The sequence below is a fragment of the Homo sapiens genome, chromosome 2 (genome assembly GCF_000001405.40).
Source record: "Homo sapiens chromosome 2, GRCh38.p14 Primary Assembly".
Classification (NCBI taxonomy): domain Eukaryota; kingdom Metazoa; phylum Chordata; class Mammalia; order Primates; family Hominidae; genus Homo; species Homo sapiens.
In genome coordinates this window covers 92798556-92870644 of record NC_000002.12, presented here as the reverse complement: position 1 = coordinate 92870644, position 72089 = coordinate 92798556, and the positions used below count along the sequence as shown (strand labels likewise).

Here is a 72089-nt window from a genome sequence, read left to right as displayed (position 1 = left end):
AGAGTGTTTCAAACCTGCTCTATGAAAGGGAATGTTCAACTCTGTGACTTGAATGCAAACATCCCAAAGAAGTTTCTGGGAATGCTTCTGTCTAGAGTTTATATGAAGACAATCCCGTTTGCAACGAAATCCTCAAAGCTATCCAAATATCCTCTTGCAGATTTTACAAAAAGAGTGTTTCAAAACTGCTCTATCAAAAGAAAGCTTCAACACTGTTAGTTGAGGGCGCACATCACAAATAAGATTCTGAGAATGATTCTGTCTAGTTTACTGGGGAAGATATTTCCTTTTTCACCATAGGCCTGAAAGCGCTCCAAATGTCCACATCCAGATACTACAAAAAGAGTGTTTCAAACCTGCTCTATGAAAGGGAATGTTCAAGTCTGTGACTTGAATGCAAATTTCACAAAGAGCTTTCTGGGAATGCTGCTGTCTGCTTTTTATATGTAATCCCGTTTCCAACGAAATCCTCAAAGCTAGACAAATATCCACTTGCAGATTCCACAAAAATAGTGTTTCAAAACTGCTCTCTCAAAAGAAAGGTTCAACTCTTTTAGCTGAGTAGATACATCATGAAAAAGTTTCTGACATTGCTTCTATCTAGCTTTTATTGGAAGATATTTCCTTTTTCACCGCAGTCCTGAGAGCGCTCCAAATGTCCACTTCCAGATACTACAAAAAGAGTGTTTCAAACCTGCTCTATGAAAGGGACTGTTCAACACTGTGACTTCAACTGAAACATCCCAATGAAGCTTCTGAGAATGCTTCTGTCTAGAGTTTATATGAAGACAATCCCGTTTCCAACGAAATCCTCAAAGCTATCCAAATATCCTCTTGCAGATTTTACAAAAAGAGTGTTTCACAACTGCTCTATCAAAAGAAAGCTTCAACACTGTTAGTTGAGGGCGCACATCACAAATAAGATTCTGAGAATGCTTCTGTCTAGTTTTCAGGGGAAGATATTTCCTTTTTCACCATAGGCCTGAAAGCGCTCCAAATGTCCACATCCATATACTACAAAAAGAGTGTTTCAAACCTGCTCTATGAAAGGGAATGTTCAACTCTGTGACTTGAATGCAAACATCACAAAGAAGTTTCTGGGAATGCTGCTGTCTGCTTTTTATATGTAATCCCGTTTCCAACGAAATCCTCAAAGCTAGACAAATATCCACGTGCAGATTCCACAAAAAGAGTGTTTCAAAACTGCTCTATCAAAAGAAAGCTTCAACACTGTTAGTTGAGGGCGCACATCACAAATAAGTTTCTGAGAATGCTTCTGTCTAGTTTTCAGGGGAAGATATTTCCTTTTTCACCATAGGCCTGAAAGCGCTCGAAATGTCCACATCCAGATACTACAAAAAGAGTGTTTCAAACCTGCTCTATGAAAGGGACTGTTCAACACTGTGACTTCAATTGAAACATCCCAATGAAGCTTCTGAGAATGCTTCTGTCTAGAGTTTATATGAAGACAATCCCGTTTCCAACGAAATCCTCAAAGCTATCCAAATATCCTCTTGCAGATTTTACAAAAAGAGTGTTTCAAAACTGCTCTATCAAAAGAAAGCTTCAACACTGTTAGTTGAGGGCGCACATCACAAATAAGATTCTGAGAATGCTTCTGTCTAGTTTTCAGGGGAAGATATTTCCTTTTTCACCATAGGCCTGAAAGCGCTCCAAATGTCCACATCCAGATATTACAAAAAGAGTGTTTCCAACCTGCTCTATGAAAGGGAATGTTCAACTCTGTGACTTGAATGCAAACATCACAAAGAAGTTACTGGGAATGCTGCTGTCTGCTTTTTATATGTAATCCCGTTTCCAACGAAATCCTCAAAGCTAGACAAATATCCACTTGCAGATTCCACAAAAAGAGAGTTTCAAAACTGCTCTCTCAAAGGAAAGGTTCAACTCTGTTAGCTGAGTAGATACATCATGAAAAAGTTTCTGACATTGCTTCTATGTAGCTTTTATTGGAAGATATTTCCTTTTTCACCATAGTCATGAGAGCGCTCCAAATGTCCACTTCCAGATACTACAAAAAGACTGTTTCAAACCTGCTCTATGAAAGGGACTGTTCAACACTGTGACTTCAATTGAAACATCCCAATGAAGCTTCTGAGAATGCTTCTGTCTAGAGTTTATATGAAGACAATCCCGTTTCCAACGAAATCCTCAAAGCTATCCAAATATCCTCTTGCAGATATTACAAAAAGAGTGTTTCAAAACTGCTCTATCAAAAGAAAGGTTCAACACTGTTAGTTGAGGGCGCACATCACAAATAAGTTTACTGAGAATGCTGCTGTCTGCTTTTTATATGTAATCCCGTTTCCAACGAAATCCTCAAAGCTAGACAAATATCCACTTGCAGATTCCACAAAAAGAGTGTTTCAAAACTGCTCTATCAAAAGAAAGCTTCAACACTGTTAGTTGAGGGCGCACATCACAAATAAGTTTCTGAGAATGCTTCTGTCTAGTTTTCAGGGGAAGATATTTCCTTTTTCACCATAGGCCTGAAAGCGCTCGAAATGTCCACATCCAGATACTACAAAAAGAGTGTTTCAAACCTGCTCTATGAAAGGGACTGTTCAACACTGTGACTTCAATTGAAACATCCCAATGAAGCTTCTGAGAATGCTTCTGTCTAGAGTTTATATGAAGACAATCCCGTTTCCAACGAAATCCTCAAAGCTATCCAAATATCCTCTTGCAGATATTACAAAAAGAGTGTTTCAAAACTGCTCTATCAAAAGAAAGCTTCAACACTGCTAGTTGAGGGCGCACATCACAAATAAGTTTCTGATAATGCTTCTGTCTAGTTTTCAGGGGAAGATATTTCCTTTTTCACCATAGGCCTGAAAGCGCTCCAAATGTCCACATCCAGATACTACAAAAAGAGTGTTTCAAACCTGCTCTATGAAAGGGAATGTTCAACTCTGTGACTTGAATGCAAACATCACAAAGAAGTTACTGGGATTGCTGCTGTCTGCTTTTTATATGTAATCCCGTTTCCAACGAAATCCTGAAAGCTAGACAAATATCCACCTGCAGATTCCACAAAAAGAGTGTTTCAAAACTGCTCTCTCAAAAAAAATGTTCAACTCTCTTAGCTGAGTAGATACATCATGAAAAAGTTTCCGACATTGCTTCTATCTAGCTTTTATTGGAAGATATTTCCTTTTTCACCGTAGTCCTGAGAGCGCTCCAAATGTCCACTTCCAGATACTACAAAAAGAGTGTTTCAAACCTGCTCTATGAAAGGGAATGTTCAACACTGTGACTTCAATTGAAACATCCCAATGAAGCTTCTGAGAATGCTACTGTCTAGAATTTATATGAAGACAATCCCATTTCCACCGAAATCCTCAATGCTATCCAAATATCCTCTTGCAGATTTTACAAAAAGAGTGTTTCAAAACTGCTCTATCAAAAGAAAGCTTCAACACTGTTAGTTGAGGGCTCGCATCACAAAAAAGTTTCTGAGAATGCTGCTGTCTGCTTTTTATATGTAATCCCGTTTCCAACGAAATCCTCAAAGCTAGACAAATATCCACTTACAGATTCCACAAAAAGAGTGTTTCAAAACTGCTCTATCAAAAGAATGCTTCAACACTGTTAGTTGAGGGCGCACATCAGAAATAAGTTTCTGAGAATGCTTCTGTCTAGTTTTCAAGGGAAGATATTTCCTTTTAAACCATAGGCCTGAAAGCGCTCCAAATGTCCACATCCAGATACTACAAAAAGAGTGTTTCAAACCTGCTCTATGAAAGGGACTGTTCAACACTGTGACTTCAATTGAAACATCCCAATGACGCTTCTGAGAATGCTACTGTCTAGAGTTTATATGAAGACAATCCCGTTTCCAACGAAATCCTCAAAGCTATCCAAATATCCTCTTGCAGATTTTACAAAAAGAGTGTTTCAAAACTACTCTATCAAAAGAGAGCTTTAACACTGTTAGTTGAGGGCGCACATGACAAATAAGTTTCTGACAATGCTTCTGTCTAGTTTTCAGGGGAAGATATTTCCTTTTTCACCATAGGCCTGAAAGCGCTCCAAATGTCCACATCCAGATACTACAAAAAGAGTGTTTCAAACCTGCTCTATGAAAGGGAATGTTCAACTCTGTGACTTGAATGCAAACATCACAAAGAAGTTTCTGGGAATGCTGCTGTCTACTTTTTATATGTAATCCCGTTTCCAACGGAATCCTCAAAGCTAGACAAATATCCACTTGCAGATTCCACAAAAAGAGTGTTTCAAAACTGCTCTCTCAAAGGAAGGTTCAACTCTGTTAGCTGAGTAGATACATCATGAAAAAGTTTCTGACATTGCTTCTATGTAGCTTTTATTGGAAGATATTTCCTTTTTCACCGTAGTCCTGAGAGCGCTCCAAATGTCCACTTCCAGATACTACCAAAAGAGTGTTTCAAACCTGTTCTACGAAAGGAACTGTTCAACACTGTGACTTCAATTGAAACATCCCAATGAAGCTTCTGAGAATGCTTCTGTCTAGAGTTTATATGAAGACAATCCCGTTTCCAACGAAATCCTCAAAGCTATCCAAATATCCTCTTGCAGATATTAGAAAAAGAGTTTTTCAAAACTGCTCTATCAAAAGAAAGGTTCAACACTGTTAGTTGAGGGCGCACATCACAAATAAGTTTCTGAGAATGCTGCTGTCTGCTTTTTATATGTAATCCGGTTTCCAACGAAATCCTCAAAGCTAGACAAACATCCACTTGCAGATTCCACAAAAAGAGTGTTTCAAAACTGCTCTATCAAAAGAAAGCTTCAACACTGTTAGTTGAGGGCGCACATCACAAATAAGTTTCTGAGAATGCTTCTGTCTAGTTTTCAGGGGAAGATATTTCCTTTTTCACCATAGGCCTGAAAGCGCTCCAAATGTCCACATCCAGATACTACAAAAAGAGTGTTTCAAACCTGCTCTATGAAAGGGACTGTTCAACACTGTGACTTCAATTGAAACATCCCAATGAAGCATCTGAGAATGCTTCTGTCTAGATTCTATATGAAGACAATCCCGTTTCCAACGAAATCCTCAAAGCTATCCAAATATCCTCTTGCAGATTTTACAAAAAGAGTGTTTCAAAACTGCTCTATCAAAAGAACGGTTCAACACTGTTAGTTGAGGGCGCACATCACAAATAAGATTCTGAGAATGCTTCTGTCTAGTTTTCAGGGGAAGATATTTCCTTTTTCACCATAGGCCTGAAAGCGCTCCAAATGTCCACATCCAGATACTACAAAAGGAGTGGTTTCAAACCTGCTCTATGAAAGGGAATGTTCAACTCTGTGACTTGAATGCAAACATCACAAAGAAGTTTCTGGGAATGCTGCTGTCTGCTTTTTATATGTAATCCCGTTTCCAACGAAATCCTCAAAGCTAGACAAATATCCACTTGCAGATTCCACAAAAAGAGTGTTTCAAAACTGCTCTCTCAAAAGAAAGGTTCAACTCTGTTAGCTGAGTAGATACATCATGAAAAAGTTTCTGACATTGCTTCTATCTAGCTTTTATTGGAAGATATTTCCTTTATCACCGGAGTCCTGAGAGCGCTCCAAATGTCCACTTCCAGATACTACAAAAAGAGTGTTTCAAACCTGCTCTATGAAAGGGACTGTTCAACACTGTGACTTCAATTGAAACATCCCAATGAAGCTTCTGAGAATGCTTCTGTCTAGAGTTTATATGAAGACAATCCCGTTTCCAACGAAATCCTCAAAGCTATCCAAATATCCTCTTGCAGATATTACAAAAAGAGTGTTTCAAAACTGCTCTATCAAAAGAAAGGTTCAACACTGTTAGTTGAGGGCGCACATCACAAATAAGTTTACTGAGAATGCTGCTGTCTGCTTTTTATATGTAATCCCGTTTCCAACGAAATCCTCAAAGCTAGACAAATATCCACTTGCAGATTCCACAAAAAGAGTGTTTCAAAACTGCTCTATCAAAAGAATGCTTCAACACTGTTAGTTGAGGGCGCACATCACAAATAAGTTTCTGAGAATGCTTCTGTCTAGTTTTCAGGGGAAGATATTTCCTTTTTCACCATAGGGCTGAAAGCGCTCCAAATGTCCACATCCAGATACTACAAAAAGAGTGTTTCAAACCTGCTCTATGAAAGGGACTGTTCAACACTGTGACTTCAATTGAAACATCCCAATGACGCTTCTGAGAATGCTTCTGTCTAGAGTTTATATGAAGAAAATACCGTTTCCAACGAAATCCTCAAAGCTATCCAAATATCCTCTTGCAGATTTTACAAAAAGAGTGTTTCAAAACTGCTCTATCAAAAGAAAGCTTCAACACTGTTAGTTGAGGGCGCACATCACAAATAAGATTCTGAGAATGCTTCTGTCTAGTTTTCAGGGGAAGATATTTCCTTTTTCACCATAGGCCTGAAAGCGGTCCAAATGTCCACATCCAGATACTACAAAAAGAGTGTTTCAAACCTGCTCTATGAAAGGGAATGTTCAACTCTGTGACTTGAATGCAAACATCACAAAGAAGATTCTGGGAATGCTGCTGTCTGCTTTTTATATGTAATCCCGTTTCCAACGAAATCCTCAAAGCTAGACAAATATCCACTTCCAGATTCCACAAAAAGAGTGTTTCAAAACTGCTCTCTCAAAAGAAACGTTCAACTCTGTTAGCTGAGTAGATACATCATGAAAAAGTTTCTGACATTGCTTCTATGTAGCTTTTATTGGAAGATATTTCCTTTTTCACCGTAGTCCTGAGATCGCTCCAAATGTCCACTTCCAGATACTACAAAAAGAGTGTTTCAAACCTGCTCTATGAAAGGGACTGTCCAACACTGTGACTTCAATTGAAACATCCCAATGAAGCTTCTGAGAATGCTTCTGTCTAGAGTTTATATGAAGACAATCCCGTTTCCAACGAAATCCTCAAAGCTATCCAAATATCCTCTTGCAGATATTACAAAAAGAGTGTTTCAAAACTGCTCTATCAAAAGAAAGGTTCAACACTGTTAGTTGAGGGCGCACATCACAAATAAGTTTACTGAGAATGCTGCTGTCTGCTTTTTATAATTAATCCCGTTTCCAACGAAATCCTCAAAGCTAGACAAATATCCACTTGCAGATTCCACAAAAAGAGTGTTTCAAAACTACTCTATCAAAAGAATGCTTCAACACTGTTAGTTGAGGGCGCACATCACAAATAAGTTTCTGAGAATGCTTCTGTCTAGTTTTCAGGGGAAGATATTTCCTTTTTCACCATAGGCCTGAAAGCGCTCCAAATGACCACATCCAGATACTACAAAAAGAGTGTTTCAAACCTGCTCTATGAAAGGGACTGTTCAACACTGTGACTTCAATTGAAACATCCCAATGAAGCTTCTGAGAATGCTTCTGTCTAGAGTTTATATGAAGACAATCCCGTTTCCAACGAAATCCTCAAAGCTATCCAAATATCCTCTTGCAGATATTACAAAAAGAGTGTTTCAAAACTGCTCTATCAAAAGAAAGGTTCAACACTATTAGTTGAGGGCGCACATCACAAATAAGTTTCTGAGAATGCTTCTGTCTAGTTTTCAGGAGAAGATATTTCCTTTTTCACCATAGGCCTGAAAGCGCTCCAAATGTCCACATCCAGATACTACAAAAAGAGTGTTTCAAACCTGCTCTCTGAAAGGGAATGTTCAACTCTGTGACTTGAATGCAAACATCACAAACAAGATTCTGGGAATGCTGCTGTCTGCTTTTTATATGTAATCCCGTTTCCAACGAAATCCTCAAAGCTAGACAAATATCCACTTGCAGATTCCACAAAAAGAGTTTTTCAAAACTGCTCTATCAAAAGAAAGCTTCAACACTGTTAGTTGAGGGCGCACATCACAAATAAGTTTCTGAGAATGCTTCTGTCTAGTTTTCAGGAGAAGATATTTCCTTTTTCACCGTATTCCTGAGATCTCTCCAAATGTCCACTTCCAGATACTACAAAAAGAGTGTTTCAAACCTGCTCTATGAAAGGGACTGTTCAACACTGTGACTTCAATTGAAACATCCCAATGAAGCTTCTGAGAATGCTTCTGTCTAGAGTTTATATGAAGACAATCCCGTTTCCAACGAAATCCTCAAAGCTATCCAAATATCCTCTTGCAGATTTTACAAAAAGAGTGTTTCAAAACTGCTCTATCAAAAGAAAGGTTCAACACTGTTAGTTGAGGGTGCACATCACAAATAAGATTCTGAGAATGCTTCTGTCTAGTTTTCAGGGGAAGATATTTCCTTTGTCACCATAGGCCTGAAAGCGCTCCAAATGTCCACATCCAGATACTACAAAAAGAGTGTTTCCAACCTGCTCTATGAAAGGGAATGTTCAACTCTGTGACTTGAATGCAAACATCACAAAGAAGTTTCTGGGAATGCTGCTGTCTGCTTTTTATATGTAATCCCGTTTCCAACGAAATCCTCAAAGCTAGACAAATATCCACTTGCAGATTCCACAAAAAGAGTGTTTCAAAACTGCTCTCTGAAAGGAAAGGTTCAACTCTGTTAGCTGAGTAGATACATCATGAAAAAGTTTCTGACATTGCTTCTATCTAGCTTTTATTGGAAGATATTTCCTTTTTCACCGCAGTCCTGAGAGCGTTCCAAATGTCCACTTCCAGATACTACAAAAAGAGTGTTTCAAACCTGCTCTATGAAAGGGACTGTTCAACACTGTGACTTCAATTGAAACATCCCAATGAAGCTTCTGAGAATGCTTCTTTCTAGAGTTTATATGAAGACAATCCCGTTTCCAACGAAATCCTCAAAGCTATCCAAATATTCTCTTGCAGATATTACAAAAAGAGTGTTTCAAAACTGCTCTATCAAAATAAAGCTTCAACACTGTTAGTTGAGGGCGCACATCACAAATAAGTTTCTGAGAATGCTGCTGTCTGCTTTTTATATGTAATCCCGTTTCCAACGAAATCCTCAAAGCTAGACAAATATCCACTTGCAGATTCCACAAAAAGAGTGTTTCAAAACTGCTCTATCAAAAGAATGCTTCAACACTGTTAGTTGAGGGCGCACATCACAAATAAGTTTCTGAGAATGCTTCTGTCTAGTTTTCAGTGGAAGATATTTCCTTTTAAACCATAGGCCTGAAAGCGCTCCAAATGTCCACATCCAGATACTACAAAAAGAGTGTTTGAAACCTGTTCTATGAAAGGGACTGTTCAACACTGTGACTTCAATTGAAACATCCCAATGAAGCTTCTGAGAATGCTTCTGTCTAGAGTTTATATGAAGACAATCCCGTTTCCAACGAAATCCTCAAAGCTATCAAAATATCCTCTTGCAGATTTTACGAAAAGAGTGTTTCAAAACTGCTCTATCAAAAGAAAGCTTCAACACTGTTAGTTGAGGGCGCACATCACAGATAAGATTCTGAGAATGCTTCTGTCTAGTTTTCAGGGGAAGATATTTCCTTTTTCAGCATAGGCCTGAAAGCGCTCCAAATGTCCACATCCAGATACTACAAAAAGAGTGTTTCAAACCTGCTCTATGAAAGGGAATGTTCAACTCTGTGACTTGAATGCAAACATCACAAAGAAGTTTCTGGGAATGCTGCTGTCTGCTTTTCTTATGTAATCCCGTTTCCAACGAAGTCCTCAAAGCTAGACAAATATCCACTTGCAGATTCCACAAAAAGAGTGTTTCAAAACTGCTGCCTCAAAAGAAAGGTTCAACTCTGTTAGCTGAGTAGATACATCATGAAAAAGTTTCTGACATTGCTTCTATCTAGCTTTTATTGGAAGATATTACCTTTTTCACCATAGTCCTGAGAGTGCTCCAAATGTCCACTTCCAGATACTACAAAAAGAGTGTTTCAAACCTGCTCTATGAAAGGGACTGTTCAACACTGTGACTTCAATTGAAACATCCCAATGAAGCTTCTGAGAATGCTTCTTTCTAGAGTTTATATGAAGACAATCCCGTTTCCAACGAAATCCTCAAAGCTATCCAAATATTCTCTTGCAGATATTACAAAAAGAGTGTTTCAAAACTGCTCTATCAAAATAAAGCTTCAACACTGTTAGTTGAGGGCGCACATCACAAATAAGTTTCTGAGAATGCTGCTGTCTGCTTTTTATATGTAATCCCGTTTCCAACGAAATCCTCAAAGCTAGACAAATATCCACTTGCAGATTCCACAAAAAGAGTGTTTCAAAACTGCTCTATCAAAAGAATGCTTCAACACTGTTAGTTGAGGGGGCACATCACAAATAAGATTCTGAGAATGCTTCTGTCTAGTTTTCAGGGGAAGATATTTCCTTTTAAACCATAGGCCTGAAAGCGCTCCAAATGTCCACATCCAGATACTACAAAAAGAGTGTTTCAAACCTGCTCTATGAAAGAGACTGTTCAACACTGTAACTTCAATTGAAACATCCCAATGAAGCTTCTGAGAATGCTTCTGTCTAGAGTTTATATGAAGACAATCCCGTTTCCAAAGAAATCCTCAAAGCTATCCAAATATCCTCTAGCAGATTTTACAAAAAGAGTGTTTCAAACCTGCTCTATCAAAAGAAAGCTTCAACACTGTTAGTTGAGGGCGCACATCACAAATAAAATTCTGAGAATGCTTCTGTCTAGTTTTCAGGGGAAGATATTTCCTTTTTCACCATTGGCCTGAAAGCGCTCCAAATGTCCACATCCAGATACTACAAAAAGAGTGTTTCAAACCTGCTCTATGAAAGGGAATGTTCAACTCTGTGACTTGAATGCAAACATCACAAAGAAGTTTCTGGGAATGCTGCTGTCTGCTTTTTATATGTAATCCCGTTTCCAACGAAATCCTCAAAGCTAGACAAATATCCACTTGCAGATTCCACAAAAAGAGTGTTTCAAAACTGCTCTCTCAAAAGAAAGGTTCAACTCTGTTAGCTGAGTAGACACATCATGAAAAAGTTTCTGACATTGCTTCTATCTAGCTTTTATTGGAAGATATTTCCTTTTTCACCGTAGTCCTGAGATCTCTCCAAATGTCCACTTCCAGATACTACAAAAAGAGTGTTTCAAACCTGCTCTATGAAAGGGACTGTTCAACACTGTGACTTCAATTGAAACATCCCAATGAAGCTTCTGAGAATGCTTCTGTCTAGAGTTTATATGAAGACAATCCCGTTTCCAACGAAATCCTCAAAGCTATCCAAATATCCTCTTGCAGATTTTACAAAAAGAGTGTTTCAAAACTGCTCTATCAAAAGAAAGCTTCAACTCTGTTAGTTGAGGGCGCACATCACAAATAAGATTCTGAGAATGCTTCTGTCTAGTTTTCAGGGGAAGATATTTCCTTTTTCACCATAGGCCTGAAAGCGCTCCAAATGTCCACATCCAGATACTACAAAAAGAGTGTTTCAAACCTGCTCTCTGAAAGGGAATGTTCAACTCTGTGACTTGAATGCAAACATCACAAAGAAGTTTCTGGGAATGCTGCTGTCTGCTTTTTATATGTAATCCCGTTTCCAACGAAATCCTCAAAGCTAGACAAATATCCATCCACTTGCAGATTCCACAAAAAGAGTGTTTCAAAACTGCTCTATCAAAAGGATGCTTCAACACTGTTAGTTGAAGGCGCACATCACAAATAAGTTTCTGAGAATGCTTCTGTCTAGTTTTCAGGGGAAGATATTTCCTTTTAAACCATAGGCCTGAAAGCGCTCCAAATGTCCACATCCAGATACTACAAAAAGAGTGTTTCAAACCTGCTCTATGAAAGGGACTGTTCAACACTGTGACTTCAATTGAAACATCCCAATGACGCTTCTGAGAATGTTTCTGTCTAGAGTTTATATGAAGACAATCCCGTTTCCAACGAAATCCTCAAAGCTGTCCAAATATCCTCTTGCAGATATTACAAAAAGAGTGTTTCAAAACTGCTCTATCAAAAGAAAGCTTCAACACTGTTAGTTGAGGGCGCACATCACAAATAAGTTTCTGAGAATGCTTTCTGTCTAGTTTTCAGGGGAAGATATTTCCTTTTTCACCATAGGCCTGAAAGCGCTCCAAATGTCCACATCCAGATACTACAAAAAGAGTGTTTCAAACCTGCTCTATGAAAGGGAATGTTCAACTCTGTGACTTGAATGCAAACATCACAAACAAGATTCTGGGAATGCTGCTGTCTGCTTTTTATATGTAATCCCGTTTCCAACGAAATCCTCAAAGCTAGACAAATATCCACTTGCAGATTCCACAAAAAGAGTGTTTCAAAACTGCTCTCTCAAAAGAAAGGTTCAACCCTGTTAGCTGAGCAGATACATCATGAAAAAGTTTCTGACATTGCTTCTATCTAGCTTTTATTGGAAGATATTTCCTTTTTCACCGCAGTCCTGAGAGCGCTCCAAATGTCCACTTCCAGATACTACAAAAAGAGTGTTTCAAACCTGCTCTATGAAAGGGACTGTTCAACACTGTGACTTCAATTGAAACATCCCAATGAAGCTTCCTGAGAATGCTTCTGTCTAGAGTTTATATGAAGACAATCCCGTTTCCAACGAAATCCTCAAAGCTATCCAAATATCCTCTTGCAGATATTACAAAAAGAGTGTTTCAAAACTGCTCTATCAAAAGAAAGGTTCAACACTGTTAGTTGAGGGCGCACATCACAAATAAGTTTACTGAGAATGCTGCTGTCTGCTTTGTATAATTAATCCCGTTTCCAACGAAATCCTCAAAGCTATCCAAATATCCTCTTGCAGATATTACAAAAAGAGTGTTTCAAAACTGCTCTATCAAAAGAAAGCTTCAACACTGTTAGTTGAGGGCACACATCACAAATAAGTTTCTGAGAATGCTTCTGTCTAGTTTTCAGGGGAAGATATTTCCTTTTTCACCATAGGCCTGAAAGCGCTCCAAATGTCCACATCCGGATACTACAAAAAGAGTGTTTCAAACCTGCTCTATGAAAGGGACTGTTCAACACTGTGACTTCAATTGAAACATCCCAATGAAGCTTTCTGAGAATACTTCTGTCTAGAGTTTATATGAAGACAATCCCGTTTCCAACGAAATCCTCAAAGCTATCCAAATATCCTCTTGCAGATATTACAAAAAGAGTGTTTCAAAACTGCTCTATCAAAAGAAAGCTTCAAGACTGTTAGTTGAGGGCGCACATCACAATTAAGTTTCTGAGAATGCTTCTGTCTAGTTTTCAGGGGAAGATATTTCCTTTTTCACCATAGGCCTGAAAGCGCTCCAAATGTCCACATCCAGATACTACAAAAAGAGTGTTTCAAACCTGCTCTATGAAAGGGAATGTTCAAGTCTGTGACTTGAATGCAAACATCACACAGAAGTTTCTGGGAATGCTGCTGTCTGCTTTTTATATGTAATCCCGTTTCCAACGAAATCCTCAAAGCTAGACAAATATCCACTTGCAGATTCCACAAAAAGAGTGTTTCAAAACTGCTCTCTCAAAAGAAAGGTTCAACTCTGTTAGCTGAGTAGATACATCATGAAAATGTTTCCTGACATTGCTTCTATCTAGCTTTTATTGGAAGGTATTTCCTTTTTCACCGTAGTCCTGAGATCTCTCCAAATGTCCATTTCCAGATACTACAAAAAGAGTGTTTCAAACCTGCTCTATGAAAGGGACTGTTCAACACTGTGACTTCAATTGAAACATCCCAATGAAGCTTCTGAGAATGCTGCTGTCTGCTTTGTATAATTAATCCCGTTTCCAACGAAATCCTCAAAGCTATCCAAATATCCTCTTGCAGATATTACAAAAAGAGTGTTTCAAAACTGCTCTATCAAAAGAAAGCTTCAACACTGTTAGTTGAGGGCGCACATCACAAATAAGTTTCTGAGAATGCTGCTGTCTGCTTTTTATAATTAATCCCGTTTCCAACGAAATCCTCAAAGCTATCCAAATATCCTCTTGCAGATATTACAAAAAGAGTGTTTCAAAACTGCTCTATCAAAAGAAAGCTTCAACACTGTTAGTTGAGGGCGCACATCACAAATAAGTTTCTGAGAATGCTTCTGTCTAGTTTTCAGGGGAAGATATTTCCTTTTAAACCATAGGCCTGAAAGCGCTCCAAATGTCCACATCCAGATACTACAAAAAGAGTGTTTCAAACCTGCTCTATGAAAGGGACTGTTCAACACTGTAACTTCAATTGAAACATCCCAATGAAGCTTCTGAGAATGCTTCTGTCTAGATTTTATATGAAGACAATCCCGTTTCCAACGAAATCCTCAAATCTATCCAAATATCCTCTTGCAGATTTTACAAAAAGAGTGTTTCAAAACTGCTCTATCAAAAGAAAAGTTCAACACTGTTAGTTGAGGGCGCACATCACAAATAAGTTTCTGAGAATGCTTCTGTCTAGTTTTCAGGGGAAGATATTTCCTTTTTCACCATAGGCTTGAAAGCGCTCCAAATGTCCACATCCAGATACTACAAAAAGAGTGTTTCAAACCTGCTCTATGAAAGGGAATTTTCAACTCTGTGACTTGAATGCAAACATCACAACGAAGTTTACTGGGAATGCTGCTGTTTGCTTTTTATATGTAATCCCGTTTCCAACGAAATCCTCAAAGCTAGACAAATATCCACTTCCAGATTCCACAAAAAGAGTGTTTCAAAACTGCTCTCTCAAAAGAAAGGTTCAACTCTGTTAGCTGAGTAGATACATCATGAAAAAGTTTCTGACATTGCTTCTATGTAGCTTTTATTGGAAGATATTTCCTTTTTCACCATAGTCCTGAGAGCGCTCCAAATGTCCACTTCCAGATACTACAAAAAGAGTGTTTCAAACCTGTTCTATGAAAGGAACTGTTCAACCCTGTGACTTCAATTGAAACATCCCAATGAAGCTTCTGAGAATGCTTCTGTCTAGAGTTTATATGAAGACAATCCCGTTTCCAACGAAATCCTCAAAGCTATCCAAATATCCTCTTGCAGATATTACAAAAAGAGTGTTTCAAAACTGCTCTATCAAAAGAAAGGTTCAACACTGTTAGTTGAGGGCGCACATCACAAATAAGTTTACTGAGAATGCTGCTGTCTGCTTTTTATATGTAATCCCGTTTCCAACGAAATCCTCAAAGCTAGACAAATATCCACTTGCAGATTCCACAAAAAGAGTGTTTCAAAACTGCTCTATCAAAAGAAAGCTTCAACACTGTTAGTTGAGGGCGCACATCACAAATAAGTTTCTGAGAATGCTTCTGTCTAGTTTTCAGGGGAAGATATTTCCTTTTTCACCATAGGCCTGAAAGCGCTCGAAATGTCCACATCCAGATACTACAAAAAGAGTGTTTCAAACCTGCTCTATGAAAGGGACTGTTCAACACTGTGACTTCAATTGAAACATCCCAATGAAGCTTCTGAGAATGCTTCTGTCTAGATTTTATATGAAGACAATCCCGTTTCCAACGAAATCCTCAAAGCTATCCAAATATCCTCTTGCAGATTTTACAAAAAGAGTGTTTCAAAACTACTCTATCAAAAGAAAGGTTTAACACTGTTAGTTGAGGGCGCACATCACAAATAAGTTTCTGAGAATGCTTCTGTCTAGTTTTCAGGGGAAGATATTTCCTTTTTCACCATAGGCCTGAAAGCGCTCCAAATGTCCACATCCAGATACTACAAAAAGAGTGTTTCAAAACTGCTCTATGAAAGGGAATGTTCAACTCTGTGACTTGAATGCAAACATCACAAAGAAGTTACTGGGAATGCTGCTGTCTGCTTTTTATATGTAATCACGTTTCCAACGAAATCCTCAAAGCTAGACAAATATCCACTTGCAGATTCCACAAAAAGAGTGTTTCAAAACTGCTCTCTCAAAAGAAAGGTTCAACTCTGTTAGCTGAGTAGATACATCATGAAAAAGTTTCTGACATTGCTTCTATCTAGCTTTTATTGGAAGATATTTCCTTTATCACCGTATTCCTGAGATCTCTCCAAATGTCCACTTCCAGATACTACAAAAAGAGTGTTTCAAACCTGCTCTATGAAAGGGACTGTTCAACACTGTGACTTCAATTGAAACATCCCAATGAAGCTTCTGAGAATGCTTCTGTCTAGAGTTTATATGAAGACAATCCCGTTTCCAACGAAATCCTCAAAGCTATCCAAATATCCTCTTGCAGATTTTAAAAAAAGAGTGTTTCAAAACTGCTCTATCAAAAGAAAGCTTCAAGACTGTTAGTTGAGGGCGCACATCACAAATAAGATTCTGAGAATTCTGCTGTCTGCTTTTTATATGTAATCCCGTTTCAAACGAAATTCTCAAAGCTAGACAAATATCCACTTGCAGATTCCACAAAAAGAGTGTTTCAAAACTGCTCTATCAAAAGAAAGCTTCAACACTGTTAGTTGAGGGAGCACATCACAAATAAGTTTCTGAGAATGCTTCTGTCTAGTTTTCAGGGGAAGATATTTCCTTTTAAACCATAGGCCTGAAAGCGCTCCAAATGTCCACATCCAGATACTACAAAAAGAGTGTTTCAAACCTGCTCTATGAAAGGGACTGTTCAACACTGTGACTTCAATTGAAACATCCCAATGACGCTTCTGAGAATGCTTCTGTCTAGAGTTTATATGAAGACAATCCCGTTTCCAACGAAATCCTCAAAGCTATCCAAATATCCTCTTGCAGATATTACAAAAAGAGTGTTTCAAAACTGCTCTATCAAAAGAAAGCTTCAACACTGTTAGTTGAGGGCGCACATCACAAATAAGTTTCTGAGAATGCTTCTGTCTAGTTTTCAGGGGAAGATATTTCCTTTTTCACCATAGGCCTGAAAGCGCTCCAAATGTCCACATCCAGATACTACAAAAAGAGTGTTTCAAACCTGCTCTATGAAACGGACTGTTCAAGTCTGTGACTTCAATGCAAATATCACAAAGAAGTTTCTGGGAATGCTGCTGTCTGCTTTTTATATGTAATCCCGTTTCCAACGAAATCCTCAAACCTAGACAAATATCCACTTGCAGATTCCACAAAAATAGTGTTTCAAAACTGCTCTCACAAAAGAAAGGTTCAACTCTTTTAGCTGAGTAGATACATCATGAAAAAGTTTCTGACATTGCTTCTATCTAGCTTTATTTGGAAGTATATTTCCTTTTTCACCATAGTCCTGAAAACGCTCCAAATGTCAACTTCCAGATACTACAAAAAGAGTGTTTCAAACATGCTCTATGAAAGGGACTGTTCAACACTGTGACTTCAATTGAATCATCCCAATGAAGCTTCTGAGAATGCTTCTGTCTAGATTTTATATGAAGACAATCCCGTTTCAAACGAAATCCTCAAAGCTATCCAAATATCCTCTTGCAGATTTTACAAAAAGAGTGTTTCAAAACTGCTCTATCAAAAGAAAGTTTCAACACTGTTAGTTGAGGGCGCACATCACAAATAAGTTTCTGAGACTACTGCTGTCTGCTTTTTATATGTAATCCCGTTTCCAACGAAATCCTCAAAGCTAGACAAATATCCACTTGCAGATTCCACAAAAAGAGTGTTTCAAAACTGCTCTATCAAAAGAAAGCTTCAACACTGTTAGTTGAGGGCGCACATCACAAATAAGTTTCTGAGAATGCTTCTGTCTAGTTTTCAGGGGAAGATATTTCCTTTTTCACCATAGGCCTAAAAGCGCTCCAAATGTCCACATCCAGATACTACAAAAAGAGTGTTTCAAACCTGCTCTATGAAAGGGACTGTTCAACACTGTGACTTCAATTGAAACATCCCAATGAAGCTTCTGAGAATGCTTCTGTCTAGAGTTTATATGAAGACAATCCCGTTTCCAACGAAATCCTCAAAGCTATCCAAATATCCTCTTGCAGATTTTACAAAAAGAGTGTTTCAAAACTGCTCTATCAAAAGAAAGCTTCAACACTGTTAGTTGAGGGCGCACATCACAAATAAGATTCTGAGAATGCTTCTGTCTAGTTTTCAGGAGAAGATATTTCCTTTTTCACCATAGGCCTGAAAGCGCTCCAAATGTTCACATCCAGATACTATAAAAAGAGTGTTTCAAACCTGCTCTGTGAAAGGGAATGTTCAACTCTGTGACTTGAATGCAAACATCACAAACAAGATTCTGGGAATGCTGCTGTCTGCTTTTTATATGTAATCCCGTTTCCAACGAAATCCTCAAAGCTAGACAAATATCCACTTGCAGATTCCACAAAAAGAGTGTTTCAAAACTGCTCTCTCAAAGGAAAGGTTCAACTCTGTTAGCTGAGTAGATACATCATGAAAAAGTTTCTGACATTGCTTCTATGTAGCTTTTATTGGAAGATATTTCCTTTTTCACCATAGTCCTGAGAGCGCTCCAAATGTCCACTTCCAGATACTACAAAAAGAGTGTTTCAAACCTGTTCTATGAAAGGAACTGTTCAACACTGTGACTTCAATTGAAACATCCCAATGAAGCTTCTGAGAATGCTTCTGTCTAGAGTTTATATGAAGACAATCCCGTTTCCAACGAAATCCTCAAAGCTATCCAAATATCCTCTTGCAGATATTACAAAAAGAGTGTTTCAAAACTGCTCTATCAAAAGAAAGGTTCAACACTGTTAGTTGAGGGCGCACATCACAAATAAGTTTCTGAGAATGCTTTTGTCTAGTTTTCAGGGGAAGATATTTCCTTTTTCACCATAGGCCTGAAAGCGCTCCAAATGTCCACATACAGATACTACAAAAAGAGTGTTTCAAACCTGCTCTATGAAAGGGAATGTTCAACTGTGTGACTTGAATGCAAACATCTCAAAGAAGTTTCCGGGAATGCTGCTGTCTGCTTTTTATATGTAATACCGTTTCCAACGAAATCCTCAAAGCTAGACAAATATCCACTTGCAGATTCCACAAAAAGAGTGTTTCAAAACTGCTCTCTCAAAGGAAGGTTCAACTCTGTTAGCTGAGTAGATACATCATTGAAAAAGTTTCTGACATTGCTTCTATCTAGCTTTTATTGGAAGATATTTCCTTTATCACCGTATTCCTGAGATCTCTCAAAATGTCCACTTCCAGATACTACAAAGAGAGTGTTTCAAACCTGCTCTATGAAAGGGACTGTTCAACACTGTGACTTCAATTGAAACATCCCAATGAAGCTTCTGAGAATGGTTCTGTCTAGAGTTTATATGAAGACAATCCCGTTTCCAACGAAATCCTCAAAGCTATCCAAATATCCTCTTGCAGATATTACAAAAAGAGTGTTTCAAAACTGCTCTATCAAAAGAAAGGTTCAACACTGTTAGTTGAGGGCGCACATCACAAATAAGTTTACTGAGAATGCTGCTGTCTGCTTTTTATATGTAATCCCGTTTCCAACGAAATCCTCAAAGCTATCCAAATATCCTCTTGCAGATATTACAAAAAGAGTGTTTCAAAACTGCTCTATCAAAAGAAAGGTTCAACACTGTTAGTTGAGGGCGCACATCACAAATAAGTTTCTGAGAATGCTTCTATCTAGCTTTTATTGGTAGATATTTCCTTTTTCACCGTAGTCCTGAGAACGCTCCAAATGTCCACTTCCAGATACTACAAAAAGAGTGTTTCAAACCTGCTCTATGAAAGGGACTGTTCAACACTGTGACTTCAATTGAAACATCCCAATGAAGCTTCTGAGAATGCTTCTGTCTAGATTCTATATGAAGACAATCCCGTTTCCAACGAAATCCTCAAAGCTATCCAAATATCCTCTTGCAGATTTTACAAAAAGAGTGTTTCAAAACTGCTCTATCAAAAGAAAGGTTCAACACTGTTAGTTGAGGGCGCACATCACAAATAAGATTCTGAGAATGCTTCTGTCTAGTTTTCAGGGGAAGATATTTCCTTTTTCACCATAGGCCTGAAAGCGCTCCAAATGTCCACATCCAGATACTACAAAAAGAGTGTTTCAAACCTCCTCTATGAAAGGGAATGTTCAAGTCTGTGACTTGAATGCAAATTTCACAAAGAACTTTCTGGGAATGCTGCTGTCTGCTTTTTATATGTAATCCCGTTTCCAACGAAATCCACAAAGCTAGACAAATATCCACTTGCAGATTCCACAAAAAGAGTGTTTCAAAACTGATCTCTCAAAAGAAAGGTTCAACTCTGTTAGCTGAGTAGATACATCATGAAAAAGTTTCTGACATTGCTTCTATCTAGCTTTTATTGGAAGATACTTCCTTTTTCACCGTAGTCCTGAGAGCGCTCCAAATGTCCACTTCCAGATACTACAAAGAGTGTTTCAAACCTGCTCTATGAAAGGGACTGTTCAACACTGTGACTTCAATTGAAACATCCCAATGAAGCTTCTGAGAATGATTCTGTCTAGAGTTTATATGAAGACAATCCCGTTTCCAACGAAATCCTCAAAGCTATCCAAATATCCTCTTGCAGATTTTACGAAAAGAGTGTTTCAAAACTGCTCTATCAAAAGAAAGTTTCAACACTGTTAGTTGAGGGCGCACATCACAAATAAGATTCTGAGAATGCTTCTGTCTAGTTTTCAGGGGAAGATATTTCCTTTTTCACCATAGGCCTGAAAGCGCTCCAAATGTCCACATCCAGATACTATAAAAAGAGTGTTTCAAACCTGCTCTACGAAAGGGAATGTTCAACTCTGTGACTTGAATGCAAACATCACAAAGAAGTTTCTGGGAATGCTGCTGTCTGCTTTTTATATGTAATCCCGTTTCCAACGAAATCCTCAAAGCTAGACAAATATCCACTTCCAGATTCCACAAAAAGAGTGTTTCAAAACTGCTCTCTCAAAAGAAAGGTTCAACTCTGTTAGCTGAGTAGATACATCATGAAAAAGTTTCTCACATTGCTTCTATGTAGCTTTTATTGGAAGATATTTCCTTTTTCACCATAGGCCTGAAAGCGCTCCAAATGTCCACATCCAGATACTACAAAAAAAGTGTTTCAAACCTGCTCTGTGGAAGGGAATGTTCAACTCTGTGACTTGAATGGAAACATCACAAAGAAGTTACTGGGAATGCTGCTGTCTGCTTTTTATATGTAATCCCGTTTCCAACGAAATCCTCAAAGCTAGACAAATATCCACTTGCAGATTCCACAAAAAGAGTGTTTCAAAACTGCTCTCTCAAAAGAAAGGTTCAACTCTGTTAGCTGAGTAGATACATCATGAAAAAGTTTCTGACATTGCTTCTATCTAGCTTTTATTGGAAGATATTTCCTTTATCACCGTATTCCTGAGATCTCTCCAAATGTCCAGTTCCAGATACTACAAAAAGAGTGTTTCAAACCTGCTCTATGAAAGGGACTGTTCAACACTGTGACTTTAATTGAAACATCCCAATGAAGCTTCTGAGAATGCTTCTGTCTAGAGTTTATATGAAGACAATCCCGTTTCCAACGAAATCCTCAAAGCTATCCAAATATCCTCTTGCAGATTTTACAAAAAGAGTGTTTCAAAACTGCTCTATCAAAAGAAAGCTTCAACACTGTTAGTTGAGGGCGCACATCACAAATAAGTTTCTGAGAATGCTTCTGTCTAGTTTTCAGGGGAAGATATTTCCTTTTTCACCATAGGCCTGAAAGCGCTCCAAATGTCCACATCCAGATACTACAAAAAGAGTGTTTCAAACCTGCTCTATGAAAGGGACTGTTCAACACTGTGACTTCAATTGAAACATCCCAATGAAGCTTCTGAGAATGCTTCTGTGTAGAGTTTATATGAAGACAATCCCGTTTCCAACGAAATCCTCAAAGCTATCCAAATATCCTCTTGCAGATTTTACAAAAAGAGTGTTTCAAAACTGCTCTATCAAAAGAAAGCTTCAACACTGTTAGTTGAGGGCGCACATCACAAATAAGATTCTGAGAATTCTTCTGTCTAGTTTTCAGGGGAAGATATTTCCTTTTTCACCATAGGCCTGAAAGCGCTCCAAATGTCCACATCCGGATACTACAAAAAGAGTGTTTCAAACCTGCTCTATGAAAGGGAATGTTCAACTCTGTGACTTGAATGCAAACATCACAAAGAAGTTTCTGGGAATGCTGCTGTCTGCTTTGTATATGTAATCCCGTTTCCAACGAAATCCTCAAAGCTAGACAAATATCCACTTGCAGATTCCACAAAAAGAGTGTTTCAAAACTGCTCTCTCAAAAGAAAGGTTCAACTCTGTTAGCTGAGTAGATACATCATGAAAAAGTTTCTGACATTGCTTCTATCTAGCTTTATTTGGAAGATATTTCCTTTTTCACCGTAGTCCTGAAAACGCTCCAAATGTCAACTTCCAGATACTACAAAAAGAGTGTTTCAAACATGATCTATGAAAGGGACTGTTCAACACTGTGACTTCAATTGAAACATCCGAATGAAGCTTCTGAGAATGCTGCTGTCTGCTTTGTATAATTAATCCCGTTTCCAACGAAATCCTCAAAGCTATCCAAATATCCTCTTGCAGATATTACAAAAAGAGTGTTTCAAAACTGCTCTATCAAAAGAAAGCTTCAACACTGTTAGTTGAGGGCGCACATCACAAATAAGTTTCTGAGAATGCTGCTGTCTGCTTTTTATATGTAATACCTTTTCCAACGAAATCCTCAAAGCTAGACAAATATCCACTTGCAGATTCCACAAAAAGAGTGTTTCAATACTGCTCTATCAAAAGAATGCTTCAACACTGTTAGTTGAGGGCGCACATCACAAATAAGTTTCTGAGAATGCTTCTGTCTAGTTTTCAGGGGAAGATATTTCCTTTTAAACCATAGGCCTGAAAGCGCTCCAAATGTCCACATCCAGATACTACAAAAAGAGTGTTTCAAACCTGCTCTATGAAAGGGACTGTTCAACACTGTGACTTCAATTGAAACATCCCAATGACGCTTCTGAGAATGCTTCTGTCTACAGTTTATATGAAGACAATCCCGTTTCCAACGAAATCCTCAAAGCTATCCAAATATCCTCTTGCAGATTTTACAAAAAGAGTGTTTCAAAACTGCTCTATCAAAAGAAAGCTTCAACACTGTTAGTTGAGGGCGCACATCACAAATAAGATTCTGAGAATTCTTCTGTCTAGTTTTCAGGGGAAGATATTTCCTTTTTCACCATAGGCCTGAAAGCGCTCCAAATGTCCACATAGAGATACTACAAAAAGAGTGTTTCAAACCTGCTCTATGAAAGGGAATGTTCAACTCTGTGACTTGAATGCAAACATCACAAAGAAGTTTCTGGGAATGCTGCTGTCTGCTTTTTATATGTAATCCCGTTTCCAACGAAATCCTCAAAGCTAGACAAATATCCACTTGCATATTCCACAAAAAGAGTGTTTCAAAACTGCTCTCTCAAAAGAAAGGTTCAACTCTGTTAGCTGAGTAGATACATCATGAAAAAGTTTCTGAGATTGCTTCTATCTAGCTTTTATTGGAAGATATTTCCTTTATCACCGTATTCCTGAGATCTCTCCAAATGTCCACTTCCAGATACTACAAAAAGAGTGTTTCAAACCTGCTCTATGAAAGGGACTGTTCAACACTGTGACTTCAATTGAAACATCCCAATGAAGCTTCTGAGAATGCTTCTGTCTAGAGTTTATATGAAGACAATCCCGTTTCCAACGAAATCCTCAAAGCTATCCAAATATCCTCTTGCAGATTTTACAAAAAGAGTGTTTCAAAACTGCTCTATCAAAAGAAAGCTTCAACACTGTTAGTTGAGGGCGCACATCACAAATAAGATTCTGAGAATGCTTCTGTCTAGTTTTCAGGGGAAGATATTTCCTTTTTCACCATAGGCCTGAAAGCGCTCCAAATGTCCACATCCAGATACTACAAAAAGAGTGTTTCAAACCTGCTCTATGAAAGGGAATGTTCAACTCTGTGACTTGAATGCAAACACCACGAAGAAGTTACTGGGAATGCTGCTGTCTGCTTTTTATATGTAATCCCGTTTCCAACGAAATCCTCAAAGCTAGACAAATAAACACTTGCAGATTCCACAAAAAGAGTGTTTCAAAACTGCTCTCTCAAAAGAAAGGTTCAACTCTGTTAGCTGAGTAGATACATCATGAAAAAGTTTCTGACATTGCTTCTATCTAGCTTTTATTGGAAGATATTTCCTTTTTCACCGTAGTCCTGAGAGCGCTCCAAATGTCCACTTCCAGATACTACAAAAAGAGTGTTTCAAACCTGCTCTATGAAAGGGACTGTTCAACACTGTGACTTCAATTGAAACATCCCAATGAAGCTTCTGAGAATGCTGCTGTCTGCTTTGTATAATTAATCCCGTTTCCAACGAAATCCTCAAAGCTATCCAAATATCCTCTTGCAGATATTACAAAAAGAGTGTTTCAAAACTGCTCTATCAAAAGAAAGCTTCAACACTGTTAGTTGAGGGCGCACATCACAAATAAGTTTCTGAGAATGCTGCTGTCTGCTTTTTATATGTAATCCCGTTTCCAACGAAATCCTCAAAGCTAGACAAATATCCACTTGCAGATTCCACAAAAAGAGTGTTTCAAAACTGCTCTATCAAAAGTAAGCTTCAACACTGTTAGTTGAGGGCGCACATCACAAATAAGATTCTGAGAATGCTTCTGTCTAGTTTTCAGGGGAAGATATTTCCTTTTTCACCGTAGGCCTGAAAGCGCTCCAAATGTCCACATCCAGATACTACAAAAAGAGTGTTTCAAACCTGCTCTATGAAAGGGACTGTTCAACACTGTGACTTCAATTGAAACATCCCAATGAAGCTTCTGAGAATGCTTCTGTCTAGAGTTTATATGAAGACAATCCCGTTTCCAATGAAATCCTCAAAGCTATCGAAATATCCTCTTGCAGATTTTACAAAAAGAGTGTTTCAAAACTGCTCTATCAAAAGAAAGTTTCAACACTGTTAGTTGAGGGCGCACATCACAAATAAGATTCTGAGAATGCTTCTGTCTAGTTTTCAGGGGAAGATATTTCCTTTTTCACCATAGGCCTGAAAGCGCTCCAAATGTCCACATACAGATACTACAAAAAGAGTGTTTCAAACCTGCTCTATGAAAGGGAATGTTCAACTCTGTGACTTGAATGCAAACATCACAAAGAAGTTTCTGGGAATGCTGCTGTCTGCTTTTTATATGTAATCCCGTTTCCAACGAAATCCTCAAAGCTAGACAAATATCCACTTGCAGATTCCACAAAAAGAGTGTTTCAAAACTGCTCTCTCAAAAGAAAGGTTCAACTCTGTTAGCTGAGTAGATACATCATGAAAAAGTTTCTGACATTGCTTCTATCTAGCTTTTATTGGAAGATATTTCCTTTTTCACCGTAGTCCTGAGAGCGCTCCAAATGTCCACGTCCAGATACTACAAAAAGAGTGTTTCAAACCTGCTCTATGAAAGGGACTGTTCAACACTGTGACTTCAATTGAAACATCCCAATGAAGCTTCTGAGAATGCTTCTGTCTAGTTTTCAGGGGAAGATATTTCCTTTTTCACCATAGACCTGAAAGCGCTCCAAATGTCCACATACAGATACTACAAAAAGAGTGTTTCAAACCTGCTCTATGAAAGGGAATGTTCAACTCTGTGACTTTAATGCAAACATCACAAAGAAGTTTCTGGGAATGCTGCTGTCTGCTTTTTATATGTAATCCCGATAACAACGAAATCCTCAAAGCTAGACAAATATCCACTTGCAGATTCCACAAAAAGAGTGTTTCAAAACTGCTCTATCAAAAGAATGCTTCAACACTGTTAGTTGAGGGCGCACATCACAAATAAGTTTCTGAGAATGCTTCTGTCTAGTTTTCAGGGGAAGATATTTCCTTTTAAACCGTAGGCCTGAAAGCGCTCCAAATGTCCACATCCAGATACTACAAAAAGAGTGTTTCAAACCTGCTCTATGAAAGGGACTGTTCAACACTGTGACTTCAATTGAAACATCCCAATGAAGCTTCTGAGAATGCTTCTGTCTAGAGTTTATATGAAGACAATCCCGTTTCCAACGAAATCCTCAAAGCTATCCAAATATCCTCTTGCAGATATTACAAAAAGAGTGTTTCAAAACTGCTCTATCAAAAGAAAGCTTCAACACTGTTAGTTGAGGGCGCACATCACAAATAAGTTTCTGAGAATGCTTCTGTCTAGTTTTCAGGGGAAGATATTTCCTTTTTTACCATAGGCCTGAAAGCGCTCCAAATGTCCACATCCAGATACTACAAAAAGAGTGTTTCAAACCTGCTGTATGAAAGGGAATGTTCAACTCTGTGACTTGAATGCAAACATCACAAAGAAGTTACTGGGAATGCTGCTGTCTGCTTTTTATATGTAATCCCGTTTCCAACGAAATCCTCAAAGCTAGACAAATATCCACTTGCAGATTCCACAAAAAGAGTGTTTCAAAACTGCTCTCTCAAAAGAAAGGTTCAACTCTGTTAGCTGAGTAGATACATCATGAAAAAGTTTCTGACATTGCTTCTATGTAGCTTTTATTGGAAGATATTTCCTTTTTCACCGTAGTCCTGAGAGCGCACCAAATGTCCAGTTCCAGATACTACAAAAAGAGTGTTTCAAACCTGCTCTATGAAAGGGACTGTTCAACACTGTGACTTCAATTGAAACATCCCAATGAAGCTTCTGAGAATGCTTCTGTCTAGAGTTTATATGAAGACAATCCCGTTTCCAACGAAATCCTCAAAGCTATCCAAATATCCTCTTGCAGATTTTACAAAAAGAGTGTTTCAAAGCTGCTCTATCAAAAGAAAGCTTCAACACTGTTAGTTGAGGGCGCACAACACAAATAAGATTCTGAGAATGCTGCTGTCTGCTTTTTATATGTAATCCCGTTTCCAACGAAATCCTCAAAGCTAGACAAATATCCACTTGCAGATTCCACAAAAAGAGTGTTTCAAAACTGCTCTATCAAAAGAATGCTTCAACACTCTTAGTTGAGGGCGCACATCACAAATAAGTTTCTGAGAATGCTTCTGTCTAGTTTTCAGAGGAAGATATTTCCTTTTTCACCATAGGCCTGAAAGCGCTCCAAATGTCCACATCCAGATACTACAAAAAGAGTGTTTCAAACCTGCTCTATGAAAGGGACTGTTCAACACTGTGACTTCAATTGAAACATCCCAATGAGGCTTCTGAGAATGCTTCTGTCTAGAGTTTATATGAAGACAATCCCGTTTCCAACGAAATCCTCAAAGCTATCCAAATATCCTCTTGCAGATTTTACAAAAAGTGTGTTTCAAAACTGCTCTATCAAAAGAAAGCTTCAACACTGTTAGTTGAGGGCGCACATCACAAATAAGATTCTGAGAATGCTTCTGTCTAGTTTTCAGGGGAAGATATTTCCTTTTTCACCATAGGCCTGACAGCGCTCCAAATGTCCACATCCAGATACTACAAAAAGAGTGTTTCAAACCTGCTCTATGAAAGGGAATGTTCAACTCTGTGACTTGAATGCAAACATCACAAAGAAGTTTCTGGGAATGCTGCTGTCTGCTTTTTATATGTAATCCCGTTTCCAACGAAATCCTCAAAGCTAGACAAATATCCACCTGCAGATCCAACAAAAAGAGTGTTTCAAAACTGCTCTCTCAAAAAAAAGGTTCAACTCTGTTAGCTGAGTAGATACATCATGAAAAAGTTTCTGACATTGCTCTATCTAGCTTTTATTGGAAGATATTTCCTTTTTCACCGCAGTCCTGAGAGCGCTCCAAATGTCCACTTCCAGATACTACAAAAAGAGTGTTTCAAACCTGCTCTATGAAAGGGACTGTTCAACACTGTGACTTTAATTGAAACATCCCAATGAAGCTTCTGAGAATGCTCGCTGTCTGCTTTGTATAATTAATCCCGTTTCCAACGAAATCCTCAAAGCTATCCAAATATCCTCTTGCAGATATTACAAAAAGAGTGTTTCAAAACTGCTCTATCAAAAGAAAGCTTCAACACTGTTAGTTGAGGGCGCACATCACAAATAAGTTTCTGAGAATGCTGCTGTCTGCTTTTTATATGTAATCCCGTTTCCAACGAAATCCTCAAAGCTAGACAAATATCCACTTGCAGATTCCACAAAAAGAGTGTTTCAAAACTGCTCTATCAAAAGAAAGGTTCAACACTGTTAGTTGAGGGCGCACATCACAAATAAGTTTCTGAGAATGCTTCTGTCTAGTTTTCAGGGGAAGATATTTCCTTTTTCACCATAGGCCTGAAAGCGCTCCAAATGTCCACATACAGATACTACAAAAAGAGTGTTTCAAACCTGCTCTATGAAAGGGACTGTTCAACACTGTGACTTCAATTGAAACATCCCAATGAAGCTTCTGAGAATGCCACTGTCTAGGGTTAATATGAAGACAATCCCGTTTCCAACGAAATCCTCAAAGCTATCCAAATATCCTCTTGCAGATTTTACAAAAAGAATGTTTCAAAACTGCTCTATCAAAAGAAAGCTTCAACACTGTTAGTTGAGGGCGCACATCACAAATAAGTTTCTGAGACTACTTCTGTCTAGTTTTCAGGAGAAGATATTTCCTTTTTCACCATAGGCCTGAAAGCGCTCCAAATGTCCACATCCAGATACTATAAAAAGAGTGTTTCAAACCTGCTCTCTGAAAGGGAATGTTCAACTCTGTGACTTGAATGCAAACATCACAAACAAGATTCTGGGAATGCTGCTGTCTGCTTTTTATATGTAATCCCGTTTCCAACGAAATCCTCAAAGCTAGACAAATATCCACTTGCAGATTCCACAAAAAGAGTGTTTCAAAACTGCTCTCTCAAAGGAAAGGTTCAACTCTGTTAGCTGAGTAGATACATCATGAAAAAGTTTCTGACATTGCTTCTATCTAGCTTTTATTGGAAGATATTTCCTTTTTCACCATAGTCCTGAGAGCGCTCCAAATGTCCACTTCCAGATACTACAAAAAGAGTGTTTCAAACCTGTTCTATGAAAGGAACTGTTCAACACTGTGACTTCAATTGAAACATCCCAATGAAGCTTCTGAGAATGCTGCTGTCTGCTTTGTATAATTAATCCCGTTTCCAACGAAATCCTCAAAGCTATCCAAATATCCTCTTGCAGATATTACAAAAAGAGTGTTTCAAAACTGCTCTATCAAAAGAAAGCTTCAACACTGTTAGTTGAGGGCGCACATCACAAATAAGTTTCTGAGAATGCTGCTGTCTGCTTTTTATATGTAATCCCGTTTCCAACGAAATCCTCAAAGCTAGACAAATATCCACTTGCAGATTCCACAAAAAGAGTGTTTCAAAACTGCTCTATCAAAAGAAAGCTTCAACACTGTTAGTTGAGGGCGCACATCACAAATAAGTTTCTGAGAATGCTTCTGTCTAGTTTTCAGGGGAAGATATTTCCTTTTAAACCATAGGCCTGAAAGCGCTCCAAATGTCCACATCCAGATACTACAAAAAGAGTGTTTCAAACCTGCTCTATGAAAGGGACTGTTCAACACTGCAACTTCAATTGAAACATCCCAATGAAGCTTCTGAGAATGCTTCTGTCTAGATTCTATATGAAGACAATCCCGTTTCCAACGAAATCCTCAAAGCTATCCAAATATCCTCTTGCAGATTTTACAAAAAGAGTGTTTCAAAACTGCTCTATCAAAAGAAAGGTTCAACACTGTTAGTTGAGGGCGCACATCACAAATAAGTTTCTGAGAATGCTTCTTTCTAGTTTTCAGGGGAAGATATTTCCTTTTTCACCGTAGGCCTGAAAGCGCTCCAAATGTCCACATCCAGATACTACAAAAAGAGTGTTTCAAACCTGTTCTATGAAAGGGAATGTTCAAGTCTCTGACTTGAATGCAAATTTCACAAAGAACTTTCTGGGAATGCTGCTGTCTGCTTTTTATATGTAATCCCGTTTCCAACGAAATCCTCAAAGCTAGACAAATATCCACTTGCAGATTCCACAAAACGAGTGTTTCAAAACTGCTCTCTCAAATGAAGGTTCAACTTTGTTAGCTGAGTAGATACATCATGAAAAAGTTTCTGACATTGCTTCTATCTAGCTTTTATTGGAAGATATTTCCTTTATCACCGTATTCCTGAGATCTCTACAAATGTCCACTTCCAGATACTACAAAAAGAGTGTTTCAAACCTGCTCTATGAAAGGGACTGTTCAACACTGTGACTTCAATTGAAACATCCCAATGAAGCTTCTGAGAATGCTTCTGTCTAGATTCTATATGAAGACAATCCCGTTTCCAACGAAATCCTCAAAGCTATCCAAATATCCTCTTGCAGATTTTACAAAAAGAGTGTTTCAAAACTGCTCTATCAAAAGAAAAGTTCCACACTGTTAGTTGAGGGCGCACATCACAAATAAGTTTGCTGAGAATGCTGCTGTCTGCTTTTTATATGTAATCCCGTTTCCAACGAAATCCTTAAAGCTAGACAAATATCCACTTGCAGATTCCACAAAAAGAGTGTTTCAAAACTGCTCTATCGAAAGAAAGCTTCAACACTGTTAGTTGAGGGCGCACATCACAAATAAGTTTCTGAGAATGCTTCTGTCTAGTTTTCAGGGGAAGATATTTCCTTTTAAACCATAGGCCTGAAAGCGCTCCAAATGTCCACATCCAGATACTACAAAAAGAGTGTTTGAAACCTGCTTTATGAAAGGGACTGTTCAACACTGTGACTTCAATTGAAACATCCCAATGAAGCTTCTGAGAATGCTTCTGTCTACATTTAATATGAAGACAATCCCGTTTCCAAAGAAATCCTCAAATCTATCCAAATATCCTCTTGCAGATTTTACAAAAAGAGTGTTTCAAAACTGCTCTATCAAAAGAAAGGTTCAACACTGTTAGTTGAGGGCGCACATCACAAATAAGTTTCTGAGAATGCTTCTGTCTAGTTTTCAGTGGAAGATATTTCCTTTTTCACCATAGGCCTGAAAGCGCTCCAAATGTCCACATCCAGATACTACAAAAAGAGTGTTTCATACCTGCTCTATGAAAGGGAATGTTCAAGTCTGTGACTTGAATGCAAATATCACAAAGAAGTTTCTGGGAATGCTGCTGTCTGCTTTTTATATGTAATCCCGTTTCCAACGAAATCCTCAAAGCTAGACAAATATCCACTTGCAGATTCCACAAAAAGAGTGTTTCAAAACTGCTCTCTCAAAGGAAAGGTTCAACTCTGTTAGCTGAGTAGATACATCATGAAAAAGTTTCTGACATTGCTTCTATGTAGCTTTTATTGGAAGATATTTCCTTTTTCACCGTAGTCCTGAGATTTCTCCAAATGTCCACTTCCAGATACTACAAAAAGAGTGTTTCAAACCTGCTCTATTAAAGGGACTGTTCAACACTGTGACTTCAATTGAAACATCCCAATGAAGCTTCTGAGAATGCTTCTGTCTAGAGTTTATATGAAGACAATCCCGTTTCCAATGAAATCCTCAAAGCTATCCAAATATCCTCTTGCAGATTTTACAAAAAGAGTGTTTCAAAACTGCTCTATCAAAAGAAAGCTTCAACACTGTTAGTTGAGGGCGCACATCACAAATAAGATTCTGAGAATGCTTCTGTCTAGTTTTCAGGAGAAGATATTTCCTTTTTCACCACAGGCCTGAAAGCGCTCCAAATGTCCACATCCAGATACTACAAAAAGAGTGTTTCAAACCTGCTCTATGAAAGGCAATGTTCAACTCTGTGACTTGAATGCAAACATCACAAAGAAGTTACTGGGAATGCTGCTGTCTGCTTTTTATATGTAATCCCGTTTCCAACGAAATCCTCAAAGCTAGACAAATATCCACTTGCAGATTCCACAAAAAGAGTGTTTCAAAACTGCTCTCTCAAAGGAAAGGTTCAACTCTGTTAGCTGAGTAGATACATCATGAAAAAGTTTCTGACATTGCTTCTATGTAGCTTTTATTGGAAGATATTTCCATTTTCACCGTAGTCCTGAGAGCGCTCCAAATGTCCACTTCCAGATACTACAAAAAGAGTGTTTCAAACCTGTTCTATGAAAGGAACTGTTCAACACTGTGACTTCAATTGAAACATCCCAATGAAGCTTCTGAGAATGCTTCTGTCTAGAGTTTATATGAAGACAATCCCGTTTCCAACGAAATCCTCAAAGCTATCCAAATATCCTCTTGCAGATATTACAAAAAGAGTGTTTCAAAACTGCTCTATCAAAAGAAAGGTTCAACACTGTTAGTTGAGGGCGCACATCACAAATAAGTTTACTGAGAATGCTGCTGTCTGCTTTTTATATGTAATCCCGTTTCCAACGAAATCCTCAAAGCTAGACAAATATCCACTTACAGATTCCACAAAAAGAGTGTTTCAAAACTGCTCTATCAAAAGAAAGCTTCAACACTGTTAGTTGAGGGCGCACATCACAAATAAGATTCTGAGAATGCTTCTGTCTAGTTTTCAGGGGAAGATATTTCCTTTTTCACCATAGGCCTGAAAGCACTCCAAATGTCCACATACAGATACTACAAAAAGAGTGTTTCAAACCTGCTCTATGAAAGGGAATGTTCAACTCTGTGACTTGAATGCAAACTTCACAAAGAAGTTTCTGGGAATGCAACTGTCTAGAGTTTATATGAAGACAATCCCGTTTCCAACGAAATCCTCAAAGCTATCCAAATATCCTCTTGCAGATATTACAAAAAGAGTGTTTCAAAACTGCTCTATCAAAAGAAAGGTTCAACACTGTTAGTTGAGGGCGCACATCACAAATAAGTTTCTGAGAATGCTTCTGTCTAGTTTTCAGGGGAAGATATTTCCTTTTTCACCATAGGCCTGAAAGCGCTCCAAATGTCCACATCCAGATACTACAAAAAGAGTGTTTCAAACCTGCTCTATGAAAGGGAATGTTCAACTCTGTGACTTGAATGCAAACATCACAAAGAAGTTTCTGGGAATGCTGCTGTCTGCTTTTTATATGTAATCCCGTTTCCAACGAAATCCTCAAAGCTATACAAATATCCACCTGCAGATCCAACAAAAAGAGTGTTTCAAAACTGCTCTCTCAAAAAAAAGGTTCAACTCTGTTAGCTGAGTAGATACGTCATGAAAAAGTTTCTGACATTGCTTCTATCTAGCTTTTATTGGAAGATATTTCCTTTTTCACCGTAGTCCTGAGATCTCTCCAAATGTCCACTTCCAGATACTACAAAAAGAGTGTTTCAAACCTGCTCTATGAAAGGGACTGTTCAACACTGTGACTTCAATTGAAACATCCCAATGAAGCTTCTGAGAATGCTTCTGTCTAGAGTTTATATGAAGACAATCCCGTTTCCAACGAAATCCTCAAAGCTATCCAAATATCCTCTTGCAGATATTACAAAAAGAGTGTTTCAAAACTGCTCTATCAAAAGAAAGGTTCAACACTGTTAGTTGAGGGCGCACATCACAAATAAGTTTCTGAGAATGCTTCTGTCTACTTTTCAGGGGAAGATATTTCCTTTTTCACCATAGGCCTGAAAGCGCTCCAAATGTCCACATCCAGATAGTACAAAAAGAGTGTTTCAAACCTGCTCTATGAAAGGGAATGTTCAACTCTGTGACTTGAATGAAAACATCACAAAGAAGTTACTGGGAATGCTGCTGTCTGCTTTTTATATGTAATCCCGTTTCCAACGAAATCCTCAAAGCTGGACAAATATCCACTTGCAGATTCCACAAAAAGAGTGTTTCAAAACTGCTCTCTCAAAGGAAAGTTTCAACTCTGTTAGCTGAGTAGATACATCATGAAAAAGTTTCTGACATTGCTTCTATGTAGCTTTTATTGGAAGATATTTCCTTTTTCACCATAGTCCTGAGAGCGCTCCAAATGTCCACTTCCAGATACTACAAAAAGAGTGTTTCAAACCTGTTCTATGAAAGGAACTGTTCAACACTGTGACTTCAATTGAAACATCCCAATGAAGCTTCTGAGAATGCTTCTGTCTAGAGTTTATATGAAGACAATCCCGTTTCCAACGAAATCCTCAAAGCTAGACAAATATCCACTTGCAGATTCCACAAAAAGAGTGTTTCAAAACTGCTCTCTCAAAGGAAAGGTTCAACTCTGTTAGCTGAGTAGATACATCATGAAAAAGTTTCTGACATTGCTTCTATCTAGCTTTTATTGGAAGATATTTCCTTTTTCACTGTAGTCCTGAGAACGCTCCACAAGTCCACTTCCAGATACTACAAAAAGAGTGTTTCAAACCTGCTCTATGAAAGGGACTGTTCAACACTGTGACTTCAATTGAAACATCCCAATGAAGCTTCTGAGAATCCTACTGTCTAGGGTTAATATGAAGACAATCCCGTTTCCAACGAAATCCTCAAAGCTATCCAAATATCCTCTTGCAGATTTTACAAAAAGAGTGTTTAAAAACTGCTCTATCAAAAGAAAGCTTCAACACTGTTAGTTGAGGGCGCGCATCACAAATAAGATTCTGAGAATGCTGCTGTCTGCTTTTTATATGTAATCCCGTTTCCAACGAAATCCTCAAAGCTAGACAAACATCCACTTGCAGATTCCACAAAAAGAGTGTTTCAAAACTGCTCTATCAAAAGAAAGCTTCAACACTGTTAGTTGAGGGCGCACATCCCAAATAAGTTTCTGAGAATGCTTCTGTCTAGTTTTCAGGGGAAGATATTTCCTTTTAAACCATAGGCCTGAAAGCGCTCCAAATGTCCACATCCAGATACTACAAAAAGAGTGTTTCAAACCTGCTCTATGAAAGGGACTGTTCAACACTGTGACTTCAATTGAAACATCCCAATGAAGCTTCTGAGAATGCTTCTGTCTAGAGTTTATATGAAGACAATCCCGTTTCCAACGAAATCCTCAAAGCTATCCAAATATCCTCTTGCAGATATTACAAAAAGAGTGTTTCAAAACTGCTCTATCAAAAGAAAGCTTCAACACTGTTAGTTGAGGGCGCACATCAAAAATAAGTTTCTGAGAATGCTTCTATCTAGCTCTTATTGGAAGATATTTCCTTTTTCACCATAGGCCTGAAAGCGCTCCAAATGTACACATCCAGATACTACAAAAAAAGTGTTTCAAACCTGCTCTATGAAAGGGAATGTTCAACTCTGTGACTTGAATGCAAACATCACAAAGAAGTTACTGGGAATGATGCTGTCTGCTTTTTATATGTAATCCCGTTTCCAACGAAATCCTCAAAGCTAGACAAATATCCACTTGCAGATTCCACAAAAAGAGTGTTTCAAAACTGCTCTCTCAAAGGAAAGGTTCAACTCTGTTAGCTGAGTAGATACATCATGAAAAAGTTTCTGACATTGCTTCTATCTAGCTTTTATTGGAAGATATTTCCTTTTTCACTGTAGTCCTGAGAACGCTCCAAATGTCCACTTCCAGATATGACAAAAAGAGTGTTTCAAACCTGCTCTATGAAAGGGACTGTTCAACACTGTGACTTCAATTGAAACATCCCAATGAAGCTTCTGAGAATGCTTCTGTCTAGAGTTTATATGAAGACAATCCCGTTTCCAACGAAATCCTCAAAGCTATCCAAATATCCTCTTGCAGATATTACAAAAAGAGTGTTTCAAAACTGCTCTATCAAAAGAAAGGTTCAACACTGTTAGTTGAGGGCGCACATCACAAATAAGTTTACTGAGAATGCTGCTGTCTGCTTTTTATATGTAATCCCGTTTCCAACGAAATCCTCAAAGCTAGACAAATATCCACTTGCAGATTCCACAAAAAGAGTGTTTCAAAACTGCTCTATCAAAAGAAAGCTTCAACACTGTTAGTTGAGGGCGCACATCACAAATAAGTTTCTGAGAATGCTTCTGTCTAGTTTTCAGGGGAAGATATTTCCTTTTAAACCATAGGCCTGAAAGCGCTCCAAATGTCCACATCCAGATACTACAAAAAGAGTGTTTCAAACCTGCTCTATGAAAGGGACTGTTCAACACTGTGACTTCAATTGAAACATCCCAATGAAGCTTCTGAGAATGCTTCTGTCTAGATTTTATATGAAGACAATCCCGTTTCCAACGAAATCCTCAAAGCTATCCAAATATCCTCTTGCAGATTTTACAAAAAGAGTGTTTCAAAACTGCTCTATCAAAAGAAAAGTTCAACACTGTTAGTTGAGGGCGCACATCACAAATAAGTTTCTGAGAATGCTTCTGTCTAGTTTTCAGGGGAAGATATTTCCTTTTTCACCATAGGCCTGAAAGCGCTCCAAATGTCCACATCCAGATACTACAAAAAGAGTGTTTCAAACCTGCTCTAAGAAAGGGAATGTTCAACTCTGTGACTTGAATGCAAACATCACAAAGAAATTTCTGGGAATGCTGCTGTCTGCTTTTTATATGTAATCCCGTTTCCAACGAAATCCTCAAAGCTAGACAAATATCCACTTGCAGATTCCACAAAAAGAGTGTTTCAAAACTGCTCTCTCAAAAGAAAGGTTCAACTCTGTTAGCTGAGTAGATACATCATTAAAAAGTTTCTGACATTGCTTCTATCTAGCTTTTATTGGAAGATATTTCCTTTTTCACCGCAGTCCTGAGAGCGCTCCAAATGTCCACTTCCAGATACTACAAAAAGAGTGTTTCAAACCTGCTCTATGAAAGGGACTGTTCAACACTGTGACTTCAACTGAAACATCCCAATGAAGCTTCTGAGAATGCTTTATGTCTAGAGTTTATATGAAGACAATCCCGTTTCCAACGAAATCCTGAAAGCTATCCAAATATCCTCTTGCAGATATTACAAAAAGAGTGTTTCAAAACTGCTCTATCAAAAGAAAGCTTCAACACTGTTAGTTGAGGGCGCCCATCACAAATAAGTTTCGGAGAATGCTTAGCTGTCGGCTTTTTATAATTAATCCCGTTTCCAACGAAATCATCAAAGCTATCCAAATATCCTCTTGCAGATATTACAAAAAGAGTGTTTCAAAACTGCTCTATCAAAAGAAAGGTTCAACACCGTTAGTTGAGGGCGCACATCACAAATAAGTTTCTGAGAATGCTTCTGTCTAGTTTTCAGGGGAAGATATTTCCTTTTAAACCATAGGCCTGAAAGCGCTCCAAATGTCCACATCCAGATACTACAAAAAGAGTGTTTCAAACCTGCTCTATGAAAGGGACTGTTCAACACTGTGACTTCAATTGAAACATCCCAATGACGCTTCTGAGAATGCTTTCTGTCTAGAGTTTATATGAAGACAATCCCGTTTCCAACGAAATCCTCAAAGCTATCCAAATATCCTCTTGCAGATTTTACAAAAAGAGTGTTTCAAAACTGCTCTATCAAAAGAAAGCTTCAACACTGTTAGTTGAGGGCGCACATCACAAATAAGATTCTGAGAATGCTTCTGTCTAGTTTTCAGGGGAAGATATTTCCTTTTTCACCATAGGCCTGAAAGCGCTCCAAATGTCCACATCCAGATACTACAAAAAGAGTGTTTCAAACCTGCTCTATGAAAGGGAATGTTCAACTCTGTGACGTGAATGCAAACATCACAAAGAAGTTTCTGGGAATGCTGCTGTCTGCTTTTTATATGTAATCCCGTTTCCAACGAAATCCTCAAAGCTAGACAAATATCCACTTGCAGATTCCACAAAAAGAGTGTTTCAAAACTGCTCTATCAAAAGAATGCTTCAACACTCTTAGTTGAGGGCGCACATCACAAATAAGTTTCTGAGAATGCTTCTGTCTAGTTTTCAGGGGAAGATATTTCCTTTTAAACCATAGGCCTGAAAGCGCTCCAAATGTCCACATCCAGATACTACAAAAAGAGTGTTTCAAACCTGCTCTATGAAAGGGACTGTTCAACACTGCAACTTCAATTGAAACATCCCAATGAAGCTTCTGAGAATGCTTCTGTCTGGAGTTTATATGAAGACAATCCCGTTTCCAACGAAATCCTCAAAGCTATCCAAATATCCTCTTGCAGATTTTACAAAAAGAGTGTTTCAAAACTGCTCTATCAAAAGAAAGCTTCAACACTGTTAGTTGAGGGCGCACATCACAAATAAGATTCTGAGAATGCTTCTGTCTAGTTTTCAGGGGAAGATATTTCCTTTTTCACCATAGGCCTGAAAGCGCTCCAAATGTCCACATCCAGATACTACAAAAAGAGTGTTTCAAACCTGCTCTATGAAAGGGAATGTTCAACTCTGTGACTTGAATGCAAACATCACAAAGAAGATTCTGGGAATGCTGCTGTCTGCTTTTTATATGTAAACCCGTTTCCAACGAAATCCTCAAAGCTAGACAAATATCCACTTGCAGATTCCACAAAAAGAGTGTTTCAAAACTTCTCTCTCAAAAGAAAGGTTCCACTCTGTTAGCTGAGTAGATACATCATGAAAAAGTTTCTGACATTGCTTCTATCTAGCTTTTATTGGAAGATACTTCCTTTTTCACCGTAGTCCTGAGAGCGCTCCAAATGTCCACTTCCAGATACTACAAAAAGAGTGTTTCAAACCTGCTCTATGAAAGGGACTGTTCAACACTGTGACTTCAATTGAAACATCCCAATGAAGCTTCTGAGAATGCTTCTTTCTAGAGTTTATATGAAGACAATCCCGTTTCCAACGAAATCCTCAAAGCTATCCAAATATTCTCTTGCAGATATTACAAAAAGAGTGTTTCAAAACTGCTCTATCAAAATAAAGCTTCAACACTGTTAGTTGAGGGCGCACATCACAAATAAGTTTCTGAGAATGCTGCTGTCTGCTTTTTATAATTAATCCCGTTTCCAACGAAATCCTCAAAGCTATCCAAATATCCTCTTGCAGATATTACAAAAAGAGTGTTTCAAAACTGCTCTATCAAAAGAAAGCTTCAACACTGTTAGTTGAGGGCGCACATCACAAATAAGTTTCTGAGAATGCTTCTGTCTAGTTTTCAGGGGAAGATATTTCCTTTTTCACCATAGGCCTGAAAGCGCTCCAAATGTCCACATCCAGATACTACAAAAAGAGTGTTTCAAACCTGCTCTATGAAAGGGAATGTTCAACTCTGTGAGTTGAATGCAAACATCACAAAGAAGTTTCTGGGAATGCTGCTGTCTGCTTTTCATATGTAATCCCGTTTCCAACGAAATCCTCAAAGCTAGACAAATATCCACTTGCAGATTCCACAAAAAGAGTGTTTCAAAACTGCTCTATCAAAAGAATGCTTCAACACTGTTAGTTGAGGGCGCACATCACAAATAAGTTTCTGAGAATGCTTCTGTCTAGTTTTCAGGGGAAGATATTTCCTTTTAAACCATAGGCCTGAAAGCGCTCCAAATGTCCACATCCAGATACTACAAAAAGAGTGTTTGAAACCTGCTCTATGAAAGGGACTGTTCAACACTGTGACTTCAATTGAAACATCCCAATGAAGCTTCTGAGAATGCTTCTGTCTAGAGTTTATATGAAGACAATTCCGTTTCCAACGAAATCCTCAAAGCTATCCAAATATCCTCTTGCAGATTTTACAAAAAGAGTGTTTCAAAACTGCTCTATCAAAAGAAAGGTTCAACACTGTTAGTTGAGGGCGCACATCACAAATAAGTTTCTGAGAATGCTTCTGTCTAGTTTTCAGGGGAAGATATTTCCTTTTTCACCATAGGCCTGAAAGCGCTCCAAATGTCCACATACAGATACTACAAAAAGAGTGTTTCAAACCTGCTCTATGAAAGGGAATGTTCAACTCTGTGACTTGAATGCAAACTTCACAAAGAAGTTTCTGGGAATGCTGCTGTCTGCTTTTTATATGTAATCCCGTTTCCAACGAAATCCTCAAAGCTAGACAAATATCCACTTGCAGATTCCACAAAAAGAGTGTTTCAAAACTGCTCTCTCAAAAGAAAGGTTCAACTCTGTTAGCTGAGTAGATACATCATGAAAAAGTTTCTGACTTTGCTTCTATCTAGCTTTTATTGGAAGATATTTCCTTTATCACCGTATTCCTGAGATCTCTCCAAATGTCCACTTCCAGATACTACAAAAAGAGTGTTTCAAACCTGCTCTATGAAAGGGACTGTTCAACACTGTGACTTCAATTGAAACATCCCAATGAAGCTTCTGAGAATGCTTCTGTCTAGAGTTTATATGAAGACAATCCCGTTTCCAACGAAATCCTCAAAGATATCCAAATATCCTCTTGCAGATATTACAAAAAGAGTGTTTCAAAACTGCTCTATCAAAAGAAAGCTTCAACACTGTTAGTTGAGGGCGCACATCACAAATTAGTTTCTGAGAATGCTTCTGTCTAGTTTTCAGGGGAAGATATTTCCTTTTTCACCATAGGCCTGAAAGCGCTCCAAATGTCCACATCCAGATACTACAAAAAGAGTGTTTCAAACCTGCTCTATGAAAGGGAATGTTCAACTCTGTGACTTGAATGCAAACATCACAAAGATGTTACTGGGAATGCTGCTGTCTGCTTTTTATATGTAATCCCGTTTCCAACGAAATCCTCAAATCTAGACAAGTATCCACTTCCAGATTCCACAAAATGAGTGTTTCAAAACTGCTCTCTCAAAAGAAAGGTTCAACTCTGTTAGCTGAGTAGATACATCATGAAAAAGTTTCTGACATTGCTTCTATCTAGCTTTTATTGGAAGATATTTCCTTTATCACCGTACTCCTGAGATCTCTCCAAATGTCCACTTCCAGATACTACAAAAAGAGTGTTTCAAACCTGCTCTATGAAAGGGACTGTTCAACACTGTGACTTCAATTGAAACATCCCAATGAAGCTTCTGAGAATGCTTCTGTCTAGAGTTTATATGAAGACAATCCCGTTTCCAACGAAATCCTCAAAGCTATCCAAATATCCTCTTGCAGATATTACAAAAAGAGTGTTTCAAAACTGCTCTATCAAAAGAAAGGTTCAACACTGTTAGTTGAGGGCGCACATCACAAATAAGTTTCTGAGAATGCTTCTGTCTAGTTTTCAGGGGAAGATATTTCCTTTTTCACCATAGGCCTGAAAGCGCTCCAAATGTCCACATCCAGATACTACAAAAAGAGTGTTTCAAAACTGCTCTATGAAAGGGAATGTTCAACTCTGTGACTTGAATGCAAACATCACAAAGAAGTTACTGGGATTGCTGCTGTCTGCTTTTTATATGTAATCCCGTTTCCAACGAAATCCTCAAAGCTAGACAAATACCCACTTGCAGATTCCACAAAAAGAGTGTTTCAAAACTGCTCTCTCAAAAGAAAGGTTCAACTCTGTTAGCTGAGTAGATACATCATGAAAATGTTTCTGACATTGCTTCTATCTAGCTTTTATTGGAAGATATTTCCTTTTTCACCGTAGTCATGAGAGCGCTCCAAATGTCCACTTCCAGATACTACAAAAAGAGTGTTTCAAACCTGCTCTATGAAAGGGAATGTTCAACACTGTGACTTCAATTGAAACATCCCAATGAAGCTTCTGAGAATGCTTCTGTCTAGAGTTTATATGAAGACAATCCCGTTTCCAACGAAATCCTCAAAGCTATCCAAATATCCTCTTGCAGATATTACAAAAAGAGTGTTTCAAAACTGCTCTATCAAAAGAAAGGTTCAACACTGTTAGTTGAGGGCGCACATCACAAATAAGTTTACTGAGAATGCTGCTGTCTGCTTTTTATATGTAATCCCGTTTCCAACGAAATCCTCAAAGCTAGACAAATATCCACTTGCAGATTCCACAAAAAGAGTGTTTCAAAACTGCTCTATCAAAAGAAAGCTTCAACACTGTTAGTTGAGGGCGCACATCACAAATAAGTTTCTGAGAATGCTTCTGTCTAGTTTTCAGGGGAAGATATTTCCTTTTAAACCATAGGCCTGAAAGCGCTCCAAATGTCCACATCCAGATACTACAAAAAGAGTGTTTCAAACCTGCTCTATGAAAGGGAATGTTCAACACTGTGACTTCAATTGAAACATCCCAATGACGCTTCTGAGAATGCTTCTGTCTAGAGTTTATATGAAGACAATCCCGTTTCCAACGAAATCCTCAAAGCTATCCAAATATCCTCTTGCAGATTTTACAAAAAGAGTGTTTCAAAACTGCTCTATCAAAAGAAAGCTTCAACACTGTTAGTTGATGGCGCACATCACAAATAAGATTCTGAGAATTCTTCTGTCTAGTTTTCAGGGGAAGATATTTCCTTTTTCACCATAGGCCTGAAAGCGCTCCAAATGTCCACATCCAGATACTACAAAAAGAGTGTTTCAAACCTGCTCTATGAAAGGGAATGTTCAACTCTGTGACTTGAATGCAAACGTCACAAAGAAGTTACTGGGAATGCTGCTGTCTGCTTTTTATATGTAATCCCGTTTCCAACGAAATCCTCAAAGCTAGACAAATATCCACTTGCAGATTCCACAAAAAGAGTGTTTCAAAACTGCTCTCTCAAAAGAAAGGTTCAACTCTGTTAGCTGAGTAGATACATCATGAAAAAGTTTCTGACATTGCTTCTATCTAGCTTTTATTGGAAGATATTTCCTTTATCACCGTATTCCTGAGATCTCTCCAAATGTCCACCTCCAGATACTACAAAAAGAGTGTTTCAAACCTGCTCTATGAAAGGGACTGTTCAACACTGTGACTTCAATTGAAACATCCCAATGAAGCTTCTGAGAATGCTTCTGTCTAGAGTTTATATGAAGACAATCCCGTTTCCAACGAAATCCTCAAAGCTATCAAAATATCCTCTTGCAGATTTTACGAAAAGAGTGTTTCAAAACTGCTCTATCAAAAGAAAGCTTCAACACTGTTAGTTGAGGGCGCACATCACAGATAAGATTCTGAGAATGCTTCTGTCTAGTTTTCAGGGGAAGATATTTCCTTTTTCACCATAGGCCTGAAAGCGCTCCAAATGTCCACATCCAGATACTACAAAAAGAGTGTTTCAAACCTGCTCTATGAAAGGGAATGTTCAACTCTGTGACTTGAATGCAAACATCACAAAGAAGTTTCTGGGAATGCTTCTGTCTAGATTTTATATGAAGACAATCCCGTTTCCAACGAAATCCTCAAAGCTAGACCAATATCCACTTGCAGATTCCACAAAAAGAGTGTTTCAAAACTGCTCTCTAAAAAAAAAGGTTCAACTCTGTTATCTGAGTAGATACATCATGAAAAAGTTTCTGATATTGCTTCTATCTAGCTTTTATTGGAAGATATTTCCTTCTTCACCATAGTCCTGAGAGCGCTCCAAATGTCCACTTCCAGATGCTACAAAAAGAGTGTTTCAAACCTGCTCTATGAAAGGGACTGTTCAACACTGTGACTTCAATTGAAACATCCCAATGAAGCTTCTGAGAATGCTTCTGTCTAGAGTTTATATGAAGACAATCCCGTTTCCAACGAAATCCTCAAAGCTATCCAAATATCCTCTTGCAGATATTACAAAAAGAGTGTTTCAAAACTGCTCTATCAAAAGAAAGGTTCAACACTGTTAGTTGAGGGCGCACATCACAAATAAGTTTACTGAGAATGCTGCTGTCTGCTTTTTATATGTAATCCCGTTTCCAACGAAATTCTCAAAGCTAGACAAATATCCACTTGCAGATTCCACAAAAAGAGTGTTTCAAAACTGCTCTATCAAAAGAAAGCTTCAACACTGTTAGTTGAGGGCGCACATCACAAATAAGTTTCTGAGAATGCTTCTGTCTAGTTTTCAGGGGAAGATATTTCCTTTTTCACCATAGGCCTGAAAGCGCTCCAAATGTCCACATCCAGATACTACAAAAAGAGTGTTTCAAACCTGCTCTATGAAAGGGACTGTTCAACACTGTGACTTCAATTGAAACATCCCAATGAAGCTTCTGAGAATGCTTCTGTCTAGATTCTATATGAAGACAATCCCGTTTCCAACGAAATCCTCAAAGCTATCCAAATATCCTCTTGCAGATTTTACAAAAAGAGTGTTTCAAAACTGCTCTATCAAAAGAAAGGTTCAACACTGTTAGTTGAGGGCTCACATCACAAATAAGTTTCTGAGAATGCTTCTATCTAGTTTTTATGGGAGGATATTTCCTTTTTCAACACAAGCCGGAATGCGCTCCAAACGGACAACTTCTAGATATGACAAAAGGCGTGTTTCAAACCTGCTCTATGAAAGGGAATGTTCAAATCCGGGACTTCAATGCAAACATCACAAAGAAGTTTCTGAGAATGCTGCTGTCTGCTTTTTATATGTAATCCCGTTTCCAACGAAATCCTCAAAGCTAGACAAATATCCACTTGCAGATTCCACAAAAAGAGTGTTTCAAAACTGCTCTCTCAAAAGAAAGGTTCAACTCTGTTAGCTGAGTAGATACATCATGAAAAAGTTTCTGACATTGCTTCTATCTAGCTTTTATTGGAAGATATTTCCTTTTTCACCGTAGTCCTGAGAACGCTCCAAATGTCCACTTCCAGATACTACAAAAAGAGTGTTTCAAACCTGCTCTATGAAAGGGACTGTTCAACACTGTGACTTCAATTGAAACATCCCAATGAAGCTTCTGAGAATGCTTCTGTCTAGATTCTATATGAAGACAATCCCGTTTCCAAGCGAAATCCTCAAAGCTATCCAAATATCCTCTTGCAGATTTTACAAAAAGAGTGTTTCAAAACTGCTCTATCAACAGAAACGTTCAACACTGTTAGTTGAGGGCGCACATCACAAATAAGTTTCTGAGAATGCTTCTGTCTAGTTTTCAGGGGAAGATATTTCCTTTTTCACCATAGGCCTGAAAGCGCTCCAAATGTCCACATCCAGATACTACAAAAAGAGTGTTTCAAACCTGCTCTATGAAAGGGAATGTTCAACTCTGTGACTTGAATGCAAACATCACAAAGAAGTTTCTGGGAATGCTGCTGTCTGCTTTTTATATGTAATCCCGTTTCCAACGAAATCCTCAAAGCTAGACAAACATCCACTTGCAGATTCCACAAAAAGAGTGTTTCAAAACTGCTCTCTCAAAAAAAAGGTTCAACTCTGTTAGCTGCGTAGATACATCATGAAAAAGTTTCTGACATTGCTTCTATCTAGCTTTTATTGGAAGATATTTCCTTTATCACCGTATTCCTGAGATCTCTCAAAATGTCCACTTCCAGATACTACAAAAAGAGTGTTTCAAACCTGCTCTATGAAAGGGACTGTTCAACACTGTGACTTCAATTGAAACATCCCAATGAAGCTTCTGAGAATGCTTCTGTCTAGAGTTTATATGAAGACAATCCCGTTTCCAACGAAATCCTCAAAGCTATACAAATATCCTCTTGCAGATTTTACAAAAAGAGTGTTTCAAAACTGCTCTATCAAAAGAAAGCTTCAACACTGTTAGTTGAGGGCGCACATCACAAATAAGTTTCTGAGAATGCTGCTGTCTGCTTTTTATATGTAATCCCGTTTCCAACGAAATCCTCAAAGCTAGACAAATATCCACTTGCAGATTCCACAAAAAGAGTGTTTCAAAACTGCTCTATCAAAAGAAAGCTTCAACACTGTTAGTTGAGGGGGCACATCACAAATAAGTTTCTGAGAATGCTTCTGTCTAGTTTTCAGGGGAAGATATTTCCTTTTTCACCATAGGCCTGAAAGCGCTCCAAATGTCCACATCCAGATACTACAAAAAGAGTGTTTCAAACCTGCTCTATGAAAGGGACTGTTCAACACTGTGACTTCAATTGAAACATCCCAATGAAGCTTCTGAGAATGCTACTGTCTAGGGTTAATATGAAGACAATCCCGTTTCCAACGAAATCCTCAAAGCTATCCAAATATCCTCTTGCAGATTTTACAAAAAGAGTGTTTCAAAACTCCTCTATCAAAAGAAAGGTTTAACACTGTTAGTTGAGGGCGCACATCACAAATAAGTTTCTGAGAATGCTTCTGTCTAATTTTCAGGGGAAGATATTTCCTTTTTCACCATAGGCCTGAAAGCGCTCCAAATGTCCACATCCAGATACTACAAAAAGAGTGTTTCAAACCTGCTCTATGAAAGGGAATGTTCAACTCTGTGACTTGAATGCAAACATCACAAAGAAGTTTCTGGGAATGCTGCTGTCTGCTTTTTATATGTAATCCCGTTTCCAACGAAATCCTCAAAGCTAGACAAATATCCACTTGCAGATTCCACAAAAAGAGTGTTTCAAAACTGCTCTCTCAAAAGAAAGGTTCAACTCTGTTAGCTGAGTAGATACATCATGAAAAAGTTTCTGACATTGCTTCTATCTAGCTTTTATTGGAAGATATTTCCTTTATCACCGTATTCCTGAGATCTCTCCAAATGTGCACTTCCAGATACTACAAAAAGAGTGTTTCAAACCTGCTCTATGAAAGGGACTGTTCAACACTGTGACTTTAATTGAAACATCCCAATGAAGCTTCTGAGAATGCTTCTGTCTAGAGTTTATATGAAGACAATCCCGTTTCCAAAGAAATCCTCAAAGCTATCCAAATATCCTCTTGCAGATATTACAAAAAGAGTGTTTCAAAACTGCTCTATCAAAAGAAAGGTTCAACACTGTTAGTTGAGGGCGCACATCACAAATAAGTTTCTGAGAATGCTTCTGTCTAGTTTTCAGGGGAAGATATTTCCTTTTTCACCATAGGCCTGAAAGCGCTCCAAATGTCCACATCCAGATACTACAAAAAGAGTGTTTCAAACCTGCTCTATAAAAGGGAATGTTCAACTCTGTGACTTGAATGCAAACATCACAAAGAAGTTTCTGGGAATGCTGCTGTCTGCTTTTTATATGTAATCCCGTTTCCAACGAAATCCTCAAAGCTAGACAAATATCCACTTGCAGATTCCACAAAAAGAGTGTTTCAAAACTGCTCTATCAAAAGAATGCTTCAACACTGTTAGTTGAGGGCGCACATCACAAATAAGTTTCTGAGAATGCTTCTGTCTAGTTTTCAGGGGAAGATATTTCCTTTTAAACCATAGGCCTGAAAGCGCTCCAAATGTCCACATCCAGATACTACAAAAAGAGTGTTTCAAACCTGCTCTATGAAAGGGACTGTTCAACACTGTGAGTTCAATTGAAACATCCCAATGAAGCTTCTGAGAATGCTTCTGTGTAGAGTTTATATGAAGACAATCCCGTTTCCAACGAAATCCTCAAAGCTATCCAAATATCCTCTTGCAGATTTTACAAAAAGAGTGTTTCAAAACTGCTCTATCAAAAGAAAGCTTCAACACTGTTAGTTGAGGGCGCACATCACAAATAAGATTCTGAGAATGCTTCTGTCTAGTTTTCAGGGGAAGATATTTCCTTTTTCACCATAGACCTGAAAGCGCTCCAAATGTCCACATCCGGATACTACAAAAAGAGTGTTTCAAACCTGCTCTATGAAAGGGAATGTTCAACTCTGTGACTTGAATGCAAACATCACAAAGAAGTTTCTGGGAATGCTGCTGTCTGCTTTTTATATGTAATCCCGTTTCCAACGAAATCCTCAAAGCTAGACAAATATCCACTTGCAGATTCCACAAAAAGAGTGTTTCAAAACTGCTCTATCAAAAGAAAGCTTCAACACTGTTAGTTGAGGGCGCACATCACAAATAAGTTTCTGAGAATGCTATTGTCTAGTTTTCAGGGGAAGATATTTCCTTTTAAACCATAGGCCTGAAAGCGCTCCAAATGTCCACATCCAGATACTACAAAAAGAGTGTTTCAAACCTGCTCTATGAAAGGGACTGTTCAACACTGTGACTTCAATTGAAACATCCCAATGACGCTTCTGAGAATGCTTCTGTCTAGGGTTAATATGAAGACAATCCCGTTTCCAACGAAATCCTCAAAGCTATCCAAATATCCTCTTGCAGATTTTACAAGAAGAATGTTTCAAAACTGCTCTATCAAAAGAAAGCTTCAACACTGTTAGTTGAGGGCGCACATCACAAATAAGTTTCTGAGACTACTTCTGTCTAGTTTTCAGTGGAAGATATTTCCTTTTTCACCATAGGCCTGAAAGCGCTCCAAATGTCCAAATCCAGATACTACAAAAAGAGTGTTTCAAACCTGCTCTATGAAAGGGAATTTTCAACTCTGTGACTTGAATGCAAACATCACAAAGTAGTTTCTGGGAATGCTGCTGTCTGCTTTTTATATGTAATCCCGTTTCCAAAGAAATCCTCAAATCTAGACAAATATCCACTTGCAGATCCCACAAAAAGAGTGTTTCAAAACTGCTCTCTCAAAAGAAAGGTTCAACTCTTTTAGCTGAGTAGATACATCATGAAATAGTTTCTCACATTGCTTCTATCTAGCTTTTATTGGAAGATATTTCCTTTTTCACCGCAGTCCTGAGAGCGTTCCAAATGTCCACTTCCAGATACTACAAAAAGAGTGTTTCAAAGCTGCTCTATGAAAGGGACTGTTCAACACTGTGACTTCAATTGAAACATCCCAATGAAGCTTCTGAGAATGCTTCTGTCTAGAGTTTATATGAAGACAATCCCGTTTCCAACGAAATCCTCAAAGCTATCCAAATATCCTCTTGCAGATATTACAAAAAGAGTGTTTCAAAACTGCTCTATCAAAAGAAAGGTTCAACACTGTTAGTTGAGGGCGCACATCACAAATAAGTTTACTGAGAATGCTGCTGTCTGCTTTTTATATGTAATCCCGTTTCCAACGAAATCCTCAAAGCTAGACAAATATCCACTTGCAGATTCCACAAAAAGAGTGTTTCAAAGCTGCTCTATCAAAAGAAAGCTTCAACACTGTTAGTTGAGGGGGCACATCACAAATAAGTTTCTGAGAATGCTTCTGTCTGGTTTTCAGGGGAAGACAGTTCCTTTTTCACCTTAGGCCTGAAAGCGCTGCAAATGTCCACATCCAGATACTACAAAAAGAGTGTTTCAAACCTGCTCTCTGAAAGGGAATGTTCAACTCTGTGACTTGAATGCAAACATCACAAAGAAGTTACTGGGAATGCTTCTGTCTAGAGTTTACATGAAGACAATCCCGTTTCCAACGAAATCCTCAAAGCTATCCAAATATCCTCTTGCAGATATTACAAAAAGAGTGTTTCAAAACTGCTCTATCAAAAGAAAGGTTAAACACTGTTAGTTCAGGGCGCACATCACAAATAAGTTTCTGAGAATGCTTCTGTCTAGTTTTCAGGGGAAGATATTTCCTTTTTCACCATAGGCCTGAAAGCGCTCCAAATGTCCACATCCAGATACTACAAAAAGAGTGTTTCAAACCTGCTCTATGAAAGGGAATGTTCAACTCTGTGACTTGAATGCAAACATCACAAAGAAGTTTCTGGGAATGCTGCTGTCTGCTTTTTATATGTATTCCCGTTTCCAACGAAATCCTCAAAGCTAGACAAATATCCACTTGCAGATTCCACAAAAAGAGTGTTTCAAAACTGCTCTCTCAAAAGAAAGGTTCAACTCTGTTAGCTGAGTAGATACATCATGAAAAAGTTTCTGACATTGCTTCTATCTAGCTTTTATTGGAAGATATTTCCTTTTTCACCGTAGTCCTGAGAGCGCTCCAAATGTCCACTTCCAGATACTACAAAAAGAGTGTTTCAAACCTGCTCTATGAAAGGGACTGTTCAACACTGTGACTTCAACTGAAACATCCCAATGAAGCTTCTGAGAATGCTTATGTCTAGAGTTTATATGAAGACAATCCCGTTTCCAACGAAATCCTGAAAGCTATCCAAATATCCTCTTGCAGATATTACAAAAAGAGTGTTTCAAAACTGCTCTATCAAAAGAAAGCTTCAACACTGTTAGTTGAGGGCGCCCATCACAAATAAGTTTCGGAGAATGCTTAGCTGTCTGCTTTGTATAATTAATCCCGTTTCCAACGAAATCCTCAAAGCTATCCAAATATCCTCTTGCAGATATTACAAAAAGAGTGTTTCAAAACTGCTCTATCAAAAGAAAGCTTCAACACTGTTAGTTGAGGGCGCACATCACAAATAAGTTTCTGAGAATGCTTCTGTCTAGTTTTCAGGGGAAGATATTTCCTTTTTCACCATATGCCTGAAAGCGCTCCAAATGTCCACATCCAGATACTACAAAAAGAGTGTTTCAAACCTGCTCTATGAAAGGGACTGTTCAACACTGTGACTTCAATTGAAACATCCCAATGAAGCTTCTGAGAATGCTTCTGTCTAGAGTTTATATGAAGACAATCCCGTTTGCAATGAAATCCTCAAAGCTATCCAAATATCCTCTTGCAGATTTTACAAAAAGAGTGTTTCAAAACTGCTCTATCAAAAGAAAGCTTCAACACTGTTAGTTGAGGGCGCACATCACAAATAAGATTCTGAGAATGCTTCTGTCTAGTTTTCAGGGGAAGATATTTCCTTTTTCCCCATAGGTCTGAAAGCGCTCCAAATGTCCACATCCAGATACTACAAAAAGAGTGTTTCAAACCTGCTCTATGAAAGGGAATGTTCAACTCTGTGACTTGAATGAAAACATCACAAAGAAGTTACTGGGAATGCTGCTGTCTGCTTTTTATATGTAATCCCGTTTCCAACGAAATCCTCAAAGCTAGACAAATATCCACTTGCAGATTCCACAAAAAGAGTGTTTCAAAACTGCTCTCTCAAAGGAAAGGTTCAACTCTGTTAGCTGAGTAGATACATCATGAAAAAGTTTCTGACATTGCTTCTATCTAGCTTTTATTGGAAGATATTTCCTTTTTCACCGCAGTCCTGAGAGCGCTCCAAATGTCCACTTCCAGATACTGCAAAAAGAGTGTTTCAAACCTGCTCTATGAAAGGGACTGTTCAACACTGTGACTTCAACTGAAACATCCCAATGAAGCTTCTGAGAATGCTGCTGTCTGCTTTGTATAATTAATCCCGTTTCCAACGAAATCCTCAAAGCTATCCAAATATCCTCTTGCAGATATTACAAAAAGAGTGTTTCAAAACTGCTCTATCAAAAGAAAGCTTCAACACTGTTAGTTGAGGGCGCACATCACAAATAAGTTTCTGAGAATGCTGCTGTCTGCTTTTTATAAGTAATCCCGTTTCCAACGAAATCCTCAAAGCTATCCAAATATCCTCTTGCAGATATTACAAAAAGAGTGTTTCAAAACTGCTCTATCAAAAGAAAGGTTCAACACTGTTAGTTGAGGGCGCACATAACAAATAAGTTTCTGAGAATGCTTCTGTCTAGTTTTCAGGGGAAGATATTTCCTTTTAAAACATAGCCCTGAAAGCGCTCCAAATGTCCACATCCAGATACTACAAAAAGAGTGTTTCAAACCTGCTCTATGAAAGGGACTGTTCAACACTGCAACTTCAATTGAAACATCCCAATGAAGCTTCTGAGAATGCTTCTGTCTAGAGTTTATATGAAGACAATCCCGTTTCCAACGAAATCCTCAAAGCTATCCAAATATCCTCTTGCAGATATTACAAAAAGAGTGTTTCAAAACTGCTCTATCAAAAGAAAGCTTCAACACTGTTAGTTGAGGGCGCACATCACATATAAGTTTCGGAGAATGCTTCTGTCTAGTTTTCAGGGGAAGATATTTCCTTTTTCACCTTAGGCCTGAAAGCGCTGCAAATGTCCACATCCAGATACTACAAAAAGAGTGTTTCAAACCTGCTCTATGAAAGGGAATGTTCAACTCTGTGACTTGAATGCAAACAACATAAAGAAGTTTCTGGGAATGCTGCTGTCTGCTTTTTATATGTAATCCCGTTTCCAACGAAATCCTCAAAGCTAGACAAATATCCACTTGCAGATTCCACAAAAAGAGTGTTTCAAAACTGCTCTCTCAAAGGAAGGTTCAACTCTGTTAGCTGAGTAGATACATCATGAAAAAGTTTCTGACATTGCTTCTATCTAGCTTTTATTGGAAGATATTTCCTTTTTCACCGCAGTCCTGAGAGCGCTCCAAATGTCCACTTCCAGATACTACAAAAAGAGTGTTTCAAACCTGCTCTATGAAAGGGACTGTTCCACACTGTGACTTCAATTGAAACATCCCAATGAAGCTTCTGAGAATGCTTCTCTCTAGAGTTTATATGAAGACAATCCCGTTTCCAACGAAATCCTCAAAGCTATCCAAATATCCTCTTGCAGATTTTACAAAAAGAGTGTTTCAAAACTGCTCTATCAAAAGAAAGGTTCAACACTGTTAGTTGAGGGCGCACATCACAAATAAGTTTCTGAGAATGCTTCTGTCTAGTTTTCAGGGGAAGATATTTCCTTTTTCACCATAGGCCTGAAAGCGCTCCAAATGTCCACATCCAGATACTACAAAAAGAGTGTTTCAAACCTGCTCTATGAAAGGGAATGTTCAACTCTGTGACTTGAATGCAAACGTCACAAAGAAGTTTCTGGGAATGCTGCTGTCTGCTTTTTATATGTAATCCCGTTTCCAACGAAATCCTCAAAGCTAGACAAATATCCACTTGCAGATTCCACAAAAAGAGTGTTTCAAAACTGCTCTCTCAAAAGAAAGGTTCAACTCTGTTAGCTGAGTAGATACATCATGAAAAAGTTTCTGACATTGCTTCTATGTAGCTTTTATTGGAAGATATTTCCTTTATCACCGTATTCCTGAGATCTCTCCAAATGTCCACTTCCAGATACTACAAAAAGAGTGTTTCAAACCTGCTCTATGAAAGGGAGTGTTCAACACTGTGACTTCAATTGAAACATCCCAATGAAGCTTCTGAGAATGCTTCTGTCTAGAGTTTATTTGAAGACAATCCCGTTTCCAACGAAATCCTCAAAGCTATCAAAATATCCTCTTGCAGATTTTACGAAAAGAGTGTTTCAAAACTGCTCTATCAAAAGAAAGGTTCAACACTGTTAGTTGAGGGCGCACATCATAAATAAGATTCTGAGAATGCTGCTGTCTGCTTTTTATAATTAATCCCGTTTCCAACGAAATCCTCAAAGCTATCCAAATATCCTCTTGCAGATATTACAAAAAGAGTGTTTCAAAACTGCTCTATCAAAAGAATGCTTCAACACTGTTAGTTGAAGGCGCACATCACAAATAAGTTTCTGAGAATGCTTCTGTCTAGTTTTCAGGGGAAGATATTTCCTTTCAAACCATAGGCCTGAAAGCGCTCCAAATGTCCACATCCAGATACTACAAAAAGAGTGTTTCAAACCTGCTCTATGAAAGGGACTGTTCAATACTGTGACTTCAATTGAAACATCCCAATGAAGCTTCTGAGAATGCTTCTGTCTAGATTTTATATGAAGACAATCCCGTTTCCAACGAAATCCTCAAAGCTATCCAAATATCCTCTTGCAGATTTTACAAAAAGAGTGTTTCAAAACTGCTCTATCAAAAGAAAAGTTCAACACTGTTAGTTGAGGGCGCACATCACAAATAAGTTTCTGAGAATGCTTCTGTCTAGTTTTCAGGGGAAGATATTTCCTTTTTCACCATAGGCCTGAGAGCGCTCCAAATGTCCACATCCAGATACTACAAAAAGAGTGTTTCAAACCTGCTCTATGAAAGGGAATGTTCAACTCTGTGACTTGAATGCAAACATCACAAAGAAGTTTCTGGGAATGCTGCTGTCTGCTTTTTATATGTAATCCCGTTTCCAACGAAATCCTCAAAGCTAGAGAAATATCCACTTGCAGATTCCACAAAAAGAGTGTTTCAAAACTGCTCTCTCAAAAGAAAGGTTCAACTCTGTTAGCTGAGTAGATACATCATGAAAAAGTTTCTGACATTGCTTTCTATCTAGCTTTTATTGGAAGATATTTCCTTTTTCACCGTAGTCCTGAGAACTCTCCAAATGTCCACTTCCAGATGCTACAAAAAGAGTGTTTCAAACCTGCTCTATGAAAGGGACTGTTCAACACTGTGACTTCAATTGAAACATCCCAATGAAGCTTCTGAGAATGCTTCTTTCTAGAGTTTATATGAAGACAATCCCGTTTCCAACGAAATCCTCAAAGCTATCCAAATATTCTCTTGCAGATATTACAAAAAGAGTGTTTCAAAACTGCTCTATCAAAATAAAGCTTCAACACTGTTAGTTGAGGGCGCACATCACAAATAAGTTTCTGAGAATGCTGCTGTCTGCTTTTTATATGTAATCCCGTTTCCAACGAAATCCTCAAAGCTAGACAAATATCCACTTGCAGATTCCACAAAAAGAGTGTTTCAAAACTGCTCTATCAAAAGAATGCTTCAACACTGTTAGTTGAAGGCGCACATCACAAATAAGTTTCTGAGAATGCTTCTGTCTAGTTTTCAGGGGAAGATATTTCCTTTTTCACCATAGGCCTGAAAGCGCTCCAAATGTCCACATCCAGATACTACAAAAAGAGTGTTTCAAACCTGCTCTATGAAAGGGACTGTTCAACACTGTGACTTCAATTGAAACATCCCAATGAAGCTTCTGAGAATGCTTCTGTCTAGATTCTATATGAAGACAATCCCGTTTCCAACGAAATCCTCAAAGCTATCCAAATATCCTCTTGCAGATTTTACAAAAAGAGTGTTTCAAAACTGCTCTTTCAAAAGAAAGGTTCAACACTGTTAGTTGAGGGCGCACATCACAAATAAGTTTCTGAGAATGCTTCTGTCTAGTTTTCAGGAGAAGATATTTCCTTTTTCACCATAGGCCTGAAAGCGCTCCAAATGTCCACATCCAGATACTATAAAAAGAGTGTTTCAAACCTGCTCTCTGAAAGGGAATGTTCAACTCTGTGACTTGAATGCAAACATGACAAACAAGATTCTGGGAATGCTGCTGTCTGCTTTTTATATGTAATCCCGTTTCCAACGAAATCCTCAAAGCTAGACAAATATCCACTTGCAGATTCCACAAAAAGAGTGTTTCAAAACTGCTCTATCAAAAGAAAGCTTCAACACTGTTAGTTGAGGGCGCACATCACAAATAAGTTTCTGAGAATGCTTCTGTGTAGTTTTCAGGGGAAGATATTTCCTTTTTCACCATAGGCCTGAAAGCGTTCCAAATGTCCACATCCAGATACTACAAAAAGAGTGTTTCAAACCTGCTCTATGAAAGGGACTGTTCAACACTGTGACTTCAATTGAAACGTCCCAATGAAGCATCTGAGAATGCTTCTGTCTAGAGTTTATATGAAGACAATCCCGTTTCCAACGAAATCCTCAAAGCTATCCAAATATCCTCTTGCAGATTTTACAAAAAGAGTGTTTCAAAACTGCTCTATCAAAAGAAAGCTTCAACACTGTTAGTTGAGGGCGCACATCACAAATAAGATTCTGAGAATGCTTCTGTCTAGTTTTCAGGAGAAGATATTTCCTTTTTCACCATAGGCCTGAAAGCGCTCCAAATGTCCACATCCAGATACTACAAAAAGAGTGTTTCAAACCTGCTCTATGAAAGGGCATGTTCAACTCTGTGACTTGAATGCAAACATCACAAAGAAGTTACTGGGAATGCTGCTGTCTGCTTTTTATAGGTAATCCCGTTTCCAACGAAATCCTCAAAGCTAGAAAAATATCCGCTTGCAGATTCCACAAAAAGAGTGTTTCAAAACTGCTCTCTCAAAAGAAAGGTTCAACTCTGTTAGCTGAGTAGATACATCATGAAAAAGTTTCTGACATTGCTTCTATCTAGCTTTTATTGGAAGATATTTCCTTTATCACCGGAGTCCTGAGAGCGCTCCAAATGTCCACTTCCAGATACTACAAAAAGAGTGTTTCAAACCTGCTCTATGAAAGGGACTGTTCAACACTGTGACTTCAATTGAAACATCCCAATGAAGCTTCTGAGAATGCTTCTGTCTAGAGTTTATATGAAGACAATCCCTTTTCCAACGAAATCCTCAAAGCTATCCAAATATCCTCTTGCAGATATTACAAAAAGAGTGTTTCAAAACTGCTCTATCAAAAGAAAGGTTCAACACTGTTAGTTGAGGGCGCACATCACAAATAAGTTTCTGAGAATGCTTCTGTCTAGTTTTCAGGGGAAGATATTTCCTTTTTCACCATAGGCCAGAAAGCGCTCCAAATGTCCACAACCAGATACTTCAAAAAGAGTGTTTCAAACCTGCTCTATGAAAGGGAATGTTCAACTCTCTGACTTGAATGCAAACATCACAAAGAAGTTACTGGGAATGCTGCTGTCTGCTTTTTATATGTAATCCCGTTTCCAACGAAATCCTCAAAGCTAGACAAATATCCACTTGCAGATTCCACAAAAAGAGTGTTTCAAAACTGCTCTCTCAAAGGAAAGGTTCACCTCTGTTAGCTGAGTAGATACATCATGAAAAAGTTTCTGACATTGCTTCTATCTAGCTTTTATTGGAAGATATTTCCTTTTTCACTGTAGTCCTGAGAACGCTCCAAATGTCCACTTCCAGATACTACAAAAAGAGTGTTTCAAACCTGCACTATGAAAGGGACTGTTCAACACTGTGACTTCAATTGAAACATCCCAATGAAGCTTCTGAGAATGCTTCTGTCTAGAATTTATATGAAGACAATCCCGTTTCCAACGAAATCCTCAAAGCTATCCAAATATCCTCTTGCAGATTTTACAAAAAGTGTGTTTAAAAACTGCTCTATCAAAAGAAAGGTTCAACACTGTTAGTTGAGGGCGCACATCACAAATAAGATTCTGAGAATGCTGCTGTCTGCTTTTTATATGTAATCCCGTTTCCAACGAAATCCTCAAAGCTAGACAAATATCCACTTGCAGATTCCACAAAAAGAGTCTTTCAAAACTGCTCTATCAAAAGAATGCTTCAACACTGTTAGTTGAGGGCGCACATCACAAATAAGTTTCTGAGAATGCTTCTGTCTAGTTTTCAGGGGAAGATATTTCCTTTTTCACCATAGGCCTGAAAGCGCTCAAATGTCCACATCCAGATACTACAAAAAGAGTGTTTCAAACCTGCTCTATGAAAGGGACTGTTCAACATTGTGACTTCAATTGAAACATCCCCATGATGCTTCTGAGAATGCTTCTGTCTAGAGTTTATATGAAGACAATCCCGTTTCCAACGAAATCCTCAAAGCTATCCAAATATCCTCTTGCAGATTTTACAAAAAGAGTGTTTCAAAACTGCTCTATCAAAAGAAAGCTTCAACACTGTTAGTTGAGGGCGCACATCACAAATAAGATTCTGAGAATGCTTCTGTCTAGTTTTCTGTGGAAGATATTTCCTTTTTCACCATAGGCCTGAAAGCGCTCCAAATGTCCACATCCAGATACTACAAAAAGAGTGTTTCAAACCTGCTCTATGAAAGGGAATGTTCAACTCTGTGACTTGAATGCAAACATCACAAAGAAGTTTCTGGGAATGCTGCTGTCTGCTTTTTATATGTAATCCCGTTTCCAACGAAATCCTCAAAGCTAGACAAATATCCACTTGCAGATTCCACAAAAAGAGTGTTTCAAAACTGCTCTCTCAAAGGAAAGGTTCAACTCTGTTAGCTGAGTAGATACATCATGAAAAAGTTTCTGACATTGCTTCTATGTAGCTTTTATTGGAAGATATTTCCTTTTTCACCGTAGTCCTGAGAGCGCTCCAAATGTCCACTTCCAGATACTACAAAAAGAGTGTTTCAAACCTGCTCTATGAAAGGGACTGTTCAACACTGTGACTTCAATTGAAACATCCCAATGAAGCTTCTGAGAATGCTTCTGTCTAGAGTTTATAGGAAGACAATCCCGTTTCCAACGAAACCCTCAAAGCTATCCAAATATCCTCTTGCAGATTTTACAAAAAGAGTGTTTCAAAACTGCTCTATCAAAAGAAAGCTTCAACACTGTTAGTTGAGGGCGCACATCACAAATAAGATTCTGAGAATGCTTCTGTCTAGTTTTCAGGGGAAGATATTTCCTTTTTCACCATAGGGCTGAAAGCGCTCCAAATGTCCACATCCAGATACTACAAAAAGAGTGTTTCAAACCTGCTCTCTAAAAGGGAATGTTCAACTCTGTGACTTGAATGCAAACATCACAAAGAAGTTTCTGGGAATGCTTCTGTCTAGTTTTCAGGGGAAGATATTTCCTTTTTCACCATAGGCCTGAAAGCGCTCCAAATGTCCACATCCAGATACTACAAAAAGAGTGTTTCAAACCTGCTCTATGAAAGGGACTGTTCAACACTGTGACTTCAATTGAAACATCCCAATGAAGCATCTGAGAATGCTTCTGTCTAGAGTTTATATGAAGACAATCCCGTTTCCAAAGAAATCCTCAAAGCTATCCAAATATCCTCTAGCAGATTTTACAAAAAGAGTGTTTCAAAACTGCTCTATCAAAAGAAAGCTTCAACACTGTTAGTTGAGGGCGCACATCACAAATAAAATTCTGAGAATGCTTCTATCTAGCTTTTATTGGAAGATATTTCCTTTTTCACCATAGGCCTGAAAGCGCTCCAAATGTCCACATCCAGATACTACAAAAAGAGTGTTTCAAACCTGCTCTATGAAAGGGAATGTTCAACTCTGTGACTTGAATGCAAACCTCACAAAGAAGTTACTGGGAATGCTGCTGTCTGCTTTTTATATGTAATCCCGTTTCCAACGAAATCCTCAAAGCTAGACAAATATCCACTTGCAGATTCCACAAAAAGAGTGTTTCAAAACTGCTCTCTCAAAAGAAAGGTTCAACTCTGTTAGCTGAGTAGATACATCATGAAAAAGTTTGTGACATTGCTTCTATGTAGCTTTTATTGGAAGATATTTCCTTTTTCACCATAGTCCTGAGAGCGCTCCAAATGTCCACTTCCAGATACTACAAAAAGAGTGTTTCAAACCTGTTCTATGAAAGGAAATGTTCAACACTGTGACTTCAATTGAAACATCCCAATGAAGCTTCTGAGAATGCTTCTGTCTAGAGTTTATATGAAGACAATCCCGTTTCCAACGAAATCCTCAAAGCTATCCAAATATCCTCTTGCAGATATTACAAAAAGAGTGTTTCAAAACTGCTCTATCAAAAGAAAGGTTCAACACTGTTAGTTGAGGGCGCACATCACAAATAAGTTTACTGAGAATGCTGCTGTCTGCTTTTTATATGTAATCCCGTTTCCAACGAAATCCTCAAAGCTAGACAAATATCCACTTGCAGATTCCACAAAAAGAGTGTTTCAAAACTGCTCTATCAAAAGAATGCTTCAACACTGTTAGTTGAGGGCGCACATCACAAATAAGTTTCTGAGAATGCTTCTGTCTAGTTTTCAGGGGAAGATATTTCCTTTTTCACCATAGGCCTGAAAGCGCTCCAAATGTCCACATCCAGATACTACAAAAAGAGTGTTTCAAACCTGCTCTATGAAAGGGACTGTTCAACACTGTGACTTCAATTGAAACATCCCAATGAAGCTTCCGAGAATGCTTCTGTCTAGAGTTTATATGAAGACAATCCCGTTTCCAATGAAATCCTCAAAGCTATCGAAATATCCTCTTGCAGATTTTACAAAAAGAGTGTTTCAAAACTGCTCTATCAAAAGAAAGCTTCAACACTGTTAGTTGAGGGCGCACATCACAAATAAGATTCTGAGAATGCTTCTGTCTAGTTTTCAGGGGAAGATATTTCCTTTTTCACCATAGGCCTGAAAGCGCTCCAAATGTCCACATCCAGATACTACAAAAAGAGTGTTTCAAACCTGCTCTATGAAAGGGAATGTTCAACTCTGTGACTTGAATGCAAACATCACAAAGAAGTTTCTGGGAATGCTGCTGTCTGCTTTTTATATGTAATCCCGTTTCCAACGAAATCCTCAAAGCTAGACAAATATCCACTTGCAGATTCCACAAAAAGAGTGTTTCAAAACTGCTCTCTCAAAAGAAAGGTTCAACTCTGTTAGCTGAGTAGACACATCATGAAAAAGTTTCTGACATTGCTTCTATCTAGCTTTTATTGGAAGCTATTTCCTTTTTCACCGTAGTCCTGAGATCTCTCCAAATGTCCACTTCCAGATACTACAAAAAGAGTGTTTCAAACCTGCTCTATGAAAGGGACTGTTCAACACTGTGACTTCAATTGAAACATCCCAATGAAGCTTCTGAGAATGCTTCTGTCTAGAGTTTATATGAAGACAATCCCGTTTCCAACGAAATCCTCAAAGCTATCCAAATATCCTCTTGCAGATTTTAGAAAAAGACTGTTTCAAAACTGCTCTATCAAAAGAAAGCTTCAACACTGTTAGTTGAGGGCGCACATCACAAATAAGATTCTGAGAATGCTGCTGTCTGCTTTTTATATGTAATCCCGTTTCCAACGAAATCCTCAAAGCTAGACAAATATCCACTTGCAGATTCCACAAAAAGAGTGTTTCAAAACTGCTCTATCAAAAGAAAGCTTCAACACTGTTAGTTGAGGGCGCACATCACAAATAAGTTTCTGAGAATGCTTCTGTCTAGTTTTCAGGGGAAGATATTTCCTTTTTCACCATAGGCCTGAAAGCGCTCGAAATGTCCACATCCAGATACTACAAAAAGAGTGTTTCAAACCTGCTCTATGAAAGGGACTGTTCAACACTGTGACTTCAATTGAAACATCCCAATGAAGCTTCTGAGAATGCTTCTGTCTAGAGTTTATATGAAGACAATCCCGTTTCCAACGAAATCCTCAAAGCTATCCAAATATCCACTTGCAGATATTACAAAAAGAGTGTTTCAAAACTGCTCTATCAAAAGAAAGCTTCAACACTGTTAGTTGAGGGCGCACATCACAAATAAGTTTCTGAGAATGCTTCTGTCTAGTTTTCAGGGGAAGATATTTCCTTTTTCACCATAGGCCTGAAAGCGCTCCAAATGTCCACATCCAGATACTTCAAAAAGAGTGTTTCAAACCTGCTCTATGAAAGGGAACGTTCAACTCCTGTGACTTGAATGCAAACATCAGAAAGAAGTTACTGGGAATGCTGCTGTCTGCTTTTTATATGTAATCCCGTTTCCAACGAAATCCTCAAAGCTAGACAAATATCCACTTGCAGATTCCACAAAAAGAGTGTTTCAAAACTGCTCTCTCAAAGGAAAGGTTCAACTCTGTTAGCTGAGTAGATACATCATGAAAAAGTTTCTGACATTGCTTCTATCTAGCTTTTATTGGAAGATATTTCCTTTTTCACCCTAGTCCTGAGAGCGCTCCAAATGTCCACTTCCAGATACTACAAAAAGAGTGTTTCAAACCTGTTCTATGAAAGGAACTGTTCAACACTGTGACTTCAATTGAAACATCCCAATGAAGCTTCTGGGAATGCTGCTGTCTGCTTTGTATAATTAATCCCGTTTCCAACGAAATCCTCAAAGCTATCCAAATATCCTCTTGCAGATATTACAAAAAGAGTGTTTCAAAACTGCTCTATCAAAAGAAAGCTTCAACACTGTTAGTTGAGGGCGCACATCACAAATAAGTTTCTGAGAATGCTGCTGTCTGCTTTTTATATGTAATCCCGTTTCCAACGAAATCCTCAAATTTAGACAAATATCCACTTCCAGATTCCACAAAAAGAGTGTTTCAAAACTGCTCTATCAAAAGAATGCTTCAGCACTGTTAGTTGAGGGCGCACATCACAAATAAGTTTCTGAGAATGCTTCTGTCTAGTTTTCAGGGGAAGATATTTCCTTTTAAACCATAGGCCTGAAAGCGCTCCAAATGTCCACATCCAGATACTACAAAAAGAGTGTTTCAAACCTGCTCTATGAAAGGGACTGTTCAACACTGTGACTTCAATTGAAACATCCCAATGACGCTTCTGAGAATGCTTCTGTCTAGAGTTTATATGAAGACAATCCCGTTTCCAACGAAATCCTCAAAGCTATCCAAATATCCTCTTGCAGATTTTACGAAAAGAGTGTTTCAAAACTGCTCTATCAAAAGAAAGCTTCAACACTGTTAGTTGAGGACGCACATCACAAATAAGATTCTGAGAATGCTTCTGTCTAGTTTTCAGGAGAAGATATTTCCTTTTTCACCATAGGCCTGAAAGCGCTCCAAATGTCCACATCCAGATACTACAAAAAGAGTGTTTCAAACCTGCTCTATGAAAGGGAATGTTCAACTCTGTGACTTGAATGCAAACATCACAAAGAAGATTCTGGGAATGCTGCTGTCTGCTTTTTATATGTAATCCCGTTTCCTACGAAATCCTCAAAGCTAGACAAATATCCACTTGCAGATTCCACAAAAAGAGTGTTTCAAAACTGCTCTCTCAAAAGAAAGGTTCAACTCTGTTAGCTGAGTAGATACATCATGAAAAAGGTTCTGACATTGCTTCTATCTAGCTTTTATTGGAAGATATTTCCTTTTTCACCGTAGTCCTGAGAGCGCTCCAAATGTCCACTTCCAGATACTGCAAAAAGAGTGTTTCAAACCTGCTCTATGAAAGGGACTGTTCAACACTGTGACTTCAATTGAAACATCCCAATGAAGCTTCTGAGAATGCTTCTGTCTAGAGTTTATATGAAGACAATCCCGTTTCCAACGAAATCCTCAAAGCTATCCAAATATCCTCTTGCAGATATTACAAAAAGAGTGTTTCAAAACTGCTCTATCAAAAGAAAGGTTCAACACTGTTAGTTGAGGGCGCACATCACAAATAAGTTTACTGAGAATGCTGCTGTCTGCTTTTTATATGTAATCCCGTTTCCAACGAAATCCTCAAAGCTAGACAAATATCCACTTGCAGATTCCACAAAAAGAGTGTTTCAAAACTGCTCTATCAAAAGAAAGCTTCAACACTGTTAGTTGAGGGCGCACATCACAAATAAGTTTCTGAGAATGCTTCTGTCTAGTTTTCAGGGGAAGATATTTCCTTTTTCACCATAGGCCTGAAAGCGCTCCAAATGTCCACATCCAGATACTACAAAAAGAGTGTTTCAAACCTGCTCTATGAAAGGGACTGTTCAACACTGTGACTTCAATTGAAACATCCCAATGAAGCTTCTGAGAATGCTTCTGTCTAGAGTTTATATGAAGACAATCCCGTTTCCAACGAAATCCTCAAAGCTATGCAAATATCCTCTTGCAGATTTTACAAAAAGAGTGTTTCAAAACTGCTCTATCAAAAGAAAGCTTCAACACTGTTAGTTGAGGGCGCACATCACAAATAAGATTCTGAGAATGCTTCTGTCTAGTTTTCAGGGGAAGATATTTCCTTTTTCACCATAGGCCTGAAAGCGCTCCAAATCTCCACATCCAGATACTACAAAAAGACTGTTTCAAACCTGCTCTATGAAAGGGAATGTTCAACTCTGTGACTTGAATGCAAACATCACAAAGAAGTTTCTGGGAATGCTGCTGTCTGCTTTTTATATGTAATCCCGTTTCCAACGAAATCCTCAAAGCTAGACAAATATCCACTTGCAGATTCCACCAAAAGAGTGTTTCAAAACTGCTCTCTCAAAAGAAAGTTTCAACTCTGTTAGCTGAGTAGATACATCATGAAAATGTTTCTGACATTGCTTCTATCTAGCTTTTATTGGAAGATATTTCCCTTTTCACCGTAGTCCTGAGAACGCTCCAAATGTCCACTTCCAGATACTACAAAAAGAGTGTTTCAAACCTGCTCTATGAAAGGGACTGTTCAACACTGTGACTTCAATTGAAACATCCCAATGAAGCTTCTGAGAATGCTGCTGTCTGCTTTGTATAATTAATCCCGTTTCCAACGAAATCCTCAAAGCTATCCAAATATCCTCTTGCAGATATTACAAAAAGAGTGTTTCAAAACTGCTCTATCAAAAGAAAGCTTCAACACTGTTAGTTGAGGGCGCACATCACAAATAAGTTTCTGAGAATGCTGCTGTCTGCTTTTTATATGTAATCCCGTTTCCAACGAAATCCTCAAAGCTAGACAAATATCCACTTGCAGATTCCACAAAAAGAGTGTTTCAAAACTGCTCTATCAAAAGAATGCTTCAACACTGTTAGTTGAGGGCGCACATCACAAATAAGTTTCTGAGAATGCTTCTGTCTAGTTTTCAGGGGAAGATATTTCCTTTTAAACCATAGGCCTGAAAGCGCTCCAAATGTCCACATCCAGATACTACAAAAAGAGTGTTTCAAACCTGCTCTATGAAAGGGACTGTTCAACACTGTGACTTCAATTGAAACATCCTAATGACGCTTCTGAGAATGCTTCTGTCTAGAGTTTATATGAAGACAATCCCGTTTCCAACGAAATCCTCAAAGCTATCCAAATATCCTCTTGCAGATTTTACAAAAAGAGTGTTTCAAAACTGCTCTATCAAAAGAAAGCTTCAACACTGTTAGTTGAGGGCGCACATCACAAATAAGATTCTGAGAATGCTTCTGCCTAGTTTTCAGGGGAAGATATTTCCTTTTTCACCATAGGCCTGAAAGCGCTCCAAATGTCCACATCCAGATACTACAAAAAGAGTGTTTCAAACCTGCTCTATGAAAGGGAATGTTCAACTCTGTGACTTGAATGCAAACTGTCACAAAGAAGTTACTGGGAATGCTGCTGTCTGCTTTTTATATGTAATCCCGTTTCCAACGAAATCCTCAAAGCTAGACAAATATCTACTTGCAGATTCCACAAAAAGAGTATTTCAAAACTGCTCTATCAAAAGAATGCTTCAACACTGTTAGTTGAGGGCGCACATCACAAATAAGTTTCTGAGAATGCTTCTGTCTAGTTTTCAGGGGAAGATATTTCCTTTTAAACCATAGGCCTGAAAGCGCTCCAAATGTCCACATCCAGATACTACAAAAAGAGTGTTTCAAACCTGCTCTATGAAAGGGACTGTTCAATACTGTGACTTCAATTGAAACATCCCAATGAAGCTTCTGAGAATGCTTCTGTCTAGATTTTAGATGAAGACAATCCCGTTTCCAACGAAATCCTCAAAGCTATCCAAATATCCTCTTGCAGATTTTACAAAAAGAGTGTTTCAAAACTACTCTATCAATAGAAAGGTTTAACACTGTTAGTTGTGGGAGCACATCACAAATAAGTTTCTGAGAATGCTTCTGTCTAGCTTTCAGGGGAAGATATTTCCTTTTTCACCATAGGCCTGAAAGCGCTCCAAATGTCCACATCCAGATACTACAAAAAGAGTGTTTCAAACCTGCTCTATGAAAGGGAATGTTCAAGTCTGTGACTTGAATGCAAATATCACCAAGAAGTTTGTGAGAATGCTGCTGTCTGCTTTTTCTATGTAATCCCGTTTCCAACGAAATCCTCAAAGCTAGACAAATATCCACTTGCAGATTCCACAAAAAGAGTGTTTCAAAACTGCTCTCTCAAAAGAAAGGTTCAACTCTGTTAGCTGAGTAGATACATCATGAAAAAGTTTCTGACATTGCTTCTATCTAGCTTTTATTGGAAGATATTTCCTTTTTCACCGCAGTCCTGAGAGCGTTCCAAATGTCCACTTCCAGATACTACAAAAAGAGTGTTTCAAACCTGCTCTATGAAAGGGACTGTTCAACACTGTGACTTCAATTGAAACATCCCAATGAAGCTTCTGAGAATGCTTCTGTCTAGAGTTTATATGAAGACAATCCCGTTTCCAACGAAATCCTCAAAGCTATCCAAATATCCTCTTGCAGATTTTACAAAAAGAGTGTTTCAAAACTGCTCTATCAAAAGAAAGCTTCAACACTGTTAGTTGAGGGCGCACATCACAAATAAGTTTCTGAGAATGCTTCTGTCTAGTTTTCAAGGGAAGATATTTCCTTTTTCACCATACGCCTGAAAGCGCTCCAAATGTCCACATCCAGATACTACAAAAAGAGTGTTTCAAACCTGCTCTATGAAAGGGAATGTTCAACTCTGTGACTTGAATGCAAACATCACAAAGAAGTTTCTGGGAATGCTGCTGTCTGCTTTTTATATGTAATCCCGTTTCCAACGAAATCCTCAAAGCTAGACAAATATCCACTTGCAGATTCCTTAAAAAGAGTGTTTCAAAACTGCTCTCTCAAAGGAAAGGTTCAACTCTGTTAGCTGAGTAGATACATCATGAAAAAGTTTCTCACATTGCTTCTATGTAGCTTTTATTGGAAGATATTTCCTTTTTCACCGTAGTACTGTGATCGCTCCAAATGTCCACTTCCAGATACTACAAAAAGAGTGTTTCAAACCTGCTCTATGAAAGGGACTGTTCAACACTGTGACTTCAATTGAAACATCCAATGAAGCTTCTGAGAATTCTGCTGTCTGCTTTGTATAATTAATCCCGTTTCCAACGAAATCCTCAAAGCTATCCAAATATCCTCTTGCAGATATTACAAAAAGAGTGTTTCAAAACTGCTCTATCAAAAGAAAGCTTCAACACTGTTAGTTGAGGGCGCACATCACAAATAAGTTTCTGAGAATGCTGCTGTCTGCTTTTTATAATTAATCCCGTTTCCAACGAAATCCTCAAAGCTATCCAAATATCCTCTTGCAGATATTACAAAAAGAGTGTTTCAAAACTGCTCTATCAAAAGAAAGCTTCAACACTGTTAGTTGAGGGCGCACATCACAAATAAGTTTCTGAGAATGCTTCTGTCTAGTTTTCAGGGGAAGATATTTCCTTTTTCACCATAGGCCTGAAAGCGCTCCAAATGTCCACATCCAGATACTACAAAAAGAGTGTTTCAAACCTGCTCTATGAAAGGGACTGTTCAACACTGTGACTTCAATTGAAACATCCCAATGAAGCTTCTGAGAATGCTTCTGTCTAGAGTTTATATGAAGACAATCCCGTTTCCAACGAAATCCTCAAAGCTATCCAAATATCCTCTTGCAGATTTTACAAAAAGAGTGTTTCAAAACTGCTCTATCGAAAGAAAGCTTCAACACTGTTAGTTGAGTGCGCACATCACAAATAAGATTACTGAGAATGCTTCCGTCTAGTTTTCAGGGGAAGATATTTCCTTTTTCACCATAGGCCTGAAAGCGCTCCAAATGTCCACATACAGATACTACAAAAAGAGTGTTTCAAACCTGCTCTCTGAAAGGGAATGTTCAACTCTGTGACTTGAATGCAAACATCACAAAGAAGTTTCTGGGAATGCTGCTGTCTGCTTTTTATATGTAATCCCGTTTCCAACGAAATCCTCAAAGCTAGACAAATATCCACTTCCAGATTCCACAAAAAGAGTGTTTCAAAACTGCTGTCTCAAAAGAAAGGTTCAACTGCTGTTAGCTGAGTAGATACATCATGAAAAAGTTTCTGACATTGCTTCTCTCTAGCTTTTATTGGAAGATATTTCCTTTTTCACCATAGTCCTGAGAACGCTCCAAATGTCCACTTCCAGATATTACAAAAAGAGTGTTTCAAACCTGCTCTACGAAAGGGACTGTTCAACACTGTGACTTCAATTGAAACATCCCAATGAAGCTTCTGAGAATGCTTATGTCTAGAGTTTATATGAAGACAATCCCGTTTCCAACGAAATCCTGAAAGCTATCCAAATATCCTCTTGCAGATATTACAAAAAGAGTGTTTCAAAACTGCTCTATCAAAAGAAAGCTTCAACACTGTTAGTTGAGGGCGCCCATCACAAATAAGTTTCGGAGAATGCTTAGCTGTCTGCTTTTTATATGTAATCCCGTTTCCAACGAAATCCTCAAAGCTAGACAAATATCCACTTGCAGATTCCACAAAAAGAGTGTTTCAAAACTGCTCTATCAAAAGAATGCTTCAACACTCTTACTTGAGGGCGCACATCACAAATAAGTTTCTGAGAATGCTTCTGTCTAGTTTTCAGGGGAAGATATTTCCTTTTAAACCATAGGCCTGAAAGCGCTCCAAATGTCCACATCCAGATACTACAAAAAGAGTGTTTCAAACCTGCTCTATGAAAGGGACTGTTCAACACTGCAACTTCAATTGAAACATCCCAATGAAGCTTCTGAGAATGCTTCTGTCTAGAGTTTATATGAAGACAATCCCGTTTCCAACGAAATCCTCAAAGCTATCCAAATATCCTCTTGCAGATTTTACAAAAAGAGTGTTTCAAAACTGCTCTATCAAAAGAAAGCTTCAACACTGTTAGTTGAGGGCGCACATCACAAATAAGATTCTGAGAATGCTTCTGTCTAGTTTTCAGGGGAAGATATTTCCTTTTTCACCATAGGCCTCAGAGCGCTCCAAATGTCCACATCCAGATACTACAAAAAGAGTGTTTCAAACCTGCTCTATGAAAGGGAATGTTCAACTCTGTGACTTGAATGCAAACATCACAAAGAAGTTTCTGGGAATGCTGCTGTCTGCTTTTTATATGTAATCCCGTTTCCAACGAAATCCTCAAAGCTAGACAAATATCCACTTGCAGATTCCACAAAAAGAGTGTTTCAAAACTGCTCTCTCAAAAGAAAGGTTCAACTCTGTTAGCTGAGTAGATACATCATGAAAAAGTTTCTGACATTGCTTCTATCTAGCTTTTATTGGAAGATATTTCCTTCATCACCGTATTCCTGAGATCTCTCCAAATGTCCACTTCCAGATACTACAAAAAGAGTGTTTCAAACCTGCTCTATGAAAGGGACTGTTCAACACTGTGACTTCAATTGAAACATCCCAATGAAGCTTCTGAGAATGCTTCTGTCTAGAGTTTATATGAAGACAATCCCGTTTCCAACGAAATCCTCAAAGCTATCCAAATATCCACTTGCAGATTTTACAAAAAGAGTGTTTCAAAACTGCTCTATCAAAAGAAAGCTTCAACACTGTTAGTTGAGGGCCCACATCACAAATAAGATTCTGAGAATGCTGCTGTCTGCTTTTTATATGTAATCCCGTTTCCAACGAAATCCTCAAAGCTAGACAAATATCCACTTGCAGATTCCACAAAAAGAGTGTTTCAAAACTGCTCTATCAAAAGAAAGCTTCAACACTGTTAGTTGAGGGCGCACATCACAAATAAGTTTCTGAGAATGCTTCTGTCTAGTTTTCAGGGGAAGATATTTCCTTTTAAACCGTAGGCCTGAAAGCGCTCCAAATGTCCACATCCAGATACTACAAAAAGAGTGTTTCAAACCTGCTCTATGAAAGGGACTGTTCAACACTGTGACTTCAATTGAAACATCCCAATGAAGCTTCTGAGAATGCTTCTGTCTAGAGTTTATATGAAGACAATCCCGTTTCCAACGAAATCCTCAAAGCTATCCAAATATCCTCTTGCAGATATTACAAAAAGAGTGTTTCAAAACTGCTCTATCAAAAGGAAGCTTCAACACTGTTAGTTGAGGGCGCACATCACAAATAAGTTTCTGAGAATGCTTCTGTCTAGTTTTCAGGGGAAGATATTTCCTTTTTCACCATAGGCCTGAAAGCCCTCAAAATGTCCACATCCAGATACTACAAAAAGAGTGTTTCAAACCTGCTCTATGAAAGGGAATATTCAACTCTGTGACTTGAATGCAAACATCACAAAGAAGTTTCTGGGAATGCTTCTGTCTAGAGTTTATATGAAGACAATCCCGTTTCCAACGAAATCCTCAAAGCTAGACAAATATCCACTTGCAGATTCCACAAAAAGAGTGTTTCAAAACTGCTCTCTCAAAGGAAGGTTCAGTTCAACTCTGTTAGCTGAGTAGATACATCATGAAAAAGTTTCTGACATTGCTTCTATCTAGCTTTTATTGGAAGATAGTTCCTTTTTCACCGCAGTCCTGAGAGCGCTCCAAATGTCCACTTCCAGATACTACAAAAAGAGTGTTTCAAACCTGCTCTATGAAAGGGACTGTTCAACACTGTGACTTCAATTGAAACATCCCAATGAAGCTTCTGAGAATGCTTCTGTCTAGAGTTTATATGAAGACAATCCCGTTTCCAACGAAATCCTCAAAGCTATCCAAATATCCTCTTGCAGATATTACAAAAAGAGTGTTTCAAAACTGCTCTATCAAAAGAAAGGTTCAACACTGTTAGTTGAGGGCGCACATCACAAATAAGTTTACTGAGAATGCTGCTGTCTGCTTTTTATATGTAATCCCGTTTCCAACGAAATCCTCAAAGCTAGACAAATATCCACTTGCAGATTCCACAAAAAGAGTGTTTCAAAACTGCTCTATCAAAAGAAAGCTTCAACACTGTTAGTTGAGGGCGCACATCACAAATAAGTTTCTGAGAATGCTTCTGTCTAGTTTTCAGGGGAAGATATTTCCTTTTAAACCATAGGCCTGAAAGCGCTCCAAATGTCCACATCCAGATACTACAAAAAGAGTGTTTCAAACCTGCTCTATGAAAGGGACTGTTCAACACTGTGACTTCAATTGAAACATCCCAATGACGCTTCTGAGAATGCTTCTGTCTAGAGTTTATATGAAGACAATCCCGTTTCCAACGAAATCCTCAAAGCTATCCAAATATCCTCTTGCAGATATTACAAAAAGAGTGTTTCAAAACTGCTCTATCAAAAGAAAGCTTCAACACTGTTAGTTGAGGGCGCACATCACAAATAAGTTTCTGAGAATGCTTCTGTCTAGTTTTCAGGGGAAGATATTTCCTTTTTCACCATAGGCCTGAAAGCGCTCCAAATGTCCACATCCAGATACTACAAAAAGAGTGTTTGAAACCTGCTCTATGAAAGGGAATGTTCAACTCTGTGACTTGAATGCAAACATCACAAAGAAGTTACTGGGAATGCTGCTGTCTGCTTTTTATATGTAATCCCGTTTCCAACGAAATCCTCAAACCTAGACAAATATCCACTTGCAGATTCCACAAAAAGAGTGTTTCAAAACTGCTCTCTCAAAAGAAAGGTTCAACTCTGTTAGCTGAGTAGATACATCATGAAAAAGTTTCTGACATTGCTTCTATCTAGCTTTTATTGGAAGATATTTCCTTTATCACCGTATTCCTTAGATCTCTCCAAATGTCCACTTCCAGATCCTACAAAAAGAGTGTTTCAAACCTGCTCTATGAAAGGGACTGTTAAACACTGTGACTTCAATTGAAACATCCCAATGAAGCTTCTGAGAATGCTTCTGTCTAGAGTTTATATGAAGACAATCCCGTTTCCAGCGAAATCCTCAAAGCTATCCAAATATCCTCTTGCAGATTTTACAAAAAGAGTGTTTCAAAACTGCTCTATCAAAAGAAAGGTTCAACACTGCTAGTTGAGGGCGCACATCACAAATAAGATTCTGAGAATGCTGCTGTCTGCTTTTTATATGTAATCCCGTTTCCAACGAAATCCTCAAAGCTAGACAAATATCCACTTGCAGATTCCACAAAAAGAGTGTTTCAAAACTGCTCTATCAAAAGAATGCTTCAACACTGTTAGTTGAAGGCGCACATCACAAATAAGTTTCTGAGAATGCTTCTGTCTAGTTTTCAGGGGAAGATATGTCCTTTTAAACCATAGGCCTGAAAGCGCTCCAAATGTCCACATCCAGATACTACAAAAAGAGTGTTTCAAACCTGCTCTATGAAAGGGACTGTTCAACACTGTGACTTCAATTGAAACATCCCAATGACGCTTCTGAGAATGCTTCTGTGTAGAGTTTATATGAAGACAATCCCGTTTCCAACGAAATCCTCAAAGGTATCCAAATATCCTCTTGCAGATTTTACAAAAAGAGTGTTTCAAAACTGCTCTATCAAAAGAAAGCTTCAACACTGTTAGTTGAGGGCGCACATCACAAATAAGATTCTGAGAATTCTTCTGTCTAGTTTTCAGGGGAAGATATTTCCTTTTTCACCTTAGGCCTGAAAGCGCTGCAAATGTCCACATCCAGATACTACAAAAAGAGTGTTTGAAACCTGCTCTATGAAAGGGAATGTTCAACTCTGTGACTTGAATGCAAATATCACAAAGAAGATTCTGGGAATGCTGCTGTCTGCTTTTTATATGTAATCCCGTTTCCAACGAAATCCTCAAAGCTAGACAAATATCCACTTGCAGATTCCACAAAAAGAGTGTTTCAAAACTGCTCTCTCAAAGGAAAGGTTCAACTCTGTTAGCTGAGTAGATACATCATGAAAAAGTTTCTGACATTGCTTCTATCTAGCTTTTATTGGAAGATATTTCCTTTATCACCGTATTCCTGAGATCTCTCCACATGTCCACTTCCAGATACTACAAAAAGAGTGTTTCAAACCTGCTCTATGAAAGGGACTGTTCAACACTGTGACTTCAATTGAAACATCCCAATGAAGCTTCTGAGAATGCTTCTGTCTAGAGTTTATATGAAGACAATCCCGTTTCCAACGAAATCCTCAAAGCTGTCCAAATATCCTCTTGCAGATATTACAAAAAGAGTGTTTCAAAACTGCTCTATCAAAAGAAAGCTTCAA

General features: G+C 38.4%; 1 annotated feature.

Moving 5' to 3' along the window:
* Positions 1–72089: part of a centromere (Linear centromere model derived predominantly from reads generated in PMID: 17803354. This region does not represent an actual centromere sequence, as long-range ordering of repeats and unmapped WGS contigs is not provided by the model. For details of model production, see http://arxiv.org/abs/1307.0035.) that runs on past both edges of the window.